Consider the following 72089-nt stretch of genomic DNA (forward strand, 5'->3'; position numbering starts at 1 on the left):
CTGACATGACTGACTAAGAAAAATGTCAGATTTGTGTGGGACGACAGCTATGAGCAGAGTTTTCAGGAAGCAGAGGCTAGTCACAACACCAGTATTAATCATCCCGTCAGTGGGTGAGGGTTATGTCATTTACAGTGATGTGTTCTTGAAAAGACTTTGCTATGTGTTGATGTAGCATAGTAGGGTGGTGGCGTATGCTTCCAGACAGTTGAAAGAATATGAGAAGAACTATCCTACCCATAATCTTGAATTGGCTGCAGTAGTACACGCATTGAAGATTTGGAAACATTTACGACAAGTAGTGTGAGATCTTTTTCGACTACAAGAGTTTGAAGTACTTTTTCATGTAGAAGGAGTTGAATTTGAGGTAGAGAAGGCGGTTTGAGCTAATTAAGGATTCGATTGTACCATCAGTTATCACCCAGGAAAAAAAAATGTGGTAGTTGATGTGTTGAGTAGGAAATCTAGGGAACCAGCATTGGCAGTTATGGAGATTCGACATCCGCTTATAATGGATCTGGAGAGATTCAGTATAGAGTTGGTCGAGAGTGTTCTCAGGCTCGTATTGTTAGTTTAGTGGTGCTGCCTACTCTGTAGGAGACGATTAAATCTGCTCAAAGAGAAGACCCAGAATTAGTAGAGGTGATGGATAAAGTGCAGAGTGATCAAGAAGAGGAATTTAGTGTTGCAGATGACGGAACTTTGTGGTTCCATTCCAGATTATGCGTTCTTGCCGATACTGTGATCAGAAAGACTATTTTAGAGGACACTCACAGATCTTTGTACATAGTTCATCCCGGAAGTACAAAGATGTATAGAGATCTGCGCGAGTCTTATTGGTGGAGTGGTATAAAGAAAGAAATTGCTGAGTATGTAGCCCAGTGTTTGACGTGCCAGCAGGTAAAATCTGAGCACCAGAGGCCAGCAGGGCAGTTGCAGCCATTATTTATCCCATAGTGGAAGTGGGATCATATATCTATGGATTTTGTGTCAGGACTGCCATCAACGTTGCACGGCCAGAATACCATCTAGGTGATTGTTGACCGTTTGACTAATACTGTCCATTTCTTACCTATCAAGATCAGCTACACCCTTAACAAGTTGGCGGAAATTTACATTCAAGAGATAGTTCGTTCACATGGGGTGCCAGTATCTATTGTGTCAGATCGAGACCCACGCTTTACGTCACGATTTTGGAGGAGTTTGCAAGAAGCACTAGGGTCTCAGTTGTCTTTTAGCATGACATTTCATCCTCAGTTGGACGAATAGACTGAAAGGACCATACAGATATTGGAAGATATGCTTCGAGCGTGTGTATTAGATTTTGGGGTAGTTGGACTCAGTTCATGCCACTGGTGGAATTTGCGTATAATAATAGTTATCAAACCAGCATTGGCATGGCACCATTTGAAACATTGTATGGCAGAAGGTGTCATTCTCCTTTATTCTAGGATGAGATGGGTGAGCGATGTGTTGTGGGGCCAAAGCTGCTACATCAAGCGTGTGATAAAGTTCGACTTATCAGAGATAGAATTAATGTAGCTCAATGCCGATAGAAGAGTTATGTTGATAGTCGTCATAAGGAATTAGAGTTTGATATTGGTGATCATGCATTTCTGAAGATAGCTCTGTTGAAAGGAGTTATGAGGTTCGGGAGAAAGGATAAACTTAGCCCTAGGTTTATCGGTCCATTTGAGATCCTAGAGAAAGTGGGGTCGGTGGCCTACAGGCTAACTTTGCCACCTGTATTATCCAAGATGCATGATGTATTCCACGTCTCTATGTTGAGGAAATACGTCCCAAACCCTTCTCATGTAATTAGCTATGGAGAATTGGAGCTTAGTGATTCGCTAGTTTATGAGGAGATCCTAGTACAAATTCTGGATAGGAAAGTGCAAGAACTACGTAATAAGAAGACTCCTCTAGTAAATGTTTTTTAGAGGAATCATGCAGTGGAGAAGGCTTCTTGGGAGTCCAAAGAGCAAATGAAACAAAAGTACCCACAATTATTCTAAGAAATTTCACTAGATAAAATGTAAATAGTTAGGTAGTATTTCTTTTGTAGGTACATGTAATGGTTTAATTAGTGTGGTAATTTAGTTTTGGGGGAAATTTTCTTTTGTGTATGTAATCTCCCAGGACTCAGAATGTAGCCATGGTATTCCTCTGCCATAAGTGAGGGTAAGTAATAAAATAAGTAGACCCTTTTTCTTTTAAGGGATAATAAGTTACATAAACAGTAAATTTCGAGGACGAAATTTTTATAAGGAGGGGAGAATGTAGTGACCCATAGGAATTATAATTTTTAAATAATAAAAGGAAGGGAGAAAAGGAAATTAAAAGGAGCAAAAGCAAGTCTTCGTAGACGAACGCGATGTTGCATATTGGGCTCGTCGACAAGGGTGTGATTCATCGATGAAAAAATACAGAGAAAGGTTTTGGGTGATTCTAAATTTCGTTGACGAGGAGAGAGTTCATTGATGAGTCGTCTTCATGACCTCGTCGGCGAGGTGACGTGGCTCGTCGATGAAGGCCAATGTATAAATAGTGTTAAACGAGATTTTTCAACTTAATTTGGCTGCAGAAACTTTCTCTCTCTCCTTCTTCGGTTCCCCTCACTTCTCTTTAAGATTTTGGGCCGATTTTTTCCGATTCGACGATCTAAAGCCACCACGACGCTCCTGGGGAAGTTCTCTGCATATTTGCTGGAGTGGATCGTTGGTGGGGCTAGTTCGGAATCCATTCTAAATCCAGGGTAAAGCTTTCTACTCAGTATTTAGTTTCTTGACAGTTTTAGGAAGTGTAGTACGCATAGAAATATTGAACTTTAGTTCTGGGAAATATCATTTTTAGGGTATTGGACGGGAAACCCTGCGGGTGCAAGATTGTTTTCTTAGGGACTTTTTAAGGAAACAAGTAAGGGGATAAACTAAGCTAGATATTTTATGAAAATATATGTATAATCTTACAGCATTTGTTTTCAGGAATATATATATATATATATATATATATATATATATGTTTTATGTTTGGGAAATACTGCTGAAAATGATGGTATGTTTAAAAATACGAAAAACCTATTTCGTGTGACATGAGTGGAATTTATAATGAAATACTATTTTTTGGGAACATGATAATGATATGGATTTTTGTAATGAAAACCGGCATACGAGCCGAGAATTTTATATATGTTTTGCCGGTGTACAGGCCGAGCTATGAATATGTTTGCTGGCGTACGGGCCGAACTATGGATATATTTTGCTGACATATAAGTCATGCTATATATATGATTTTTCGACGTACGGGCCGAGCTATGGATATGTTTACCGGCGTACGAGTCGAGCTATTAATATGATTTGTCGGCGTACAAGCCGAGCTATGGTAAAATGTGAAATATCGGCATACGGGCTGATGATTTTCATGATATACGTATATATGCAAAATGACATGATGATATCAATTTGGCAATTAATAGTATGAAATATCCATGTATCACAGTTTCATTACATGTTATATGCTATCAGAACCTAGTTGGTTTGGTCTAGGCTAGCACTTGCACGGTACCGATGCTATGTGTTCATGATTTATCATGATATTTGTGCTAACGCTGCTATACGGAGTAGCATGAGGTTGGATGGTTGATGTGGTTTTAAGAAGTGTGAGCACCCCTGGTGTACGGATCAGGTCTGGCAGACCCATCGGACTTACAAATTGTACTTTTAACTTGGTAGTGGTTGGCCAACCATTGTCAAGTCCCGCCTTCGGGCCACACAACCCAGTCATGTGGGGGTAATACATGAGAACAGTCAGCTAACCTACCATGGTGGTTTTTGTATTATTATATGAGATGATCTATGCCATCAGAAATCCTTATGTTCTGCTTTTGAATGAATATATATGTTTTCCTAGATATGAAACATACAATTTTACTGGTTATGTTTATGTATAACACAGAGATGCTCATGTTGCTACATACTAATATTAGTTTATTTCCCTTACTGGGAGGTGTCTTACCTCGAATTTCATAAACATTTTAGGAGCCCCTGATAGGAGAGCGGATAAAGCTCCGCTGAGATAGATACAACTGAGTTGCCCTTTCTTAAAGGGTAAGCATTTTGGTAGGGTCAGACGTATTTTGTGGGAATTAATTCTAGGTCTCTTTTGGCCTGTGTATTGTGTATAAATGAATACAAAGGATGTAGTACTCTGGTATTATGATGACTGGTATTATGTAAATGGCTTAATGAGTTATTTATGATTTTATATTTCCTGTTGCTTAGGCTTCCCTTATGTGTTTCTGTTTTATCCCCAGTACCCATGGGTTCAGGTTGATCATGATCTGCTGGATTTATTATACTGATTTGTATTATTTAAGGAAAAAAAATGTATGAAAATTAAGCAAGTCGTTACAAATTGTTTGCTGGTATATATTAAATGAACTTTCTAAAACTTACATGACTATGAAATAGATAGTTGAATGGTTATTATCATACCTAATATGCATACTGTATGGGGGAGTAAATTATCATATCTTTCAAAAAGTATGCATAAATTGAGGGGGAGGTTTATATTATATCCTATAATAACACGAATGGTTTGTCAGCGTCAAAACAAGGGAGATTGTTAACCTGAGTGGCTACATAATCCTAAATGACATGTTTTGATGATAACAACTCATTAGGGATTTAGTGTTAAACTAATCATTACATATCTAGTTAGCACAGGAAAACCATGAAGATATTGGATCAAACGCAAGATCATATGAACATTCAAGTAGCAAAGATCAAAGCTCACTCGAAGAAACCGAAGCACAACAAACTGAAGCTAATGTAAAGTCACATATGTATAATGGGATGTGTTTGAGGTACGAATGATTTGTAACTTTTGTAGTTCTTATTCTAGCAAGTTTAATTAGTAAGAGTTGAGCAAATTACATAAGCATGCTAGTATATAGGATATCAACAATTCTTAATGAGTTTTCGAAGGCATTTCATACAAGATATCCTATAATCTAGTTTCATAAGGACAAGTTTTAATTGACATTAGTATTAATACCTCTCATAAACACTTGTACCGGTTTAGTTTAAACTAAGATAAAGCACCTAAGTAGAGAAAATAGGGCAAAAAGTCGACTGTCTGGCCAAGAGCTTAGACAATTTCAGGCAATAGCTAAATATGGATTTTGTCCAGATGAAATAGTCAACGGTTTAGGGTAAACATTCTTCGGTTTGCATTGGGAATATGAAACCAATGGGCATAAAATGACTAGTTTTCAATGTATTTAATTGTTTTAAATGCCCAATAGTCATATAACGACTAGTTCATCCCTTTGCCTATAAATACAAGCTACTAGCATTTAATAAACACCTTTGTTAGTTGTTGATTAATTATTGCAAGCATTTAGTTGCTCAAATCTCTCTTGTTATTTATTCTTGTGAAGAATTGTTGACCCTATGGGTCATACCCTGTTTTGATTATGACAAATACTCAGGTATTTAATGATTGTCAAGTTGATGTGCAAGTCTATCTTGGTAGTATCCTATGATGGCACTCGGAGACCCGAAGGAAAATGAAGACTCTGAAGACCCTTGATATAATTGATTTGTTGTAATTTATATTCGGGTCTGTAATATTTAAGTAGAAAAGGTCTGTAATAGTAAATAGGTCTTTGGTTTGTAATAAGCTCACACACATCACATGCATGATAATACGTAAGCTCAAATAAACCATGAATGAGAATGAACTTTAGAAAGACCTTAAGGTTTTCCCTTTGGTCGATCGACACCGAACTTTTTCGGCGTATTGGACCCCAAGTGACCTTAGGACAGTCACCTTTGCACTTGTATGTAATAGGCACTTGAATAGGGTTTATATGTTGCAAGAAAGGACCAAAATGCACACTTGGTGCACTTTCGGTCGACCGGCCAACACAGTTCACTTTGGCCTGGTCGACCGAACCGGCCCTGGGTCAACATTTTGACCAAGGCCCAGTCGACCGAACTTCACAGTTCATCTCTTGCCGGTCGACCGAACCCTGACCGGGTCAACATTTTGACCTCCTAGTCGACCGAGAGATTTTGTATTCCAACTACCTGGTCGACCGAGGGTCCTCGGGAGAAATCCCATCGGTATGGTCGACCGAACCAGCAAGTCCAAATTGGCCCGGTCGATCGAACCTCGTACATATGAAAAATCACCTCATCTGGTCGACTGACAAGTTAGTTCATTTTAGTCCTAGTCGACTGAACCATGAAAAAGGTTTCAGAATTAACGATACGGTCGACCGACCATTTAGTTCAAAACTCTCCTGGTCGACTGAACCTCGAAAAATTAAGGAATCGCACTCTCCTAGTTGACCGAGCCATTAGTTCAATATTCCCCTAGTCGACCGAAGCATATGAGACTTGGTCAACCGAACTTGTTCTGGTTGACCGGACCTCTCGGGTTGCCCTGATTTTTTACCGTAGTTAATATTTTTTAAACAGGGTTAAAATATTTGAAAGGTCATTAAACTTTCCTAATTATTCCCAATAGGTCCCCAACGGTTATATTTCAAGGGTTGTCTATAAATACCCCCTCATTTGGGATAATTAGCATGGGATTAAAAATATTGATTAAGAGAAATTCTCTGAAAATCCCAAATCCTATAATACTCATATCCAATCCCCATTCACTCATGCTTACCTTCTTCGATCTCTTAAATCCTCTGTAAGTCGATTGAGTGTTTTTATTTAATAGGTTTGCTCTCCCATTCATATTTGATTGATTTATTTTCATTGAGAGCTAAACCTAAGTATTCTTAGGAGACTTTGTTAATAAGTCTATCCTAAGAAGACTTTGATAGATCTTCTAAGATTTGCACCTTCATTGCAACATCTTAAGAAGATTGTATTTGTTTTTGGTTGCAAAACATTTTCAAAATACTTTCAAATATCTAGTGTGCTTTGTCTTGATAAATCTTTAAAGAGATATTTGTTTGTGTGAGAAAAATCTTTGTTGCAATATTCATTGATTTATATCTTTAGTTAAATACAAAGATTAAACTCCTTTTTGCAAACCAAACTTATACATTGTTAAAGCTTCACACACACACACACACACACACACACACACACACACACACACACACACACACATATATATATATATATATATTGTTTGGTTGATATCTTTGTTTGAGCACTTAGATTGAATACATCTTGTGATACAAAGATTGTAGTGTTCACACTCTCACGCACTGATTACAACGATAGTAAATCTATTTGAGAGTAGACATCTTAAACCACACTGAGCTTACATATTATATCATATTGTGGTGTATGTGATATTGCGCGTATTTGGGTACACATCTGCTTTACTTGAAAGCTTATTCATTGTACCATTTGATTGTATTTTAAATACTGTTGTATTTCTAGGCACGGGCCTAAAGAGGGAGACTAGCCCTGGAATAGTCCCAGATTGGCTTAGACTCGGTTAGGAAAGCTAGGTGCGTCGTCCTGTTAAGGCGTGTAGGTTGAGGTCAGCCCCGCTAATTGACCTGGTTAAGGTTGAAGTCAGCCCTATGTTAATTTGACCTGGTTGTAAACGGTGACGCTCCACCCTTAAGTGAGTCTTTAGTGGAATCCTCGAGCTTGCGAGCTAGAGGCGGGGACGTAGGCACAGTTGGCCAAACCCCGATAACATATCATGTGTTCATTTACATTTCAGCACTTTATATTTACCACACATGTATGTTATGGGTGAATGATGCGTATAACTTAATTTCCACATTATATTTATCTACGCATTTGGAAATTGAATATACTGACCCTAGGTTGTGTATATACTGCTGTTTATCTGGTTTAACCTAGGCGATAAATTTTAAATTCCAATTCACCCCCCCTCTTGGGAATATACCAATTCTAACAAGAATATTTACTAAAGAGAATAGTGTGAGGCATTGTGTTGTAATCAGCTCAAGAAGGAGTATTTTTTGTACCAACCACATTCTTTCCACTTTGGTTTGATTGTAAAAGGGTTCTTGGTGAACCTAGGGTTCTTGGTGAATCAGATCATAGGAGTTCTTGGTGTACTTCACATATCGACTCTTGGTGAGTGTGAGGGGATTGGTTCCCTAATTGTAAAGGCTTCTTCATCTTTGAAGGAGATTGGTTACTGGATTTTGCAACCCTTGAGTGTGTCTCAAAGCGTGGATGTAGGCAAGAGGCCGAACCACGTTAAACTACAGTGTTAAGACTTTTTTGTCTTACTCCGTTATTTATTGCATTATTCAGTTTGCTTATATTGTGATTTAAATTGCTTGTATCTTGTCAAGCCTTATTATTTTGTAGAAAAATTTATTAATCTACAAAAGAGTCTATTCACCCCTCCTCTAGACATGACTCTAGGGCCAAAATATCCCTTTGTGAATTTCCCTCATCATATAATTAGCATCCTTCAGGGTTAGACATTTAGGGTAATGCATGGTGAAAAACCTTAAAAATAGTTCATTCCCTTTTAGGGTATACTGAATTGATTCATTCCCTCCTAAGGTATATCGAGCCACTTCCCAAACCAATCTCCTAGCCTTCACCTTGTCAATTTGTAGAGCCTATTCTTTCGATAGTCACAAATTGCATTAGTCTAGCTTGGTTATTATGATGCCAAGATGATTATGATTACTTTCTTTTCCTTTATGCTCCTTGGCTCATTCTTAACCATATATATCCTTTATATTTTAGCCGTTGAGGCTATCACCATCTTTAAAAAGCGTCTGCTTTAGCATTTTGCTTGTGTATAATAGTCTTATTTGAAAAGATCTAAATTGGGTAATTTCCATTATAACAATAAAAATATTCATTCATTATGGTATCTTTGGCCTGAAAGCGTATAAGGAGTTAGTTCACCATCAATTATGAATTGTTGAAGACATCCACATCTTCAACTCCTAGAATTTGAGCTAACCAGAAGCCCCAAGATGAGAACTTTATATTTTTCCCTATTATTACCTTGAAGCCGAAGTGCATGCTAGCTCAATAGTCCCCTAACTACAAGTTATAACAATATTTCCTTCTCTACCTAAGTTGACTATTGAGATCCCATCAACATAAAGCTAACAAGTGGGGCATGCTTATTCTTTTTAGAGGTATGAAATATTGCACTTAACTACAAAGTTAGCTAGAAACTATGCCTTGATGGCAGGGGAGATAGATGTTAGATATTGAATTGAATTAATTTCAAAGCTTATTTCATAAGCCATCCTAGCATCTTAAGATTTCTCCACACTTCCCTGATAGGCTAGTCAGTCAAGAACACCATAAGATGCACTTGAAAGTAGGGCCTTAGCTTCCTTGAGGCCAATACTAATGTATAAGACAATTTCTCCATCTTTTATAGTTTAGTTCTCGTCCTTTTGAAAGATGATTGACATAAATAGGTATGTGCATTTGTTCATCATTCTAGACGATGACAGCACCTAACAACTAAGTGTGATAGCTTTAAATAAATTAGCAAATTCTCATCATCATTAGGTTAGAAGTGCATTGGAAGAAAACCTAGTAATTTATTTAGTTCCTTTAATTCCTTTTGAAACTGCTTGATCCATTAAAAATTGTGACTTTGTGTAATATAGAGAAAAAATGGTGATACTTGTTAATGGCAGGTAGATAAATCATTGTAAGGTTGTAACTCTCTATGTTAACATTTGGAATCCATGTAAGTTGCAAAGTGAATTTCATATTTGATAATGCTCAAATATTCTCCTAATTGGATTCAAATTCTTGGTGGTTGACTAGAAAGCCTATGAATTTAATGAAGGAAAACCGAAAAGTGCATTTAGTGGGGTTTAGCTTCAACGTATATCTCCTTAGGACCCTAAAATGTTCTACCAACTTAGTGACATAGTCATGTGGGGTGAGGCTCTTCAACAGTAGGTCATCTACATAAACCTTTGTATTTTGTCTTCTTTTGCTAGAAAATGTGAGACATTCATCCATCTACCTTTGGAAGGTTTCTGTCATTCTTGAGGCCAAGCAATATTGCCTTGTTGAAATATGTCTTTTTCCATGTGATTAAAAGATTTTATCTTTTCTTCTTTGCATGCCATCTTATTTGGTTTTAGCCAAATAGGTGTCCGCAATGAATCTTAGGATGGTATGCCCTAAGGTTGTGTCTATTAGTTGATCAATTTTTGGTAACATATAGCAATCCCTAGGGCAAGCTTTCTCAAGTTTAGTAAAGCTAATGCACATTCCAGGTAGATGACTTGCATAATCAGCCTAGCACCATGGAGCTTATAAACCTCCTTAGTGATGGATTAGTTTCTTTCTTATGTGAAGGTACACTTCCTTTTCTTCACTTACTTGCAAGTTGGGTATTGGGGATCAGCAGCCCTTATCCCTTTCCTTCACCGACATGGTGACACGTGGATGGCCACTAGATATCCACATTGGTTTGTAACTCTTGCAGGTACACATGGAGTATCTTCAATATTTTCAGTACGAGAAAGACCCAAGTTGATATGCCATTGCAAGTCTGAGTTCAAGACACATGTGGGCCCCACACGGATTGGACCTCCTTTTTGACTTATGTTTGTTTCTAATTTGTAAACATGCAAAACAACTTGCTTGCATAAGCAGGTTTACAAAATTATATGAGTGTTTATTATGTTAGTAAATTGTGAGTGTTTAGTTTTCCCATGGCTTGTCCCCCATGCTTGTGAAGAAAGTCAATGTCTTGTTTTCCCAGGTTAGCTTATATATGTCCATTGTAAGACTGAAAAAGTAATGAAGTCTGAATATTGCATATAATGAAAGGAGTTTCCTTTTATGGAGCTTGTTAAACTTTTTCCGATCCTTGTGATTAAGTAGTGAGAGGCTATGCATTCTCTCCGGAGATCAGGTGGCCAGAGACCATTATTTATCCATCAACGCCATCACCATATTTCCTCTCTCACCCACGTCACTTTCATATACATATAGCAGCTTACTTTCATTGTGCTAAAGCTTGTTCCAAGGATATTTATGGTGTGATCTGAGCTTGTGGTGAATCAAACCAAGTCATCCCATGATTTTTTCTGGTAAGATTGTTACTTTCATAAGCCCTTATCTAGTTAACCCTTGTTCAAATCCCTATAGCCCTGCTGAGAAATAACCTTTGAATTCCTACATTTTATTCAAAATTCGTGGGAGTTCAGGTGACTGACCTCGTTAGTTCAGACGACTGACCTTGTTAGTTCAGTTGATTGACTTGCTACTAACTTCCAAAAATTCTATTTTAAATTAGCTCAGACAACTAAGGTCTTTGGCTCAGTCGATTGACTTGCTACTACCTCTTTGGAATTTTGCTCCTAGATTTTTTAGGTGACTGACCCTATAGTCCAGGCGACTGAAGTTACCCAGAAGCTTTAATTTTCAATATTTTTACACTTATTTTGTCAATTGTGGGAATATTGCCATGCTAACTTAAAACTTATATTCTTGAATGTTTGGAATTAGCATCTTTACAGCGTATAACTTATTCTTTTATAAAAGAACCATTGTAATTGAATTTTGAAACAAATTATACACCTTTTCAAAATTCTTTAAACATGTGATTCATAGCCTAATTTATATTATTACGTTTGGTTGATTTAATTCTCAATTTAAGGTACTTCTGATGTATGTGTTGATTTGAGGGTTAGTAGTAGGATTAGGTCATCATTCCCTGTCCTACATCATTGGGTCAATCGCCAAATCATGTGTAATGACCATCAAGTCTACCCTATCCCTATCATCTCACTTGGAACCATATGAAGACGGTTGTATTATCTTAAGGAAATTGATTAGCTATCCCCTCATCTCATATTTGAAGGACTATTTTTGCTGCGGAGAAACATAAAGATACAGTCATAATGTGAACTTTCTTTTGTAAAAACAAATTATATGTGAGAGTGAGTTAGAGAGAGGGGGGGGGGGGGGGTGATAAGGGTAGAAAAAATTAAATTAAAATATTTTTTTAGTCAAAAATAATTTAGGATTTTAAGTACTAACTAATGAGAAATTAATGAGATATTGAAAGAATTATGAAGGTTGGTTGATATTTTTAAAAGAAAAATGATAAATAATTTCTCAATTTTTCTTCAATTATTACTATAAAAAGAAAGTTGGACTGGTCCACAATTTCTCTTTTAAAAATCCTCAACGGTCCTTAAAATTTTCAAACTAAGTTGAATTTGGAATTATTTCCCAATTACATCATTTTAAGAAATACTTGATAAAAAAAAATTTATTTTAAACAATTTTTTAAATTGGTGTTTTAATTTTTAATTTTTAATTTTTATTTTTTCATAAATTTTCAGCGATGTAGGGGGCAATATTTCTCAAACGAAAGAAATGATGGCCTGGCGTCAGACTCCACGGTCCCCGTCCGACTACAGTCCCCACCTCCAGAAGGCTGTTTTCCGTCATTTCCCGATTAATGGCGGCCACATCTGAGCCCCAGAATGGCTATAATCGTGCCACGTCAAGGCCGCTGTAAAAGAGTGATCTCTGCATTAAGGGGGATGTTTGCTTCACTCATCGTCTTCTCTCTCTTTCTCTCAAAATGGCGAGGAAGCTCATGCATGCCCTTTGGTACGACGCTTATGGCGGAGGCCCTGCTGGTCTGAAGGTAAACCTGCATAGGATCGTTGTCTTATTGTTTCTGCTGCTTATTGCTATTTTTTAATATTATTTTGGTAATTATTTTGCTGCGGGTGCTGCTGATTTGTGATTTATTTATTTATTTTTTGGGTTGATGCGAGTAACACATTTTGGGGACGGGAAGACCAAGACATGATTATCTATGAAATATTGTGGGATCCGATGAGATTTCAAGGTTGGAGAAATTGTGATTTGGAGTTTTTACTTAGTTTCACATATTTGTTTTTCTTTTTTTCATTTTTTGTTTTGTATTTATTTTTTTTTTCTATAAAGGGGAGCTTAGGCGCAACAAGTTGTTGCCATGTGATCTGGTTACGTGTTCGAGGTGTGAAAATAGCCTCTTGCAAAAATGCAAGGTAAGGTTGCGTATTATAGACCCATTGTGGTTTGCCCTTTCCCAAACCCCGTTGTCACGGGCCGATTATTTTCACACCTTTGTGAAAGGACCATGCGGCGCTAGGTAAAACACTCTTGCTTAACTAGTCAGCCTATCATTTACCACAATTCATTTATGAAACACTTTCATTAGCATTAAATCAAATAGCAGTGGAAGTAGTAAGCAATTATGAAAACAGTGGCAAGCAAGTAGTAAACATTGAAGCAAAGCAATTCATTGACAACACCTCCGTTGAAATTGTGTATTTAGCGAGGGAGGCAAGCAGGCTAAACACGTTGACAATAGCTAGTGAGTTTTACAAGACTAATGAATACTCACCCTCCCCTAAAGAGCTTTACATGCAAAATTCATTTTGACACTAGGAAATATCAAAGTGACCGAGGAGTCATACTGGCTTATTTGACATACAGAGAAACAAATACTAGAAAATAACCCTACACTAGTACTTACATGATGGAAACCCATCCCAAGCACACGAGACAAGCAGTCACAGGCAAGCATAAAGCCTTGAACAAGGTTAGCTCGTGACACTTCCCCACTTATGTGGTCGACGTCCTCGTAGACTTTGCCACTAGGTACACTTCAAATTTGTTCATGAACGCTTGCATATCTTTTGCAGAAATCGAATTGATTTTTTCATCACCAAAGCCTTTACGCTTCACTAAGAACCCCCGCTGCTTCTTCCTTGAGGATATGAACTCTCTATCTGCAAGGATATATTCAACTTCACGTCTGTCAGGTTGCATTATCTTCAACTTTGCTCTATTTGACTGACTTGTACTGTGTTGGCGTTGAATAACTTGAGGCAGTTGATGTGAAACACAGGATGCACTTTCATCCAGTTGAAGTGTTGCGGTTTTCCCCCCTAATCTACCCACTTCTTCATTTGCTTAGAAGCTTTCTCTAGATAGGCTTGGGCAATTTCTGCATTCTGTCTCCATTCTCTGGTGAAGATGTAAGCCCTGGGATTCCTTCCTCTGTACGGCACGCCCACTGTGTGAGGTAACAGCGGCTGCTGGCTTGTAACAAGTTCAAAATGGCTTTGGTTGGTTGTTGAGCTCCTTTGGGCATTGAAACAAAATTGAGCCACGTCAAGTAGTTGCACCAAATTCTTCTGGTTGTCGTTGACGAAATGGCGCAAGTACTCTTTTGGTAGCCCATTGAATCTTTCCGTCTATCTATTTATCTGTCAGTGATAACTCGAAGAGAAGTCAAGATGTGAATCGAAGATTCTAAAAAGTTCTGTCAAGACTTTGCTGGTGAATCTTGAGTCTCGGTCATTAACAATATTTTGGGGAACACCCCAATATCTCACAACATTCATAAAGAATAATTGTGTCGTCTTGTCTGCCGAACAGTACTTTGGTGCGGTTATGAATGTACCATACTTTGAAAATCTGTCTATAATCATAAATATGGATCATGCATCTCCCACTCTAGGCAGGTTGGAGATGAAGTCCAGTGAGACACTTTCCCACGATTTGAATGGTACAGGTGGGGGCTCTCGCAGCCTTGCAATCTTCTTCCGCTCCACCTTGTCTTGTTGGCAAGTGAGACAAGTCCGGGTATAACCAACCACATCATCACGCGTGTGCGGCCAATAATACCTTTGCTCCAGTAGTTCTGTCATTGGAGTCATTCTCCGCGAATACCCCTCTACGAACTTCCTGTAATAGTTGGTAAGGCCAAAAAAGGAATGCAACTCCTTCACCATCGTGGGGATCTTCCATTTTTGAATCGCCCTTACCTTCTTCGTATCCCTCTGGATATGACCTTGTACAATCACATGACCAAGGAATTTGTTGCTCCTTTGAGCGAAAGAGCACTTCTCTTTCTTCACATAGAGACTATTTCCCCTTAACCTGTCGAACACCTTCCGTAGATGCTCATCATGTTTCCTCCGAAACAATACTAATGCTCCCAACGGTGCTTTGGAAGGGTGAACATATCCCATTTCCAACTCATCAAATTGTTTCCTCCGCTCTGCTATCTTTGGAGGCGCCATCCGATATGACCCTTTAGCAGGTGGTTTCACTCCTAGCAACAACTCGATCTCATGCTTCACAGTCCATTGTGGAGGCAAGTTGTGAGGTAGCTTATTCGGCATCACCTCCTTATACTCATCCAATACTGCTTGGATGGTTGTAGGGACCAGCTCTTGGTGTACTTCATTTACCACCACTGTGGCTAGATGTGTTTGCTCACCTTTTCTCAATCCCTCCTTGAGTTGCATGGCTGAAAGGGACTTCCTATCATCTCCTTTCGTTGCAATGACTTGCACCATGCACTGGTAATCTCCCATCAGACACAGGGAACCAGTAGAAGGCATCAGCACTGCTTTCGTCCCCCTTAGGAATTTCATTCCTAAAATGACTGAAAAGTCATCCAATGGCATCGCAATGAAATTCGCATGACCTTCCCACTGCCCAAGCTTTACATTCACTTGTTTGGCTACTCCCTGAGAAGGATGGGCTACATAATTAACTGCTTTCATGCATCCTGTATCCTTCTCCAAGGATAAGTTGAGTCTCCATGCTTCCAACTCCGAAACAAAATTATAAGTAGCTCCGGTATCTACCATAGTGCGGGTACTCTTCCCATTGATTGTCAAGCTCACAAACATTAGTCCTTTTGCTTGTGTAACTTTCGGTGCTTTCGCCTGTTTTTCCAATGCGCTCGCGTGACGCACTGCACTCACCCTCCGGGTATCCTCCTTGTCCCCATCGCTTTCCACCACTTGTCTCGAAGTAGAAGCTTGCAAGGCATTGAGGGATCCCTTGTGTGGGCACTCCGTAACTCTAAGGGCCTCCACACAATTAGCATGAAATTTTCCCCTTTCCCTTGGGTATGTTGAATCCTCGATACGATGAAGCTTTCTTCGAAGTTAAGGTCTTATGGTCGGCTCCCCCACTCTTTTGTTTGCCTTTCTTGAAAGACTTTCCACTATTTTCCTCTCTGCCAAGCGCTTTGGAAGAAGTGGTATTATCACTAGCGTAGTCAGTCAAGCGTTCCGCGGCAGCTTGTGCGGTAGACAAGTTTTGAACTCTTTGCCTATGAAGTTCAGTTCTTGCCCACGGTTTCAATCCCTCAAGAAAATAGAATAGCTTATCTTTTTGTGACATGTCCCTGATGTCCAACATCAAAGCAGAAAATTATTTCACGTATTCCCTGATTGACCCACTATACTTGAGGTCTCTCAACTTTTTTCTAGCATTATACTCAACGTTCTCAGGAAAGAATTGGGCCTTGAGCTTTCTCTTCAAGTCTGTCCAACTATCTATTACACAATGTCCATTTTCAATTTCATTGTACTTGGTATGCCACCACAGTTTGGCGTCACCAACTAAATACATGGTCGTAGTATCCACCTTCACCTGTTTTGAGGCCATCCTCACAGCGCAAAAGTACTGCTCCACATCAAACAAGAAGTTCTCCAACTCCTTGGCATCACGGGCACCCCCATACGTTTTGGGTTCTGGTACCTTGGTTTTGCTAACTCTCGGAGTGTTGGAGTTTCCCATAGCAAGAACCATTAGATTCATCTTTGCATCCAGATCAGCTATCCGCGATTGCAAAGTTTCCACTATATGGTGAACGTCCTCTAACATTTCACCTATCAAATTTGCTTGATGCTTTTGTGATCTCATCACTTCATTTACAAGTTCTCTCAGTTGAGCCACCTCTGCGGCCACATTGTTGGCTGTTGTCTCAGCCTGTCCTTCCAGCACGCTGATTCTCTCAACATTGGTTGGTGCCATGGTCACTTACCAAAGCTTTCCTAATTCCCCAACGAAGGCAATCGAATTCACGAAGCAATTAACCAAGCTCGGATACCAGGTGTCACCGGCTGACTATTTTCACACCTTTGTGAAAGGACCGTGCAGCGCTAGCTAAAACACTCTTGCTTAATTAGCCAGCCTATCGTTTACCACAAGTCATCCACAAAACACTTTCATTAGCATTCAATCAAATAGCAACGGAAGTAGTAAGCAATTATGAAAGCAGTGGCAAGCAAGCAGTAAACATTGAAGCAACGCAATTCATTAACAACACCTCTATTGACATTGTGTGTTTAGCGAGGGAGGCAAGTAGGCTAAACATGTTGACAATAGCTAGTGAGTTTTACAAGAACGATGAAGACTCATCCTCCCCTAAAGAGCTTTACATGGAAAATTCACCCTGGCACTAGGAAACATCAAAGTGATCGATGAGTCATACTACCTTATTTGGTATACAGAGAAACAAATACTAAAAAATAACCCTACACTAGTACTTACATGATGGAAACTCATCCCAAGCACACGAGACAAGCGGTCACAGGCAAGCATAATGCCTTGAACAAGGTTAGCTCGTGACACATGGATACGCGGGAGCTTTGTGCACCGGGCTGCCTTTTTTATTTATTATTATTTTTTTCCTATGTTTTTATTTGGGTTTAAAATTTTAAAATTATATATATACCCCTGTTGATTTAGGTGTAATCCCAAGAGAGGGGGTGAATTGGGTATTTTAAAATTCTTTAAAACCTATTTACCTCTTAGTCCCTCTTTCTAAATTTAACAAATTTCTTATCAAGTTCGTGTGAGGTTATTCAACATACATACATGCAATATAAGTAATGAAGTGCGTTATGGAAATTAAAAAGATAAGGGAAGAGAGAAGGCAAACACGATTTTACGAGGTTTAGCCAACCCGGCCTACGTCCTCGCCTTTAGCAACCTACTCAAGGATTCCATTATAATCCTTGTTCCTTAAATTGGGATGGAGCTTCCCTTACATCCGCTGCTTACAAGAGGTACAACTTCCTCTTAATTCGCTAGTTACAAGAGATACAACTCTCTTCTCAAACTCGGTTCACAACCTGAACCTTGATTACAATATAATATCAAATCTGCAAAACACTCAATGTTGCTTCTAACAAAGCTAGTGAGTACAATTGAAATTCTTAACACATAATCATATGATCAAACTTGAAGCTCAATATGTATGTAACGATACAAGCATTAATTAATGAATATGCTTCAACACACAATTTCCCCTTTTATCAAAACTCCCAAGTAATGAATAAATTAAAAGCTTTGGAGAAAATTATGATTCGAGTTCAACTTCTTTAATGCGCAAATATTAACTGTGATCTTATCAAAACATTTATCTTGAATATTATAACGATCAAAATCAAGAAGTTTACTTCCAAATATTCAACCACAATGCAATCTTTGTAATATGCAAATATATATATATATATATATATATATATATATATATACGATATGTATTCCAAAGATCAAAAACCTAATGTAATATTTTTCAGCAAATATCCTTCAATAATATATCGTTATGAACACTAAGGATATTCAAACAAGTAGTTTTGTAATATTAAAAATATCAAGTCTTTGAATGAAAACTCACTTGACTCAAAAATATCTAATCAATGACAAAAGCTTTTCTCAAGTGGTAATCTTGTCAAAATGATTTAATATATGCACACTCAAGATCAACCTCTTAACAAATATTCAAAAATGGATTTTGCAATGATAAGCTCTTTGAAAAATGGATATCAATCAGCAAATCAGTTTAGATGAAGAAACTCTATGAGAATAACTATTAATGAGCAGGTCGATTTACCAAACCTCAATACAAAAAATGAAAGCACAATGATAGCTAGATGGCCTTTTGAAAATCGAGATAGCTTTAGCTCAGATTCAGCTTTGAAATCTCAGGCAAAAGTTTCAGTAATACATTCAAAGTTGTGCTAAGCGTGCAATCAGCTCAATCGTGTGCCAAAGGTGTTTTCTTTTCTCTTCTCTTCTTGTTCTTGTTGATCTTGGTTACAACACTAGGGTTTAGATGTTCAATATATAGGTATCTTGCCCTTAGAATAAATCTTAGCCGTTGGATAAAAAATTAGCTCGCGTTTCTTTCATTAAAAAATTAAATTTTTAAAATTTTCCCGTAGGTTCAGACGACTGAGGTTAAAGGCCCAGACGACTGAAGTTCCTTAGAGTTTCGGAAAATGAACTTGGACACAGGGTTAGACGACTGAAGTTGGGGTTCAGTCTTCTGAAGTGTCGGGTTTAGACTGAAGTCTGAGTTCAGTCTTCTGAGGTGCTTTTGTCAGGATCTGTGTGTCACCATAAATTCTTTAAACGACTGAATTTAATCTTCGGTCTTCTGAAGAAATTCTTCAGATGACTGAAGTTAACTTCGATCTTCTGAAGATCAATCTTCAAACGACTGAACGTGGAGTTCAGTCTTCTGAACTGACCAATTCCTGAATTTTTCTTTTTAATTTGAAAAATCTATTTTGCTCTCTTTCTTGGTTCTTTTATAAAACATTTTCCGGAGTTTTAAAAATATCTCTAAGTCCATGAATGTCCCCTAATGATGTTCATGAAATGCTTGAGTCCTAAGGTCATTTTAGAGTATGTTGAGTCTCAAATTAAATCATATGAAATGTGAGTACATTCAGTTCTAAATACCCATTCCCATGACGTTATTGAACTTGTCGCTTGCATCTTCATTCTTCAACTCTTTTAGTTCCATGGATTCTGCCAAGATGTGTATGCTTTAATCTTCATGGCTTCCATGATTTGTTATCTTTCTGTGCGTGTTAAATATTGTTCCCGTTCACAATCTCAATGCACAGATCAAATACCAGGTGATTTGTCATTATCAAAACCGGATTGGACTCATAGAGTCAACATCCCCTTTGTGTTGTAATTTTTGTTTATATGTATTTTCTGCTGTCTAACTGTAGAGATAAGGCTGCAAGCCTGCATCATGACCTCCCCTAGGCTCTGCTGATATAGGGTGGAAGCCGCCTTGTCTGCTTATGTTGTATTTTATTTTGTGTCTGTTTAGCGAGGCCTGACGATCTCATGCATGAGGCATTTTAATTTTTTGTATTTATATGATTAATTTTTTCAGTTATTCATTTATAATCATAAACTATAGTTTAGACATAGCATTAGAGTAATAATAGAAAAGCCAGCTTTTTACTACATTAAGTCCCAAAAAAAACGATAGAAATTGAGGAATCTGGCTTCAAATCAATGTTGCAACAATAGAAATTTAGGGTTCATCTCAAATTAGGGTTCATAATAAAATATCTCATGGCTGAAAAATAATTCGGTTAAATTTCAGAAAATTTTGAATTGTCAGGAAATCAGTGAGCTGGAGTCCAATGTAACACATTTGAATTGAGTCAATTTCTCGTCATGGTATTTAGTGAGTCTCAGAAGGGGTTCCTAGCAGTGTCGCATAAATGCTACAGTAATGAGATTAGTTTCTGTAATAATTTTCATTTGGATTGAATCTATGAAGGATTATTTATGATACTAGCCTTAACAAATGTGCATTGTTGGTTAACTTGGTTACGTGGTATCAAGTTTTAGGGATGTTTTTGGGTATGTTTCTGAAAACTCTTATTCGAAAACACTTGACCAAACTTTAATTTTGTGTATTCTTTGTATCCCACATTTTCAGATACAAAAGGGAAAACTGTATTGGAAACCTTAACCAATGGGACCTTGATCTTCCAAATACTCTTCTGAATTTGTATTATGAATCCAAATCTCAGTGTACTACTGCTTTTGCAAGGAATTCTATGAAAGATGGAAGTAAGTGAGAGGTAGGAATGACTGCCTACAGTCTTAAGTGCTGATATTCACCCATATTTGCTTTTGAGAATTGCACAGTATTGAATTACAGTTGGTACTCATGAACTCTAGCTCCTTAATATTGATTTCTTGTTTAACTAAAATGCTGAACAACTTCGTTGACTTGAGAGTTCAGTGTTATTAAAAGTGTATCCATTAATTTGTGTTGAAGGAAGAAAAAATAATGTAGAAATTGACTACTGTTGTTTTCTTACAGTTTATGCAATTGAATTGAATAAAAAATTAGCAATGAGCTGTGTTCTTGTTTCTGTGGTTGAAAAATTATTTAAAAAAAAAATGAAATTCAGTAAAATCTTACTTGCTATTGTTAGTTGAATACAATTTTCTCAAATTATATAATAATTTCCAATTAAATGAGAAAACTATTTATAGCTGACCAATTTTGTGGTTCAAGCATATTCAAAATGGTGCCCCAAGCATATCCCTTTGGTATCGTGTACTTGAAAAGGATCCTACTCCATTCCCATACCCGCACCACGAGCTGAAAAGCATCATGTTCAAGAGCCAAATGTCCCAATATGTGTGATTCTTGCCGCAACTTCTGGGATTCTAATAGATCTGTGAAAAAGGATTTTTTTTTTTTTTACCAATAATTGAAAATTCAGCCCATTTTATCATTTAAATCGCATTTTGGTTTGAAGATTTTACGCTCATGTCTGGTGGTATCTGTGTTATCTGCATCCTGTATGAACTATGTAAAAAGGTTCCTGAACATAACTACAGTAATCCATGAAGTTAATGAGACTGAATTTTCATTTCTGTCTACTGCCCAATTATAATATGCATATCTTTGCCTTCTGTAGCACACAGAAGTTCCAATTCCTTCTCCAGGTAAAGATGAGGTTTTGCTTAAATTAGAAGCTGCAAGCCTTAATCCGTTTGATTGGAAGATTCAGAAAGGCGTGGTGCGCCCTATTTATCCTCGCAAGTTCCCTCATATACCAGGTAAATTCTGTGACATTTTTTATCTAAATTGAAATTGTTTAGACTTATTTTTTCTCTATCTTGTCCTTGATACGTAATAACATTTGCTTTCATTCTATGCTATGCCATAAGCATTTATTCTGCACATGACAAAGTGTGAACTCTAGACCACTCTAAAATATCTTCATGTTTGGCATGTTGTTTGTTTTGATATTTTCTGATTAATGGTTTGTGGTAATGGGTTGAGTCACCTGAAATATTTTGGAGGTTGTGAGAACTCAATTTACTTAACGACTTGACCAATGTATCTTTACAGAAATTTGGCATTGGCAGCACGAAATCTATTTGGAGCCGTGTATCTGTGAATAATCTGTTATTTTTCTTCATTTTGAATCCTTATCTTTGTCCCAACAACATTGTTGTTGTACTTCAAATTATCTGTTGAATCACTATAATTTCTTTTGATTTTTGCTTGATTTGTGGTGATTGAGCAAGTTTAGCTTGGACAAACTAATGAAGAAAGATATGTTATTATCATTGAACGTGATTTCAAGTTTCATTTGTTTACTTTCCTTGAACATAAAAGAGCCCGTGTCATCTTATCATACATGTCTGCTTTTACTCCCTTATCAATTGAAAATTTTGAGAGCAATTGCTTATAGTAACACTGGGGTTGAATAGGCTGCTTAATGTTATAGTCATTAACTTCATGATGCTGCCAGCAGAGGATTTTATTTGTATTTTCGTTTTTTCACAGTTGTGTATTTTTATTAGGACTATATCTTCAAGATTCTAGGGTATTATCATTTAGGAAACGTATTTTAGTGTAATTAGGTTTAAGGCTTGGTTGGGTCATTTTTAACTAGTGATGGACTGTATAGGTCCTGGCTAGTAAAATATGGTACAGGGCAATGTTTAAAAAGGCTCAAACGAGGCTTGCTTCAGGGCAAGGCATGCCTAAAATACCTTGAGGCTCAATCTAAAATACCAAATCCTGAAATGGCTAACGCAATACACATTGAAGCTTATGCATTTGTACAAAAGCCATGCCTTTTGTGCCTTTTTGGTTAATGCTTACACATTTTGGGTGTGTGATTCTCAAGGTAGAGTTGGCTAGAAAATTTTAATTCCATATTTATATAGAAGGAATGTCATAATATGAGTTGATTTCTTGAACTTTTGAAGCTCCACCTTTCGAAAATAATTGCAAGCATTATTTAGATCTTGAAACTAATTTGAACTTTTAATATTATAGCCTCTTGTCATGATTTTCATAATGCATGCAAGCTAGCTATTTTTGAATGCCGAACAAGTAGTTTTTAAATTATATTTGTTTTTTTTTAATCAAATTATTCTTGTACTTTTCTTAATTTTTTTATTTAAAAAATGTATATAATTTATTTTCAAATTTGTATACAACAACAAAACCAAGCCTTTTTCCCACTAAGTGGGGTCGGCTATATGAATCCTTTTCCGCCAATTTATGCGATCATGAACCATTTCTTTTGAGATTCAAGGATATTAAATCCTTACTCACTATCTCCTCCCAAGTTATTTTTGGTCTACCCTTACCCCTTCTACTGCCCCCCACAGTAACTAAGTCACTCTTCCTCACAGGTGCACTATAAGGCCTACGTTGCAAGTGTCCATACCATCTGAGTCGTCCCTCCTTTATCTTATCTTCTATGGGAGCTACACCTAACTTACCACGAATATGTTTATTCCCTAATTTATCTTTCAATGTTATACCACTCATCCATCTAAGCATCCTCATCTCGATAACTTTTACTTTTTGAATATTATGTTTCTTCATCGCCCAACATTCCGATCCATATAGCATAGCTGGTCTTATAGCTATCCTATAAAACTTCCCTTTCAATTTTAAGGGTATTCTACGATCACATAGCACACTTGAAGCACTTCTCCATTTCACCCAACCTGCTTTAACTCTGTGCATTACATCATCTTCAATTTCTCCTTCAGCTTGCATAATAGATCCAAGGTATCGAAATCTGCAAGTGCTATTTATTTCATCATCATCAAGTTTAACTTTGTCTCCAATATTCCTCCTATCATTACTAAAATTACATTTCATATATTCTGTTTTATTTCTACTTATCTTAAAGCCTCTAGATTCCAAAGCTTCTCTCCATAATTTTAACTCAGCCTTTACTTCATCCCTAGTTTCGTCAATTAATACAATATCATCTGCAAATAAAATACACCATGGAGCCTCCTTTTGAATATTCTTAGTCAATTGGTCCATCACTAAAGCAAAAAGATAAGGACTCAAAGCAGATCCAAGGCCTATGCCCCAAGGCCTTACGGTTACACCTTGCCCTTTAAGGGTTAAAATGCCTCGCCTTATGCCTTTGCTTTTTAAAACATTGATCCAGGGTGATTTTGGGTTTGAGCTGTGTAAGCTGGTGCGGGCTTAAGAATTTGGGGACAGATTTTAGGCTTTCAAAAAGAATAAGATATGTTGAATGGGCAGCTTCAGCTAGCTCAGCACATCTAGGCCTGAAGTATACATTGCCCATTATGTGCAAAAGTAATCAGGCACAAAATATGAGTACGCCTCTGAACCTAAATTTCCAGATGAGTAAAACATCTAGCCACTCTAACAGGGTGGTTCCTCAGGCTTTGCATACAAATTGCAATTCAAATTTTCTGAAGAGCTCCTTCTGCAATTGGACGGGTTTACTACATCTTCTTCACAATCAACGGATAATGGGTTCATGTTTATGGTAGGCAGGGTTCAGGAAGAAAAATGAGTGACTCAGGTATGGATCTGGGAATTTGTCCCTTGGGGGCCTGAGAAATGTGGTGATAATGAGAGAGACACCAGCAAACATCCTTCAATATCTATTGATGGGTGTGGGGATGAGAAAGCTCAGACAGTTTGTGGGGATGTTGTTCAGGCTGAGTTTTGAGTTGTGGGTTATCAATGTATTGAAGAGGGAAATTGCTGATTAGGCTAGGGGCAGTTGGGTTTATTCTTGTGAGATAGGGGTGCAGGCGGAAGTTAATGGTCAAAATAGGGATTTGGATAAAATGGGCAAGGAGAAAAAGCAGGTGGATGGTAATGGTCAAAATAGGGATTTGGATGAAAAGGTAAGAAGAAAGAGCATTGGGGTGATATGTTGGAGGATGAGGATGCACTGGTGAGTTTACATGTGATGACAATTTGTTATTGGATGAGTTTTGCGAGTAGTATGGGTATGTTCGAGGCATTTGATTTACTTGGGGACCTACAGTATGTTGTAGAGGGTTTGGGGGGAGCTCCACATTTTGAGGAAGATGGACTGGGTAAAGTGAAGCAATGTATGGATGGGATTTTTCCTATTCTTGTGAAGGAAATTAATAGGAAGGATGTAGAAGCCCAACAACTATTGGATAAGATGGGGTTATGGCTGTATTGTCTTGGAGGAAATGATGTTTGCTTAGATGGTGGCACAAGGAAGGTGAAGAAAGCCAGCTGGAAGAAGGCTCTCTCCACAGTGCTCAAAAAATAGCAAGGGGAATGAGGGAGAGAGATTTTCTTCCTCATTTGGTCTGACTGCTTTCCAAGCCCGCAATTCACCTTCCATTGTAGTTGTAGTGACTCATTTCTAATTTACAATTGTGATGGCTAGGTTCAAAATTTCTTGTTCCCTGAACTATTTAGAAGGACATGATCCCTGCTCTAAGCATAAAGAGCATCTATTGACAAGAGAGAAATCTTTTTTCTGAAGATTGTCCATGGTAAGGATTCTTCCAAGAGCAGCATCCCAAGTGAAAAAAGGAAACCTTGGGAAGGGCTGCCGTTCTCCAAATCAGCTTCCAAGGGAAGTTAGTGCTGCTCTGGGCTGGGAAGCTAACGTGTTTGTAGAAAGAGCTGACAATGAAGTTCCCATCTTTGATCAAAACCCATTTGGGCTCATCAGAATTGGCCTGACATTGAATCTTATAGACTGTTGAAAAAACCTGTGTAAGAGTATCAAGTTCCCAATCCAAAGCATTCCCATTCAAAGGAATATCCCATATAATCTTCTGACTGGTGAACTCCATGTGTTGGCTAATAAGGGCAGCAATGTCACAGATTCACAGGTGAGTTTGAAGATGGAAGGGAAATAGGAGCTGAGTTGGGATTTGCCACTCTAGATATCATGCCCCACATGAAAGTATATGAGAGTGGGAAGAAAATTCTCTCATCCTCTTCTGATATATCTCCAAACACCTGTACCATGAGCTTCTTTTGAATTTTTTGAGGTCCTACCATTATGATGAGACCATACTTGGCAGTGATGACACCCCTCCAGAGATGATTTTTCTGTGTCATGAATCTCCAAAACCATTTCCCCAAAAAGGGCTTTATTAAAGATAACAAGGGATCTCAGGCTAAAGCTGCCATTTGTAAAGGTTGTTTAACCAATCCCCATATAATAAGGTTATATTTGAAAACCTCGCCCTTGTTCCCCAGAAGGAATCTTCTTTGAATACCCTCCAAATCTCATGGTAGCCATGCTGGATATGGGGGAAAGAGACATGAAGTAAATGAGGAGATTGGACCAAGTGCTTTTAATGAGAGTGAGTCTACTACCTTTTGACAGAAAGTTCCTTCACCAACCAGTGCTCCTTTTTTTTTTCAAAAACCTGCCATCAATGGGATCCCCAATACCCTTATATCCTTGAACTTGGATCTTAACTGGAGGCCTAAATAATTTATCGGGAAGGCTCTGATCTTTCAACCAAGGAGATTTGCAAGAAGAGGACCAGGATGACAAGTCCCCAATGGAACGATTTCACCTTTTCCCAGATTCACTTTTACGCCTGAAACCACTTCAAAACTTAGGAGGATGCATCTAAGATTAACTTCATGTGATTTTCACTCATGATCCTCTTTTGATATAAAGCAAGCATCTTGCACTGTTGATGATGGCAGTTTCCATTAGTTTTTTTTAGTTTTTTTTTTTTTCGTTTGGGTCTTTTTTGGGGGGGGGGGGGGGGGGGGTTAAAATCTTATAATACGTGTTGTGTAGCAATGAAGAACTTTTTATAAGGACTACGAAAATGCCGAATGAATGGACAAAAAACATTCTAATATCTTTACAAAAAAAAAATAAAAATTAAAGGGGGCACAAAGTTGTAATAACTATTGTGGAGTTAAACTTATGAATCATACTATAATACTTTGGGAAACAGTAATTCAACAAAGAATAACTTTAGAATTGTTTCATAAGAATCAATTTTGTTTAATAATGCCTACAAAGTCAACCATAGAAGCTATATATTTATTAAGAAGGTTAATGGAGAAGCTTAGGGAAAAGAAGAGGGACTTGTATATGGTTTTATTGATCTAGAGAAAGACTATGATGGGGCATCTAGGGAAGTTCTATGGTGGATTTTGGAAGAAGAAAGATTTTGTTGTGGGTATATAGATGTCATTAAGAATATGAGTCATTAAGTAAGAGTTGGAGAATCTAGGGGATTTCCAATTGCTGAAGGTTTACAAAAAGGGTACAAGTCATTATACTTTTGTTTGGCTGAAGGGTGAACTTACTAGAAATATCCAAAATGAAGTTCCTCAGTGGATGTTTTTTCGGAAATGATATTTTCTATAGATGAGACTAGGTGTACAATATAATCTTTGTTTGAATTATAGAGAGAAACTTTAGAATTTGGAGGTTTTTAGATAAGTAGAAATACGACATATACATGAAATGTATTTTTAGTAATTTTAGGAGGAATTATATTGATGAAACTAGTGTAGAAGCTAAGTTAGAATTGGAGAGAAGCTTTAGAATCTAGAGGTTTTAAGATGAGGAGTAGAAATAAGATGACTACACGAAATGTGAAATGTATTTTTCGTAATTTTAGGATTAATATTTTAGAAAATCTTAAACTTCATGGTCAAGAACTTCGTAGCTATAGTAGATTTGGATACCTTGGATCTTTGAAGCAAGCTGGAGGAGAAATTGAAGATGTAATGAAATAGGGTTAGATGATTACTCTAATCACTCTCTCTCTCTCTCTCTCTCTCTCTCTCTCTCTCCCCATATGGTATCCTCTTTTTTCATTGACCATGAAATTTTTTGACAACCATGAATCCATGATGGAGAAGAATTTCCAACAATTAGTACAAATCGAAGGTAAATCCTTTGATTTGAGAATAGAAAGGTCGAGGGTGGGAGATATTGTGTTTTTGATTGCGAGGAATGAGAGAAGTAATCGATGGGTTAGTGCTTCTATGTCGATGATACAATGAATTTTGCAGAATGTGACTTTGGTGTGGGCTCGGTTGAGTAGATTTGTTGAAAGAAATAAATTTGGGCGATTCAATTGTGTGATGGTGATAAGGCCAATCTGGCTTGGTAGATGATGATAAGGCCAATCTGGCTTGGTAGATTTGTCGAGTTAGGAGTCCAACAATCTTTTATTTTTGTTTCCGAAGGGTTGAAAGGAGGTAGCTGGAGAAGCTTTGTGGAAGGGCTGCAGGATTTGGTTGGGGGAATTGTATCGATTGATTCTAAGCTTGATAGGGTTGATGTAGAAGAGGCAAAAAAGGGGGAAGATTTTGTGGAATGAGGTTGTTAAGGGAAAATCTCCTTTGGAGTCGTCAGAGCATGGATGGAGGTGCGTGAATTGCGGAAATAAAGACGGCTTCCATCATGAAGTTAGTCCAGTAGCAGCGGCACAATGTGATCAGGAAGAAAAAATGATTATGTAAATTTAGTGAGACAGAGAACTAGGGTTTCTTGCGAGTGAACAATCGACCAATGAGGTGAATATTGAGCTAGAGAGTAGTGGGCCTTCTAATCCTTGTGCTGTAAATTTGTTGGGTAATGGATCTCATCACGTTATTGGGCCTAAGAATGATGGGCTTCAGAGTAGTGGATTTTTTAGTACAGGTAATGTTTCATAGGTTTGCTAGCTGAGGGTAGGGCATGTTTTAAATATTTGAATAAACTTGGCCCATTTGGTGAGTTATTGTGGCTTTTTTACTGAAGGGCCCCAGGTTAATCAGACTAAGGGGATTAGAGAGGGAGCATTCTCTTTTAACAAAACTAGTGAAGAGTCTTAGATACGACTTGTAGGGGGCTCTTATATAAATAAAGGGATTTCACCGTATGACAATATGGATGCTATGCTAGTGGATAAGAGGAGAAATTATGCATTGGCAACTTCTTATTCAATTGTAGATTGTCTTTTCCAGAAATTTCTTTGCAAAATCAGAACGTTGGATTGTTGGGATTAGGGGATAAATAAATTGTCTAGAATTCTCATGAGAAGCAGGAGATGCAATATGATGGATGACAAAATGAGGAAAACTTGGGCAATGGGATGTGCCCAAAGGTGGGAAGTACTTTAGGGGATAGAAAGGATGAAAAGCATGTACAAAGGTAGTGGAAATGAAGGTGTATAAGCATCGATCAGTGAGGAAGGAATAAGAACAACAACAATAACGACAAAAAAACCAAGCCTTAAGTCCCACTAGGTGGGGTCGGCTATATGAATCCTTTTCCGCCAATATATGCGATTATGAACCATTTCTTTTGACAGATTCAAGGCTATTAAATCCTTACTCACTATCTCCTTCCAAGTTATTTTAGGTCTACCCGTACCCCTTCTATTGCCCCCCAACAGTAACTCACTTTTCCTCACTAGCGCAATATGTGACCTATGTTGCAAGTGTTCATACCATTTGTGTCGTCCCTCCCTTATCTTATCTTCTATAGGAGTTACGCCAAACTTACAGCGAATATATTTATTCCTTGATTTATCTTTTAGTGTTATACCACTCATCCATCTAAGCATTCTCTTCTCGACAACTTTTACTTTTTGGATATTTTGTTTCTTCATCACCAACATTCAGATCCATATAGCATAGCTGGTCTTATAGTCGTCCTATAAAACTTACCTTTTAATTTTAAGGGTATTCTACAATCACAATTCACACTTGAAGCACTTCTCCATTTTGCCCAATCTGCTTGAACTCCATGCATTACATCATCTACAATTTCTCCTTCAGCTTACATAATAGATCCAAGGTATCAAAATCTACAAGCGCGATTTATTTCTTCATCATCAAGTTTAACTTTGTCTCTAATATTCCTCCTACTATTGCTGAAATTACATTTCATATATTCTGTCTTATTTCTACTTGTCCTAAAGCCTCTAGATTTCAAAGCTTACCTCCATAATTCTAACTCAACCTCTACTCCGCCCCTAGTTTCATCAATTGATAAAACATCATTTGCAAACAATATACAACATGGAACCTCGTTGTGAATACTCTTAGTCAGTTAGTCTATCACTAAAGAAAAAAGATAAGGGCTCGAAGCAAATCATTGATGTATACTTATGGTGATTGAAAATTCTTTAGTTTCGCCATCTATAGTTCTTACACTAGTCATTACTCCATCGTACATATCCTTAATGACATCAATCGACCTACTACATACACCCTTTTCATCTAAAACCCACCATAGAACTTCCCTAGGTATCCTATCACACACTTTCTCTAGGTCAATAAATACCATATGCAAGTCCCTCTTCTTTTCCCTAAACTTGTCCATTGATCTTCTTCAAAGATATATAACTTCTGTGGTAGATCTCCTAGGCATAAAGCCAAATTGATTTTCTGAAACTAGCGTTTCTAACCTTAATCTTTGTTCAACTACCCTTTTCCATAGTTTCATTGTATGAATCATAAGTTTAATTCCATGATAGTTATTATAATTTTGAATATCTCCTTTATTTTTGTATATAGGTATTAAAATGCTTTTCCTCCATTCATCTGGCATTTTCTTAGTTTTTATAATTGTATTAAATAAATTAGTTAACCATATAATTCCGTTATCACCTAAGCATTTCCAAACTTCAATTGGGATGTTATCTAGTCCTATAACTTACCCATTTTTCCTCTTTTTTAGTGCAAACTTAACTTTGTTGACTCTAATTTGGCAAATAAATCTCATATTTTTAGTCTTTTCCTTATTTGTCTAATCCAGGTTTAAGCCTTTTATTTGGTTTTCATTAAACAACTTACTAAAGTAACTTTGCCATCTTTTTTTAGTGTCTTTTTCCTTAACTAAGACAATATCATCCTCACTTTTTATACATTTTACATTTCCTAAGTCCTTACTCTTCCTTTCTCTAGCTTTAGCAAGTTTAAATATATCTCTTTCTTCTTCTTTTGTATCTAATCTGTCATACAAACTATTAAATGATCTGTATTTAGCTTCACTAACGGCCTTTTTTGCATCTTTTCTCGCTTCCTTATACTTTTTAAAGTTATCCATATTTCTACATTTTTGCCACATTTTATACCAAATTCTTTTTGTCTTTACGGCCTTTTGGACATCTTTATCCCACCACCAACTTTCTTTGCTATTTGAGAATCTTCCACTTGATTTACCTAAAATCTCTTTTGCTATCTTTTTAATAGAGCTAGCTAATCTACACCAAAGAGTATTTGTAATTATCCCATCCTCTATAGTCCAATCCCCATATTTAATCATTTTATCTTTAAATTTTATTATATTTTTTCCCTTTAGGTTCCACCACCTAGTTCTCTTACATTGGTTTATTTGATCATTTTTGTTCCATTTTTTTAATACATATATCTAACACTAAGACTCTAAGTTGTGTGGTTAGGCTTTCACCTGATACAACTTTACAATCCTTGCATGAGAAATGATCTACCCTCCTATTTGAAAAGAATTCTGTTTGACTTCTATTTTGCCCACTTTTAAAGGTTATCAAGTGTTCTCCTCTCTTCTTAAAGTAAGTATTTATTGTACTAAAATCATATGACATAGCGAAGTTTAAGATCATCTCCCCAAGCTCATTTTTGTCTTCATATCCATATCCATATCCTCTATCTACCCTCTCATAACTTTTACTATCCCTTCCAATATGCCCATTCAGATCTCCTCCTATAAATATTTTCTCAGTCTCCGGTATGCATTGTATAATACTATCCATATCTTCCCAAAATTGTCTTTTAAGATTTTCAGCTAAGCCTGCTTGAAGAGCATAAGCACTATGATATTTATTATCTATTGGCCTAATACCATCTTGATTTTTATAATTCTATCCACTACTTTGTTTACATCAACAACGACTTTTAAGTTTTTGTCTATAATAATTTCTACTCCATTCTTATGTTTTTCTTTTCCACTATACCAAAGTTTAAATCCTGATTTATCAATTTCTCTGGCTTTTTCCCCCACTCACTTAGTTTCTTTAAAGCAAATTGTATTAATGCTTCTTCTTCTAATCATTGTGTCCACAATTTCCATGCTTTTACTCGTAAGTGCCCCTATATTCCATGTTGCTAATCTAATCCTAGTTTCCTGAACTTCTTGACTTGCCCACGTTCAAAATGATGTAGGAACCCTTACATATTTGACACCGTACCCAGGCGCCGACACGGCGCGTCGCTTCGGGGCGACGACCTAGCCTACCCCGTGCACTTTTCGCTACACAAAAATGGTACAAGTGCAACGCATCACTCGTCGGGGACACCCCAACAAATATTTGGTAAGGATTCATATCATAGTGATTTGACAAATTTGACCTTGGCTTTCAGCTATCTAATGCAACCCTCCTCCTTTACCCAAGCTTGGGACTGGCTATGTGTGAAAAAATTAGGACATTAAGTGCATCATAGGCGGAGTTTGAGGAACGAATGGAAAGGTATGAAAATTTTTTTTTTTCATAAAAGTTGTAAGAACTCAAGTTTGCAGGGAGAAGTTTTTTTTAAAACCTGCTGATGTTGGAAAGTTTTATGTTCAGGAATTTCAGAATTTTTGTGAGTCTAGCTTAGCCGAAGGAGGTAATTATTCTCAAAGGGAAAAAAAGAATTGGGGGGGGGGGGGGGGGATAACTCAGAGGAGGACATCATGACAGTGACTTTACTTGTGATAGTGGTCTTTTGTTGGATGAGATTTGTGAAAATATGGATTATATTTCTGATTCATTTGACACACTAGGGGGTATTTCTTATGTACCTCTTTCTCTGCTTCAAGGTTAAGATGATGTTTCTATTTTTTAGGAGGGGGAGTTGGGCGTGGACTTGGCTGTGACTAATCATTGTGGGGATGGGTTATTACTTCAGTGGAGGAGATTAGGGCACGCAGGATATTGGTGCTCGAAAAATTCATTCTGAATGATATGGGACTATGGCTGGTTGACCCAGGAGGGAATGAAGTTCAATTGGATGGTTCTAATAGAAAAAAGTTTAGAAGGCAGCAAGAACTAACAAGATTACAGAGCACCATCAATTACTAACAAGGTCTTAAATTTTGATTTCGAGTATTTGACTCAAATTTCGAAGCTCCAAAAGTACAGAAATTTCAACAGAAATTTTGATTTTGTTGTCAATTTCTATTTCGATTTTTTCAAAAATAATGGAAATCAGTTGTAAAACATGGAATTCTTTTATGAAACTTTAGAAATGGTCAATAGACATAATAATATAAATTTTAGGACTATTATATTACAAGTTAAATACATCTATGTCGTGTATAAGGTGGAAAAATTGTAATAAAATATGTGTATCAAACATATCTATAAGATATTGTGCATTAAACTTATTTAGTTAATATAAATGAAATTCCCAAATCATTTAAATGTTATTTATTATACAGATAATGATAATTTAGGCATGAATGGTTAGATAAAATGTTGTAACTTTATTTTTTTCACATAATATCAAAGCCCTTGTAATAATCTTTTTGTTTCAATAAAAACAATAAAGTAAATTAATATAGAAATTTCATTTCGCTCCTAAATCTCTCATTTGAATTTTGCAAAAATTTCATTCCATAGTTAAAATTTTGACAAGTTTCGCTAAGTTTTATGATTTCAATAAATTTCGGATAATTCGTTGAAATTTTGATGGAAATTATATAAAACGGAAATCAACTGCCATTTCAATTCTTGAGGGTGATGTAAATAAAAAAATTTTATAGAAATTTTGACAATTTCATGGAAATTTAAGACCATGATTACAGAGGGAAGGGCTTCTTAAAGAGGGTTTTTTTAAATTAGGGGTTGGTAGTTCTTTTATTTATTCATTACCTTCTTTTGTATTTTATTTTTAAATTTTGGTTTGTTCCTTCCTGCTTTGAGAGTCTCTTGTCCTCTAATTTGCTATAATTCTCTCCTCTCTTTCTTAATAAATTTATTTTGCTATTAAAAAAAAAAATGAAAAGGGTTGAAGTAGCTTGCATAAAATGGAAAAGTGCTTTGAGTGTGTTGTGTGATTGGAAGAAACCACTAAAATTATGAGGAAATTTTTATAAGATGTGCTATGCTAGATGAGTCGGAATGTTGAGTAAGTAAAGAGTAGCATATCAAAAAACTAAAAGTTAAAATGTGAATGCTATCATAAAGTGTTGAACTGTGGAAAAGAAAACTGAATATTCCACTCACCAATGAAAACAATTACATTCCCTTTAAATAGATGGGAATTCTCATCTAATTACTAGGGATATTTACAACCTACTGAAAGTAGAATATCCTATTTAAAATGGAAAGTAGTAAAATAGGAAAGACTATCTACAGAATCAGGTAACATGCAACCCAAATCCCCTAGGATCGTGGAACCAAAAATAGCTAACAAATCAATTGATTTGTTACCTGTAAATATTCTTAAGATCAGCCTCTAATAAAGGTTGACAGATAACTAATAATTCTACACTCTCCCTCAAGTTGGGATGTAACTATTGATTAGGCCTAGCTTGGAACTCAGATCATCAAAATTCTTTCTTGGCAGAGCCTTTGTAAGGATATCGATTGTTTGGAGACATGTAGGCACATACAACATCTTGATTATTCCTTCCTCATTTTTTCTTTTATGAAATGTCGATCAATCTCCACGTGTTTTGTTCTATCATGATGCACTTGGTTCTTTGCAATGCTGATGGTTGACTTGATTGTCACAGAACATCTTCATGGGTTCTTCACCTGAAATCTTTAATTCCTTTAGAAGCCTTCTTAGCCATATTCCTTCACAGATGCCATGTGCCATTGCCCTGATTCAGCTTCTGCACTGTTTCTTGACACAACTAATTGCTTCTTACTTTGCCATTTAACTAGGTTTCCCCACACATATGTGCAGTACCCAGAAGTTGACCTTCGATCATGTATTGATCCTGCCTAATCTGCATCACCGAATACTTCATTATCTCTTCTTTGATTCTTCTCAAAAAATAATCTTTTACCAGGTGTTAGCTTCAGATATTGTAGGATTCTATAAACTGCCTCCATATGTTCTTAATTGGGATTGTTCATCATTTGACTCACCATACTGACAGAGAAGCCAATATCAGGTCGGGTGTGAGATAAATATATAAGTTTTCCAACTAGTCTTTGATATTTGCCTCTATCCACTGGTGGTCTGTCTTCCGTGGCTCCTAGTTTGGTTGTTGAATCCATAGGAGTATCTGCTGGCTTGCATCCGAGCATCCCAGTCTCTTTCAAAAGATTGAGAACATATTTCCTTTGGGAGACAAAGATTTCCTTCCTTGATCGTGCCACTTCCATGCCTAGGAAGTATTTGAGATTCCCAAGGTCCTTGATTTCGAATTCTTTAGCTAGAATACTTTTGAGACTACTCATTTCCTCCTCATAATCTCCCGTTAGAATGATGTCGTCCACATGTACAATGAGGATAGAAATTTTTTCTTAAGGAGAGTATTTAACAAATAGTGTATGATCTGATTGACATTGAGAATAGTCATACCTCTTGACTACCTTTGTGAATCTCTTGAATTAGGCTCTTGGGGATTGCTTGAGCCCATATAAACTGAGTTTGCAGACTTTGTTGTGTGTAGCTTGTGTCTCGAATCCATGAGGAATTTCCATGTAGACTTCTTCAGCAAGGTCTCCATTGAGGAAGCCATTCTTGACATCTAGTTGGTGAAGAGGCTAGTCTAAATTTGCTTCCAAAGATAAGAGGATCCACACTGTATTTAACTTGGGTACAGGGCCAAATGTCTCTTCATAGTCGATTCCATATGATTGAGTGAATCCTTTTGTTACCAGTCGAGCTTTGAATCTTTTAACACTTCCATCTTCGTTGTATTTCACTGTGAATATCCATTTGCAACCTACTGGGCATTTTTCATTTGGTAATTCCGTGATCTCCTATGTTTTATTCTTTTCTAGTGCACTGATTTCTTCCCAAACAACAGACTTCCATTTAGGTATACCGAGAGCCTCTTGTATGTTATTAGGAACCTGGATTTTGTCAAGGTTGGCAACAAAAGATCTAAAATCCAATGACAGCCCTTGATATGACACAAAAGTGTATATTGGGTGTTTTGTGCATGATCTCACACCTTTTCTCATAGCAATAGGACAATCACTGTCATCATTAGCTAACTCATTATGGGAAGTCTCGTGATTAGGGTTACTTGATGGATTTTCACTTGATCTAGGGCTCGGATCAGACTCTTGGATTTGCTCAAGGGTTGCTTGTTGTTCTATCTCCTTTTGGTTCCTTCTCCTCTATGAATAGGTAATCAACTCATCATTTTTTGTTGGTTGAATAGCGTCCAAATGCTGATGTTTCAAAGGAGATTCTAAGAAGGGATGTGAAGGAGAAATGGAGTCAGTAGTTAGAGTAGATTCAGAAATTTGTGATAGGTGAGAAGGGCCAAAATCAAAAGAAGGGTGAGATAACTCTTCAATATCCCAAAACTGGAATTCTTGTGTGATCTCCCCCTGAATTTCATATTTGGGGTAATATGGTTGTTGCTCAAAAAAGGTGACATCCATGGAGTGATAATATCTTTTAGTAGCTAGTTAATAGCATTTATAACCCTTTTGGTTTGGAGAGTATCCAAGAAAAATGCACTTAAGGGCTCTAGGATCAAGTTTACCCCGGTGTTGATTATGAACATGAACAAAAGCTGAGCACCCGAATACATTGAAGGGAATAGTGGAGAGGAGTCGAGTATTAGGAAATGATTGAAGTAGAGTTTGACAGGGAGTTTGGAATTCAGAACGTGAGAGGGCATCCTATATATGAGGTGGGCTGCAATGAGAATAGCTTCACCCCAAAAGTGTTTCGGTACATGTGTAGAGAACATGAGGGAGCGGGCAACATCTAGTAGGTGCCGGTTTTTTCTTTCAGCAATTCCAATTTGCTGAGTGTCGACATAGGAACTTTGATATATTATACCTTAACTAAAGAGATAATTCCAATTTGCTGAGTGTCGACATAGGAACTTTGATATATTATACCTTAACTAAAGAGATAATCATCAAGAATGGATTTGAAATATTCTTTGGCATTATCAGTTTTCACTATCTGTATTTTTGCTTGGAATTGTGTTTGGATGATGCTGTTAAAATTTTTGAAAATCTGACCTGCCTCTGACTTTTCTTTCATGAGGAATATCTAGGCAAGTCTAGTGTGATCATCTATAAAAGATATAAACTAGCGAGATCCAATAATATTCTTGATCCTAGATGGCCTCCACACATCACTATGAATCATTGAAAAGGGTTGGGATGCTCTGTAGGGTCGGTTGGGATAAGAGTTGCGAACATGTTTTTAAAATTGACTCATCTCACACTGAAAATCATTTGGATTTTTATTATTGAATAATGAAGGAAAGAGTTTCTCGAGATACAATAAATTTGGATGTCCTAACCTATAGTGCCATAACATAATTGCACTATCATTATTAGAATGAATGATAGAATAATAAATTTGACTTCTACACACTAAACAATTGGATTTGTGAGTTGTTCCTTCAGGAGGATCACTAACCTCGAGAAGATAGAGCCTCGAACACATCTTAGCATTGCCAATCGTCTTCCCCAAATCCAAGACCTGAAATTCACACATATTTGGGAAAAATTTAGTAACACAATTGAGATCCTGAGGGAGTTTACTAATAGACAGTAAATTGCAATCCAAGTTTGGCACTAATAGAACTGAGTTAAGAGTTAGGTTCTCTGAAATTTTAACAAAATCTGTACCAGCCACCTTTGAGAGTGAACCATCTGCTATCTTGACTGTTAAATTTTCATAATAGGGACTATAAGTACGAAACATTTTTCTATCTCCGGTCATATGGTCCAATGCTCTTGAGTCTATAATCCATGGACCTAGCTTCTCCTTTTTAACAATAAAAGCACTTAAAAAATTACCTTTGTGTGCCAAAGAACCGGTACTAACCACAGTAGTAGGGGCTGTTGAAGATTGGTTGAACATTTTCTGCAATAATTCCAATTGCTCCTTGTTGAAGAGACTGGGCTCGGGTGGTGTTGGTTTTTCATCTATGGAGATGAAATTTCTCTATCCTTCTCTGTCATTGGCAGAGCAAAAAGGTTTCCAATCTGTGGGTTTACAGTGGATTTTCCAGCAAGTGTCTTTGGTGTGACCAGGACATCGACAATGGTCACACCACGGCCTCCCTTTCTTTGGTATACTGTCACTGCTGTTATATGGATTTCCTCGAACCGCAAGGGCTGAACTCTCCAAGTTGGTTGTAGAATCTTGAGGGCCCATCATTATCTTCTTTCAACTCTCCTCTTAGGGAAATTCTGAAATGGCTTCTCGGATGTTTGGCAGTGGTTTGGATCCTAGGATTCTTCCTTGTACTTCATCAAGATTATTATTTAATCCAATCAGAAATTTATAAATTCTTTTCTTTTTCAACAATTTGTTTGTACTTGATTCCATCTTCGAGACAACTCCAATAGTGCTCCTCGAATAAGTCCAGCTGTTGCTAGTAGCGGTTGAGGGTGTTGAAGTATTGGGTCACTGTCAAATCTTCTTAACATAAGTCATGGAGAACACTTTCCACCTCGAATAATTCAGTTGTATTCTCATTGTTAGAATACGTTTCCATGGTAGCTTCCCAAATCTCCTTCGCTGTTTCGTAGAGAAGAAAATTTTCTCCAATGTCATTTGTCATGGAATTAATGAGCCATGACATGACCATGTTATTTTTTGATTTCCATGTTTTGAACTTCGCATCATCCTTGCTTGGTTGGGCTACAACTCCTGAGAGATAATCATCCTTTCCCTTTCTGCATATAAACATCATCACGGAATGGGATCATTGGAGATAGTTATTCCCATTAAGTTTGTGTCCTGTAATGGGCATGAGGCTGCTATTTGAAATGCTATTGTTGCCTGAGACCATGGCTTCCTGATTGGTGGTGACGTTTGAGACTGAAGGGGTGGAGTTGCATCTCCCAGTGGCCATACCGTATTTGGTCATATGGGTTGATTAGGGTTCACAGGATGCTCTAATACCATGTTGAACTGTGGAAAAGAGAACTGAATATTCCACTCACCCATGAAAAAGATTGCATTCCCTTTAAATAGATGATAATTCTCATCTAATTACTAGGGATATTTACAACCTACTGAAAATAGAATGTCCTATTTAAAATGGAAAGCAGTAAAATAGGAAAGACTATCTATAGAATCGGGTAACATGCTACCCTAATCCCCTAGGATCGTAGAACCAAAAATAGCTAACAAATCAACTGATTTGTTAGCTGTAAATCTCCTAAAGATCAGCCTCTAATAAAGGCTGACAGATATCTCTAATAATTCTACATAAAGAAATGGTGTAACTCAAAAATATCATTAAGGAGTGAAGGCATGTGTGGTATGTGTAACCTAGGAGTAGCACACAAAGGAGATGATACAGGGAAAGGGCATTTAAGATGTTTGGGTACTTGCAACGTAGGCCAACTGATATACCATTGAGGTGGAGAGGGCTTGTTAATGTTATTGGCAATAGGAGGGGGTGGAGTTGTCTGAGAATAACTTAGACCATGAATATGGATTCAGCAATACTCCAACTTTCAGAGTATATTGCCCTAGATTGTATGGAATGGAGGAAGAGAGTTCATGTGGCAAAACCCACCTGGTGGGACTAAGGCTTGGTTGTTGTTGTTGTGGCAATGAAGGGTTATAGGCATAAGCATGGTAGGCTGATGAACATATGCAGGTTAGAGATCATCTTCGTCATCTGTTTTATTATTCTAAGATATAGGATTATTGATGTGTCATTTGGGGTCCAAAAAGGAAGAAAAACGTGGCATGCTTCATGTGTGACCTAGGCTGAAAATTTTAATCGACTTGTGGTTCTTGTGTCCTGACTATGGTTTTTTTTTTCCCCCAAACACTGCCATGTGGTTGATCACAATATTCTCTCAGTAGTAAGCTGCGCATAGTAAAACCTGTCAGAATTTCTGCTGATTCTCAGATTATCCCACATTTCTTGTCAGTCGCATTCATCGCATTCCAAGCTTGATTGTGTTACATTCCAAATGATATTTCCATTTAAAAGGTGCAGTACAAGTGTTATGTGTGAATATTTAGGATGGAAGTTTCACCCTTTCTAAGTATTATCTAACTTATACTTAAGTATTCTATTATCCAGTGTCAATTTAGTTTGCTAAAATGGAATAAAAAAAAGGGAAAATGCCTAGTAGTGGTGGTGGTTGTTGTCATTGTATTCCTTGTTGACATCTCCCAATTATTCAAGGATCTATTGGTTGTATTTAACACACTTTTGTGCTTTTTTTAAGAGAATTGACTCCCAGTTGGCAAACACCATTGGTAATATCCTTCATGTTCTGATGAGTTTTTTCTTTTGATAGGTGTCCCCGTATACTATATATATATATTTGATAAAAAGGAGAAAAGGACACCAAGGGGGTGTGACCTGGTTACAAGAAAGAGAGACAGAAGGAGAAAAAAAAGAGGAAGAAATGTATCACTTGTGATCCAAGTTACCAGAAAATCAAGAATTGTGCAGGCATATATAAGTATAGTAAGCGTGGACTGCGTGGTACTAGCTAGTAAGAGTGGTACGCCATCTCTCTCTGAGTATTGGAAGTGACATAGATGATCTTTCAAAAGCTCTTTTGTTCCTTTCCCTCCAAACAATTCAAGAAATGGTGGTAGGGATTAGGATCATGGCTTTTTCCTTTCTTTGCTTGAATAAATGCCTCTCTAGGCCCAAATCTCATCCTTTATGATCTTAGTTGTAACCCAAAGCCGACAGACCAGAACAGTTGATAGATTCTAGACGTTTCTAGATTCTTCCTAAAACTGTGAAGGAGTATGTGATCTATGGATTCAGTGTATATTGTCAAATCGAGATTTGAATCGTGACTTGAAAACCCAATTTCATTAATTGAGAATTGAGAATCGAATCAAATCCTTAGATTTGGTGTAAAATTTGAAAAATCAATTCCTAATGATTTGCATAAATGTAAAACAAATAAAATCGTAAAATACAAATATGGATCACCCATGGTGATAATTGGAATGGCGCTTGCCTTTGAAGTAAGTTTTGTAGGTCTTACTCCTACCACGGTCTATTTAACTCATACATATATTGATATAAAAGGAAAACTAGCCATATAAGCAAGATATACCATGATCTAACCATTCCACGTCTATCAAGAATCAAATTTAGTTATAACACTTGTTCTGTGACTCAAAACTAAAGCTACATTCAAAAGTAATATAAGGATGCACAAAAAATTTTAAAAAATTGAAATTCATGCTTATGATCTAAGTTTAAATGTTTGACGATAAAAAATTCATATGCATTCTTTCTTTAAAAAATAATAAGCAGAGGAAACAAGAAAAACTTAATGAAGAATTGAACTTTATGGTTTTTAAAGTAATGACTCAATGAGAAAAAATAACAATTTGAACTTTATGGTGTTTAACAAGAAGACAAAGTAAATAAAAAACATAACAAAACTTACTAAAATATAAAAACTAAGAAAATTCAGATTTTAAATCCAGACGAGTGGAGAGGGCAACATGCCAACCAAAAGCTCACCCACCTAGTTGACTTTGGTTTTCTTCTCAAGACAGGTTTCCTTCTCTAGCTCTGGTTTTCTTCTAATCTTCCCTAATGGCAGAAATAAGAGGTGCAGAGTGAGGGCCAACAGACTTCTTTCTTCTCTCTTGGAGAGCAGGACTCATGTAAATAGCAAATAGAAGGCCACCATGAAAAAAGAAAATTTTTTTAAAATCTTTAAGTTGGGTTTTAGAGGAGTTGCATCTGAATCTTATGATATGCGTGATTTGATTTGGTTCACCGATTTACCAGGTGAATCATACGTTTGACCTTGGTTCACTGTCATGTGCAACTCTCCCAGGCGATTTAAATCAATTTATGCCTTTCTCAATATGAATCGTATGATTCAAATAGAGAATCATATGATTTTAACAACTATGATTCAGTGTCTTCTTCTCGCAAAAAATCTGTTAACAAAGATATTCTCCTTTTCTGAAGGTTGTTAATAGTATCGTCCCCAGAGCTTTCTCCCAAGCAAAAAAGCTACTTTGGTTGGGGACCAGAGATTTCCAGATAGCTTCCCAAGGGTAGCTGGTTCTGATCTCAGCAGGTTATCTAGATTGCTGTAGAAGGAGCTGAATGCAAAGCTCCCATTTTGTTAGGCATCGACTTAAACTTATTAGGATTTGTCATAAGAGGATTTCTGTTGTGTGTGCAACCAAAAAAATCAGCAAAAATGTCAACCTCCCTGTTGTGGACCTTTCTGACAATAGGATTGTACCAAATCGCTCCATTGTCTAAGAGATGAAAATGCATAGTTACCTGAGCATCTGCATCACATGCCACTGAAAATGTAAGGAAATTGAATGCTAGTGGTGGGTGGGGGGGCGCGCCGCCGTTATTTCACAACGTAGGTCAAGCCAAAAGAAGATATTGCCCCCATTACCAATGTGAGTGATGGCCGAAGAAGTCTTCTCTACCTTTCCTTATACATTTCCAGGAACCTACCCCATGGGTTTCTCCAACTTCCTTGGAAGTCTATCATTGTGAGCAAGGCTGTATGTTGAAGCAACAATCTTTCTCTAATATAGTCCCTCTATTTCATGAAGGCATTTACTGAGAAAGGCTTTGTTGAACAAAATGAGAGATTTGAGATCCAAGCCATCTATTTGCACGGGTTTCTCGAGAACTCCCCTTTTAACCAAATGGCATTTGATATCCTCTCCCATTTTTCTCCAAAGGAATCTTTTCTGGATGTTTTCAAGCCTTTTGGCCAATGAGTATGGGATTGGAAAGAGGGACAAGTAGTGCACCTAGAGATTTGAGAGAGTGCATTCGATGAGGGTGTTTTCCGCTTTTTTAGAGTTAATTTCGTTTCCATTCAGCTAGTTTTTTAACCTCTCAGGCTCTCAAATTCTTAATATCCTTGTACTTGGCTCCTGGAGGAAGCTCTAAAAAGTTCAAAGGAAAAAGCCTCCAACTTGTAGCTCAAAATACCACCTAGAAGGATGCCTTCATTCTCATTGCGGATGTGCAAAAGCTCACTCCCCCCCCCCCCCCCCAACCAATTTCAACCCCTAAATTGCTTCGAAACTACAAAGGATGTATCATCTTCCACCCCAAAAAAAGATTATGCTATTGTCAACAAAAAGGAGGTTAGGAACTTCCATTTCCCTTTTGTTTCTTCCAACATTGAGCCCCTTAAATAGTCTTGCCCCTCTGGTTTTTTGCAGCAAAAGACACAGAATTTCCATTACCATATTGGAAAACAAAGGAGAGGGGGGGGGGGGGGGGGTGTTCTTGTTGCCATAAGCCTCTAGAAGAGTGGAAAGAACCAGAGGGAGAGCAATTAATAAGAATGGGGAAGGATGGCATAGCAATATATTTTTCAATCCATTTGCACCATAAATTCCAGAAACTTTTTTTTGTTTAATTTTTAATTTTAAAATATTCATAAGGTTATAGAGAATTCCAAGACATGAGATTAGAGGTGTATTGGAGCATGATTTTGCACCTTGGATTTGTATTTGCACGGATTTGTGCAAAACTCAAGACAACTTTGTACTGTTTCATGTTCAAATCTACATAAATCCAAATCCAAGGTCCGAAATTTCATGCATTTACGCATGATCAATTAACCCAACGCGGGTAGAAAGGAAAAGCAGTGGGGCCAGGATTCATTCTGTCCACTAATTGCAGCTATAGCATCCCCATATGCTATTAATCAATTGCCTTTTGTTAATAATGATTATTTGGATAATAGTAGAAATTTAATATTGTAGAATTTATACGGATATGACTTTAGGACTCCGAAAATCCTGAATGTATGATCAATGAGTAATTATTCAAGTTGTGTTTTGTTTTCTTTATATTGAAGATTCGAAGTCAGTTTTTTTGTACTTTTGAAGCTCACTAGATTTATTTACACATTTTAACAACATTTAAAGGACTTTATACAACAGATAATAATAAATGGACACAAGAATCATAGTTTTAGGATGTTCTATTTTTGAAGGATTTGTGGATTTATGATTAACTTTTTAGGATATGATGATGCACAAATTTATAATGCTTTTTTTGATGCATAATTTTTTATCAGTAGTAACTGAATAACTGAATTGAAATAAAAAGTATGACAGATCTAGTTTTACATTATTGCATGATTTAGTGGGTTAGTTCATCATTGTATGTGAACAAAGTTACTTAACTAGAAAAGAGATATTATTAGATATATGTTATCTATTTTTTATAATATTTTACAGATATGTACAGGACCCATGTGAAACGTGAGCCGAAAAGTAGTTGATGTATACTTTAGAACCGTTGTGATTCTTAAATTTCAATTTCTCTTTCTTGTTTATTTATTTGCTGGATACATCTGATCTTACTCTACCCGGTTGCTTATGTTTAGTGTTGCTATCTATACTCCAAAATTTTGAAAAATTTTAAAAGTCTATTTCTGTCTTTTGGTTTTTGTGGAGAACAGTAACTGATGTATCGGGAGAGGTTGTTGAGGCTGGTCCACAAGTCACGAACTTCAAAGCTGGTGACAAAGTGGTGGCCATGCTTAGCCATGCTGTAAGTCTCATTCACAATTCTTTTAGTTTCTTTAATCTTTGCACTCATGAGTTTGATATGGCAGACTTCTAAAATTCGGTGTCATTAAATGACATGCTTTATTGAGAGATGGTTGGGATTTTGTTGGTGGTTGTGAATTCATTGTTTTGCTCAAATTCTTCAAACACATATTACATAGCGAGGATGCAGGTCTTCTATCTGAGCTGCTATTAGTTTCAAGAATTTTGTTAATTTCTTTGTGGGGGTGGATCACCATTCAAAATCCTTTGCATATGTATGGCTGAGAGTTGTTACTTGCTGGTATTCTAGGCATTGGTTAGGGAGAAAATATGGAAAGAGGGTAGGGGTGTGCAAATGGTCGGTTTGGTCAATTCGGCCAATTAACCGAGTTTTTTCTGTTATCCCTAACCTATAGCCAAACCGACCGAATTGATTGCTTTAACCAAACCGTACCCAACCGAACCGAATTTTCGGGTAATTTGGTTAACTGAATAAAATTAATTATGAAAAACAAAATATGATTGTATAATTTATTGGACCAAATTCACCAAAAAATCTTACAATTAAATAAAATGCAAATTAGACAAGATCTGCTAACACAACAAGGATCACAATCAAATACTTGAATAAACCAGAAAAATGAGAAATCGGTACCTCAACAGTCCAAATGAAGAAATCAAGAGGCTCAAGGGGCCGTTATTTGTTCATCTCCCAAATTAGTGCTTGAGAATCCAAATTGACAATCGAAATTATACCAAACTTACACTCAAAAGATTGTTGAAAGAACAAAAATAGAATTAACAATGGATTTTGGCATGTTGTGGATTCGATTATCGTGAGAGAAGCGTGTGAATTAAGGTACGGCTTTCTACATTTGAGAAGGATGAGACTGTGTATAGACGGTTGTGGAAAAAGCAAATGGAGGCACGGTGAGTGGTTTCTCTGCTCCTCACATATACATTCTTTCTATTCTATGCTTCGGCTTTTATCTCTTCGAATTTCAGGTAATTCAAACTCACCATTGCCGTCGCCTTGCCTAAAAAACATGCATCATATAATTTACTAATTTATATTTAATTATTAATTAATGAAAAATTTGGGTAATTCGGTTAACCGAAATACAGTTTCCCCATACTCGAACCGAAAATTGAATACCCAAAATTATCTCATTCTGAAACCGAACCGAACCAAACCGAACCGAACTAGAAATTAACAGAACCGAACTGAATGAATCAGTTGGTTAATTCGGTTTGACTGCTACATAGTTATTTTCGGTTTCTCCAGCTACTTTTTTCAGTTGCCAGCTCTGTTATTGGCCTGTTTCTTAGTTAAAAAAGAAGGAATTAAAATTTTCATTTTTGCAGAAACAGTGATTGGGAGGCTGTGGGGCTTGTTACTTGATGGTACGACTAATTTGGATTGTTTGGCGGGTTACGACTAATTTGGATTGTTTGGTGAGTGTTGAGTGTGTCAGAATTCCTTGGTGGCTTTCTTGTTTTCCTATAGAGCCCTTGGAAGGCATTATGTTAATTAAATGCTTGTATTTTCGTGGTATTTGGTTGGTGAGGATTGCCCATGTTTTCAATGGTCGGTCTATGCCTCTCCATTTGCCTTGTGACAATTGTTTTCCTTGCTTCTTTGTGGGAATTTTCTTTTGATTGTTTTATCAAGATTGGTTTCTTACTTCCAGCACAATTTGTTGCTTTTGTTGGTCTGTAGGTGGATGTCTTATCCTCGCTGTTGTACTAACACTTTTTTCTCTCTTCTTGATATGCTTGTTCTTTCCAAAAATAAAGGCGAGGGGTAAAAACTTAACTCTACATAAGGAAAATGCTCCCTAGCAATGTCAACAGAGTGACCTGATTCTTTTCTCCTCTCCTTTTGGTTTTTTTTTGGGTTTGGGGGTGGGAGGTGGGGTGGGGTGGGGTGGGGTGGGGTTGTTTTGGTGCATACAAATGCAGCTTAGGGATGTGTAACAATGAGGACTCAGAAGTATTTGCATCCACCATGGCCAAATTATCCTCCTGGTTAATCAATCTTGGTGACAACATAAGGGACATGGTTAAGAGGCATAGTTGTATCCTTGATTTTCTTAATGATATAAAAGTGTTTCATGGGACCACCTCTTGCTTTTTTTGCTCCAGACTAATAGCCCTCTTTTTTGACTAGTCGAAGACTCGAAAGAAAGGCAAAAGTTCTTCATAGCCTCATGCTCTTGGCTGGCTTGCATTCATATTGAATCAAGTCATTGCAATGTCCACACCATGTCTAGCCATTTTCAACAGATAAATAAGGTTTTTCTCCCTTCTTTCTGTAAATGATGGTTTTGTTTCTGTTTTTGTGTTGGAAAAGGCATGGTCCAGTGATATCACGGGCCTACTCTATTTCATCTTCTTTTGGTCATGGTTCAGTTTATAATAAGCATTTCTTTTGTTTTATTTTTTTGATCTTTGTTTTTCTTTCTTTTTGACCCTTGCGCGGAGGAAAATGTGTTTCTGGATGTGCATACTGGAATGCATCCACATTCTATTATTATTATTTTGTCTTTAAACATCACTTTTCATTTTTGATTTATTTGTTTCTATTATTGTTCACTTGCTGTTGGTGGTTTTTGAATTTCCATGATATCGTATCTGAAAGAATGGAGGTGGACTAGCCGAATTTGCCCTTGCCAAGGAGAGCTTGACAGTTTTTAGGCCACCTGAAGTATTGGCTGCTGAAGGTGCAGGTTTGCCTGTTGCTGGTCTTACAGCCCACCAGGCCCTTACCCAAACTGCTGGGATAAAGCTCGACAGAAGTGGCCCACAGGTGAATATTCTAGTAACTGCTGCCTCCGGTGGGGTTGGTCATTATGCCGTTCAGCTGGCGAAGTTAGGCAATACTCATGTGACTGCCACTTGTGGTGCCCGCAATATTGATTTTGTGAAGAGTTTAGGGGCAGATGAAGTTCTGGACTACAGGATGCCCGAAGGAGCGGCACTGAAAAGCCCCTCCGGAAGGAAGTATGATGCTGTGATACACTGTGCAACGGGAATTCCTTGGTCTACTTTCGAGCCAAATCTGAGCACAAACGGCAAGGTGATAGATATTACTCCCAAGCCTAATGCCATGCTGACTTTTGTGCTAAAGAAACTCACCTTCTCTAAGAAGCAGTTGGTTCCATTGTTTTTGTCTCCCAAGGCTGAGAACCTCAATTATTTGGTTACGTTGGTGAAGGAGGGGAAGCTTAAGACGGTGATCGACTCGAAACATCCTCTGGCCAAGGCTGAGGACGCTTGGGCCAAGAGCATTGATGGACATGCTACTGGGAAGATCATTGTGGAACCTTAAAATAAGGTAGGTATGCTTGGAGCATGTATGGAGTTGGGAGTAGCTTACGGGCCATAAAGATTCGAGGTGAGTATTGCATTAAATAAGGCTTATGATGGTGTGTTGTTGTATCCTATTCCCTCTGGACACGACGCTGTAAATAATAATGTTTGTGTTTCATGTTCATTTGCATGATGTAAAAATTTTCTTATATTTGAAAGTGCACTTAAAAAGTTCAACAAATCTTGAGAAAAAGGATCCAATTATAAGGCTCAAAATTGCATGATTGAAAAACCTTCACTGCTCAAAACGCCCTATCAACTCGAAGGGACCCTTGAAGATTAGGGTAGCTCAAACCTCCCCTTCTTGACTGTAGAGTCAGCAAGGGTCTGCCATTGCAGAGACCAAAATCAATTATCACATTTACAAATACTAGACGTCATCTAATTGCGTGTTATTGTGAAGTGAGGTTGCTTTTTTATAGAGTTGGATTATTAAACTTTATGACCATATTTATTCGCAAAAAAATTAATTAATTTTTTAGAAGAAAAAAATAAGATAAAAGATATTAACTTTCCTGCCCCATTTTAAAGATTAATTTAAACTTGGATTTGGATTTGTGTAGATTTGAATAAAATATAATATCAAATTGTAATGAGTTTCATCCAAATTCACATTAATTCAAAACACATTCTGAAATACAATCTTAAAATATGTCAAAATAGATGTAAAAATTCCCCTAATATTTGATACATAACACCAACCTCAACAAAGATTTAGACAATAAAACTTACACTATAAGTTGAGCCCCATGATGAAGTAAAATATTGGTCTTAATCTAAACAGTAAGGGAAAATTTTTAATATTAAAAAAAAAAAAATCCTACTATAGAATTTAGTTGAATTTCAATATTACTACCAATGTAAAGGTGGCTTGTTAAAAGAAAAAGAGCCTACCTTTGGAAAGGTGTATCAATTATTTGTTATTTCAATCTTGTCAGGAGAAAAAGAGCATATCTTTGGAAAGGTGTATCAGTTATTTGTAATTTATTCTTTTAAATCCTTTCATAATTTAATCTTAGTTTTAAAGAAGAGTAGCACATTGAGTGACTTCTTCTAACTCCTCCTCCTAAGTAGATAATCAACTAGCAAATGGAATGTATGTGTTAATTAAGTAGTTTGCCCTATTGACAAACTATGTAAACCATTATACATTATCTTTTTAGCAAAGCTTACTAGTATATTTTATCCTAAAAAATATTTATAAGTCAATATTTGATAATAAGAAAATACATGTACCCTTTTTAAAGGCTTGGAAAAGGCTCATAATGTCATCATTTCAATAACAACTTACTACCAAATATGCCTGCACACCTTCCACAAAATTGTCACACAAAATATACAAGGTAGGGTTAGAACTTCTAAGTAACCATCAAAGAGCTTGAAGGAATGCAACATAAGAAGGGGAAGGGGAGTGAGAAGAAAAGGTAAGTGGGTTGAACCCAAGCATCTCTACTTTTTCATTGCCACCTTCATAAAAACCTTGTTGACTTGAGCATCAAAGGGGTTTTTTTTTTTTTTTTTCATATTTTTACTTTACTAACTTTAGTAAAGGCCTTTTTGAATTGAGGAGGCCTTTGCTTGACTAGAAGAACTCCCTACCAAATTAAAATTGCTTCGTCACTTAGGTTATATTTATGTGAATGCAACAAGTAAGTAGCCATATTGAGAAGGCCGTGAACCTACTGAAATTAGTTTATTTAGTTATTTAGTTGAAAAGGCAGTAGACAACTCAGCTTATTTAGTAATAAAATTATTCAGTCAGCAAGTTGCAGCCAGTGTGATTCTTATTCAAAGTTCTTTTTAGTTTTTCAAAGAGGAATACAATTGTCATCCATTAATAGCACAGGAGTGAGTTATTTAGTCTAGGAACTTGTCATATTCTTTGCCTTATTTGTAGGTTTATTTAATGAGTTGTTAAGTCCCTAGAATATTAAAATTTCCCATCTATTCTCCATGTACTCTGCCCTATAAATAGTGGCCTTATCCCAATCATTTTAAGTAGTGAAAAAAATAGAAAAGAATCTCAAAAATCCAGCAAAAAAGTGTTGTAGCACTATAGTTTTTTATATATGTAATTTCTTCATCAAGTCAATAAATTAAATAGACATTTTTCAGTATTTTTCTTCTCTGTTTTTTTTATTTTATGTTTTTCTATTCTTCTGTTCCAACAAAATTTGGTATTAGAGCCATGTCGTCCAACACCTCTTCCTCAGTTGGAACTATGTTCAATTATTCTCAAAACCGAGTACCCATCTTCAAAGGAGAAAATTATGGGTACTAGACTAATCAAATGAAAATTTTCTTCATTGCACGAGACTTATGGGAGATTATTGAAGAAGGGTATGATGATTCAACTTTAGAAAATGATGATTCATCCTCTACAAACACAAGCACAACAACTTCATCTCAGAGATCTGCCCAAAACAAAGAAAAAATCAAAATGAATGCTCTTACTTTGAGTTATCTTCATCAAGGGATCAGCAAGACCATCTATCCCCGCATCTTTGGCATTCAAAAGGCTAAAGACGCATGGGAAACACTAGGGAAGAAACTCCTAGGAAACAATAAAGTAGTCTCGATCCGACTACAATCTCTTTGGAAGAACTTTGATTGCTTGGCAATGAAAGATTCTGAAAGCATAAAAGATTTTTTCTCCAAGGTTGTTGAAACAGTCAACCAAATTAGAGCTTATGGTGATTAGATAGAAGAAAAAAATATCGTTGAAAAAATTCTTAAAAGTTTACCACCAAAATTTGATCATGCAGCTGCAACAATTGAAGATTCAAAAGACCTCTCAATTATGACCATGTTTGACCTCTGTGGTTCTTTAGAATCACATGAGGAAAGAATTAAAAGATCTTCAGGTCAGCCCTTGGAGCAGGCTTTTCAATCAAAGCTCAATTTGAACTGGAAAAATCAAGAGAGGAAGGGAAATTTTTAGCAACAAGACCAATCTCAAAGAGGCCAAAATAGTCAATCCCATGGTCGTGGAAGAGGCCATGGTAGAGGCAAGAATTTTCAGCCTCAAAAGTCCAGCAATCAAGGGCAGAATTGTATCATATGCAAGAAGTCAAATCACACCTTAGTTGAATGTTATTTAAGGTGTAAAAGGTGCCGCACTCTAAACCATTCAGACTGGGATTGTTGGCACAAGAATAATGAAAGTTCATAAGCAAATTTTAGTAAGGAAAATGATGAAGAGCAAGTGCTTCTCACTTGTCTCAATGCTGAAAGCAACAATGACAAGGTTTGGTACCTTGACAGTGGCTGCACCAATCATATGACAGGAAACCGTGAGTTATTTGTTAATGAAAATGCTTCAAATTCCGTTATTCTTGGTGATGGGAAATTTGTAAAAGTTGAAGGAAAATGTGCAATAGCAGTGGAGTCCATATCAGGTGAGCAAAAATTCATCCATGATGTTCTTTATGTTCAAGTCTTGCTCACAATCTCTTAAGTGTGGGATAGTTAACTCAAAAAGGATATCAAGTCCATTTCAAAGGAAATGAATGCAGAATCATAGATAAGAAGAAGAACTCACTGATGACTAAAGTTGAGATGACTTGAAACAAGGTTTTTCCACTCTCCATCAACTACACAAGTCCAGTGGCTTTGAAGAGTGAAATTTTAGATGAATCTTAACTATGGCATCTCAGATATGGGCATTTAAATCATAAGGGATTGCAGCTTCTCAAGAAAAAGGATATGGTTCGTGGACTTCCCCAAATAAATCAAATTGAAGGAGTTTGTGAAGCTTGTATTTTCGGGGAAGATGCACCACCTTCCTTCCCCCAAAACTTCTTGGAGGTCCAAAGCTCCTTTAGAGCTTGTTCACGCGGATATATTTGGTCCCACAAGAACACCATCTCTTGGAAACAAAAGGTATTTCATTCTTTTTATTAATGATTTTATTAAAATGATATGGTTGTATTTTATTCAACAAAAATCAGATGCCTTCTCAATATTTCTGGAGTTCAAAGCTCTCGTTGAAAGGCAAAGTGGGCTGAAAATGAAGACCTTAAGAACTGATCGTGGAGGTGAATTCATATATCACCCGTTCATGAATTATTGCAAGAAGGAAGGCATTCGAAGGCAACTGAAAGTGAGTAGAAGCCCTCAGCAGAACGGAGTTGTTGAAAGAAAGAATCGGACCATTGTTGAAATGGCTCAGAGCATATTAAAAGGTAAAGGACTTCCTAATTCTCTTTGGGCTGAAGTTGTACATACCACTGTTTATATCTTAAACAGGTCACCAACAAAATCAGTGAAGAATAGAACTCCTTATGAGGCTTGGTGTGGGAGAAAACCAGATACTGGCCATTTGAAAGTGTTTAGTTGTCTAACCTACTCACTCAACAAAGCTCCTAATAAGGATAAGTTTGATCAGAAGGGAGAAAAACTTTGGTTTATTGGGTACAACGATGAATCAAAGGCCTACCGGCTACTAAATCCTATTAATCACAAGCTGAGAGTGGCAAGAGATGTCATCTTTGATGAAAAAGGAGTATGGAAGTGGAGTTCCAGCAGCCAGAACTCAACAAATATTCTAGATTTTGTACCAGCTGAAGCAACAAGACCTAAATCAGCTACTGAATCTCAGAATCCAGCAATTTCAGAAGCTGAACTTGCACCCAGGAACCTTAGTTCAAAATCTAAAAAATTCAAAAAATGATGGAACTTCATCCTCTTCACCTGTCTTAAGAAGATCTAAAAGAGTTAGAAGACCTCCAAAGAGGTATGGTGATTTTAGAAGCTATTTTTCTAATGAAAATTCAGAATTTGCATTTTTCTCTTGTGAGCCACATAATTTTGAAGATGCAGTGAAGGATAAAAAATGGAAAAAGGCCATGGAAGAAGAACTGAACGTGATTGAAAAGAACAACACATGGAAACTTGTGGATCCTCCTAAAGGCAAAGACATTATTGGTCTCAAGTGGGTTTACAAAACCAAGTACCATGAGGATGGTTCCATTCAAAAGTACAAAGCTAGATTGGTTGCCAAAGGTTATTCTCAACAACCTAGATTTCAATGATACCTTTGCACCGGTTGCAAGAATTGAGACAATTCGGCTTGTACTTGCAATAGCTGCCAAATTGGAGTTAAATGTGTATCAAATGGATGTTAAATCTGCGTTTCTCAATGGAGAACTGAATGAGGAAGTTTATGTTGAACAACCACATGGATATGAAGTGAAGGGCAAAGAAGAAAAGGTGTACAAACTAAACAAGGCTTTGTATGACCTCAAACAAGCCCCACAAGCTTAGACTAGTAAGATTGATTCTTATTTTTAGAATTCAGGATTTCAAAAAAACTCTCATGAACTAGCTCTTTATTTTTTTTTAAAAAGTAACCTGATTTCATCATTGTTTGCTTGTACGTTAATGATCTTATTTAATTTGGAAGCAATCTTCATTTACTTGCTGATTTCAAGCACTCAATGATGAAATATTTTGAGATGATAGACTTAGGGATCATGAAGTACTTCCTTAGGATGCAAGTTAAACAAGGAAGAAGGGAAATTTTCATTTCCTAAGAAAAGTATGCAGTTGATATCTTGAAGGAATTTCATATGAAGGACTGTAAGGCTGTAAGTACTCCTATGGCTCTAAATGAAAAATTAAATTCTGATGATGGAGCTAAGAAATTCGATGAAAATCAGTATAGGAGTTTAGTTGGATCCCTTATCTACTTGACTCATACTCTACCTGATATTACACAAGACATTAGTATGTTGTCTATGTTCATGCACAACCCAAGTGTACTTCATTATGCAGCAGCAAAAAGGGTATTAAGATACATTAAAGGCAGACTAAAACTTGGACTGAAGTACAGCAAAGATTCTGAGTCTGTTTTGACCGGTTTCCCTGACAGTGATTGGGCCGGATAAGTTGATGATCGAAAAAGCACATTGGCATATGTTTTCTACCTTGGAAATGGCACCATTTCATGGTGTTCAAGAAAGTAGAACATTGTTGCCTTGTCATCTGCAGAAGCAAAATATATTTTAGCAACAAAGGTTGCCTATGAAGGAGTTTGGCTGAGGAAATTACTTAGTGATTGAGGGCTAAAGCAAGAGGGTCCTACAACCATTTATTGTGAAAATATGTCAGCAATAAATCTAACTAAGAGCCCATTTTTTCATGCTAGGACAAAGCATATTGAGGTTGGACATCACTTTATTCATGACCTTGTGTAGAAGGAAGAAATTCAATTAGAATTCATCAGCACTAATGAACAAACAGCAGACATGCTCACAAAACCTATTACTACTGAGAAGTTTTTGAAGTTCAGAGACATGTTAGGACTCATGGCTCTAGAGGGTAATTTGTGAGAAAGTCGTGAACCTACTGAAGTTAGTTAACTCGGTTATTTAGTTGAAAAGTCAACAGACAACTCAGCTTATTGTTAACAGAACATTCAGTAATAAAATTATTCAGTCAGCAAGTTGCAGCTAGTGTGATTCTTATTCAAAAATCTGTTAAGTTTTTCCAAGTGGAATACAACTTTCATCCATTAATAGCACATGAGTGAGTTATTTAGTTGAGGAACTTGTCATATTCTTTACCTTGTTTTTAGGTTTATTTAATGAGTTGTTAAGTCCCTAGATTATTAAAATTTCCCATCTATTCCCCATGTACTCTGCCTTATAAATAGTGGCCTTAGCCTAGTCATTTTAAGTAGTGAAAAAAATAGAAAAGAATCTCAAAAATTCAACAAGAAAGTGTTGCAGCACTGTAGCTTTTTATATATGTAACTTCTTCATCAAGTCAGTAAATTAAAGAGGCATTTTTCAGTATTTTTCTTGTCTGTTTTTTTTTTTTTTTGTTTTTCTATTCTTCTATTCTAATAGGCATGATATGCTTGCCTTTTCGCTGGAACAAAAAAAAAAAAAAAAAAGGAAAGCAGTTTAAAAAGATAGTCGAGAGTAGATGCCATTGTTCTCTCGTATTGGAAAGCCTCCTTGCAAGAATAGGCATTATGGATACCCTTGGGACATGCCATCACATAGCAACAATTCTAGACCATATAGGACTAGGTGAAGTTGCTGGTAAAGAAAAGACCAAGTAGTGTTAAAGTGTAACACCCCTAATTAGAGTAGAAGTGGATAATAGTCTACCAAATCATAACCATGCCAAAAGGAAAGGGTTACCAAAACTCAAGGAAGCTTGCCTTTTAGCCATCCAAAAGAATAAATGTTGGATAAACAACACGTGCAAAGAATAAAATGAAAAGAGGTTGAAGAATACAACCAAAATATTGTAGAGGAGAATCAAAAGCTTATGCATGTGCATGTGAACATGTGTAGATTTAGGAGTGAATGCATGTGTGTATGTAGGTTTGTAGATGTGTGTGTGTGAAAGTGTATGCATGCATGGATTAGTGTAAGGATGTCAAAATTCTTGTATATATATATATATATATATATATATATATATATGTATGTATATATATATATATATATGTATGTATGTATGTATAGACATATGAGCGTGCATACATTCATGGATTTGAATAAGTGGGCATGTTTATATTACTAATGCATGAATATAGATTTACATGTGTGTGAATATGTAGACATGCATTAATATGTGAAAACGAATTTGCATGTGTATGTAGATATGATACAAGAGCATTGCATGCATACATATGTAGGACAATGCATGATAATGAATAGCATGCCTATAAAGGTGTATGTGTGTATGTAGATGTGTATGTTTAAATTCATGAATGCGTGAAGGCATGCATGGATTTTGTGTGCTTATGCTTGTGCATGAATATATACACATGTTAAGGAAATAACAAGATTTCCAAATGAAGATCATACACACAAGGCAACCCAAGATTCACTGTGTGGCAATGAAGACCCAAATTCTCTCTTGAGTTTGGTCAAACCACAAGACACAGATACTTAATTGGTGTAATCAACATGATTTACTTTGATTGTCTACTGAAGAAATTGTATAAATAGGAGCATTGTGCAATGTAAATACACACAAAAAAATATAGAAAATCTTTCTCTCAATTCTATTCTTCCTCTCCAAATTCTAGACTCTGAATTTCTTCATGGTATCAGAGCTGTTAGCTTTACCGTGATCCCAAGAGGGGGGGGGGTGAATTAGTATTTTTAAAATTTATCTCCTAGGTATTCCTCCTAACAGCAGTATATTCACAAGCCTATGATCAATTTAGTGCAAATAATGTAAATATACCAGAAATTAAATAAAGCAGTTTAAACAATCACACAAGCACCAGAAAGCAGTAAAGAAAGGAGGACACGCAGATATGTTATCGAGGTTCGGCCAATTGCCTACGTCCCCGCCTTGGCTAACCAGCACAAGGATTATCACAATAACTTGCTCACTTAAACTAGTGGAGCGACACCTATACAAACCAGGTCAAATTACCACAGGGCTGACCTCAACCTTTACACCAATCCTTACTAGGTTGGATTACCGCCCCCTCAGGCCACGCCTGGAATCTCTCAGGTATACAATCAAACGGCACAATATATAAGTGCTTTCACGTAAAGCAGATTTGTACCACAAATGCGTGCAAACACATACACCACAGATGATTTAATAATGTAAGCTCAATGTGGTCTAAGCAGTTTAACTCTCAAAGATGTTTTCTATCAATGTAGTGAGTACGTGAGAGTGTCAATAATAATCTGTGTATCTCAAGATATTCAATCAAACATGTTTACACATACCACCAAATAAGCCTCAAGAATATCAATCAGAGAATATCTTAATCACACAAATGTGTATATGCTTGGATTTGCAAAATAGATAATCTTTGTTTTCGGTAAATGATATAAATACTTGTATAAATATTACCACAAAGATTAGTGTAACAAGCACAAATATCTTTTCACAAATAGTTCAATAAATTCCACAAGATATTTGAGTAAGCTTGAAATATGTTCTTGCAAACCAAAAAACAAATATAAACTTCCAAAGATATTGCAATGATGATGCAACACTCGAAAGTTTACCACAAGTCTTCTTAGAGTAGGCTTATTAGCAAAGCCTCCTATGAAAACTTAGGTTATGCTCTCGAGAGAAAAATCGATCCAAACATTTTAAACAATGAGAGCAAAACCGTTTAGAATATACACTCAAGGCACTTACAAATGATATAGATAGATGAAGAAGGTAAGCTTGAGTAGATTTGAAAAGAGTATGAGCAGTGAGAAGCAAAAAATAAAATATTTTTGCTTGAGAGAGATTTTCTTAATCTTTTTGCTAATTAGTTCTTAATCCACCAAATGAAAGAGTATATATAGACATGCTGAAAATTTTGACCGTTGGGGACCTATTAGGGATTGTTAGAAAAGATTAATGACATTTAAATCAATTTAACCCTGTTTAAAACATTTAACTGCTGTAAAAAAATAGGAGCAACCCGAGAGGTCCGGTCGACCAGAAATGGTTCGGTCGACTAGGACTCAAATGGCTCAGTCAACCAGGGGACTTTTGAACTGAAAGGCTCGGTTGACCGGAGAGGGCGATTCCTCAATTTTCTGAGTTTCGGTCGACCAAGGCATTTTAAACTGCCTGGTTCAGTCGACCAGACCGCTGGGAATCCTCCCGAGAACCCTCCGGACAACCAGGTAGTTGTAGTACAAAAGTTCTCGGTTGACCAGATGGTCAACTGTTGACCCAGGAGGGTTTCGGTCGACCAGGGCCTTTTGAACTACAGGTTTCGATTGACCGAGTGGTCAATCTTTGACCCAAAGGAGCTTCGGTCGACCAGGCCCTTTTGAACTACCTTTCTAGTTGACCGGGTGGTCAAACTTTGACCCAGGATGTCTTCGGTCGACTAGGCCAAAATGAACTGGCTTGGCTGGTCGACCGAAAGTGCATCGTGTGTGCATTTTGGTCCCGTTTTGAAACAAACAAGTCCTATTCAAGTGCATAACAATTATATGTGAAAGTGTGAGTGTCCTAGGGGCACTTGGGATCCAATTTGAAGACACCGAAAAAGTCCGGTGTCAGTCGACCGAAAGAAAAATCCTAGGGTCTTTCTATGGTTATTTTTGGTTTGTATATGGTTTGAGCTTACAAAATAAACCATGCATGTGATGTGTGTGCTTATTACAAACCGAATACCCTAATTACTATTACAGACAAATTTCACTAAGATTATCACAATTAAGATTAAGAGTTTGTCTTCAAGCTTTTGAGCTTTCACGTGCCATTGATGATATACTTATATGAACCTGCACATGAACTAGATATTTATTAAATATAAGAGTATTTGTCATTATCAAAACCAGGGCGTGACCTATAAGGTCAACAAGAGCCAACTTAGGATTTCAACATTAATCACCGATCGCTGATTGCCGATCGCAAAGTTGCCTACACCTCTCTCTCTCTCTCTCTCTCTCTCTCCATCATCGCCAGCTCCTTTTTGCTCACCGTCATTGCTTTTGTTCCATCGCCGATCGCCGCCATTGCTTCTATTGCCTGCTTCATTGCCGATTTCTTCGGCTTCATTGATGGTACCATATCCCAGCACTCCAAGACCTCTTCTACCGAGTATTGAGAAGGGAATTGTTGCAATAACATGGTAAAAGCATGGCTTCTCAACTCTCTTTCAAAAGAAATTTCTACTAGTGTTCTCTTTTATGATCTTGCTCGAGATATCTAGATAGATTTGAAGGAGCGTTTTCCTCAAGTTAATGGTTCTAGGATATATCATCTTGAAAAAGAAATCCAAAATCTTGTTCAAGGTAATACGTTTATGACCACCTATTTTACAAGGCCGAAATTGCTATGGGATGAGCTCCATACCAACAGTACCAACGCACCATGAAGTTTCTTATGGGACTTAATGACTCCTATGGTGCGATTCGCGGCCAGATTCTTTTGATGGATCCTTTGCCCACAATCAACTGCATCTACAGTTTAGTTCTTCAAGAAGATTGTCAATGGAACATCCAAACTCCCTCACCTGTTGATGGGGTTGCATTAACTGCAAAAAGTATTCTCCCTAACCCAAAAGAAGGCAAGCCGTTTCGCAAGCCGAGACCAAAGTGTACTCACTGTCACAAAGAAGGTCATACTGTGAATCGCTGCTACTTCATCCATGGGTTCCCATCTGGACCTCATAAAACTAGCTCGGGTTCCAGACCAAGTGCACACCAGATCTCTTCCATTGAAAACAATTTGTCCACTAGCAATCTTCCTTTTACTCTGGATCAATGCCAACAACTTTTAGCCTTGCTCCACTCCTCGTCATTGCCTATGGCAAACCATATAGGTACTATTGAGTCTTTATCAAGTATATTCTACCATCTTTCTTCTGAAAGTCTTTGGATTCGTGACAGTGGAGCCACCGATCACGTGGTGCGCTCTCCTACTAACTTAACCTATTCTATTCCTATTTCTAGTCGCACAGTACGACTACCTGATGGTTCTTATGTTGTGGTAACACATATTGGATCCATCGTTTTCTCTCCTTCCCTTATTTTGAAAAATGTTCTTTGTGTTCCTTCCTTTCATTTTAACCTCATTTTTGTTCGCCTATTATGTCAAAATCTCAATTGCTTAATCATTTTTTCTGCACACTTGTGTTTTATTCAGGACCTACGCTTGATGAGGATGATTGGACAGGGCACCGAGAAGGATGGGTTGTACTACTTCCACAAGACATCTTTTGCATGTTGTCAGGTGGCTACATCGAATTCCCAATTATGGCATTGCCAACTCGGTCATTTATCCAATAAAGTCTTGTCTTTACTCTCACAACATATTTCTAGCGTTTATTCTAATTTGGATCCATGTTCCATTTGCCAATTGGCTAAACAAACACGTCTTGAATTTTCTTCAAGTTCTATTTCTTCTACCGTACCCTTTCAATTAATATATGTTGACATTTGGGGGGGAGGGGGTTACAGTGTTCCATCACTCACTGGGGCATAATTTTTCTTGACCATTGTTGATGATTACACTCGCTGTACTTGGGTTTATTTAATGTGTCATAAGTCGAAGACTCGTTCTCTTCTCCAAACATATATTCAACTCGCAATGATAATGGTTCTGAATTCAATATGGGATTTTACTCTGAAAAGGGCATTGTGCATCAAACTAGTTGCGTTTCCCCTCCTCAACAAAATAGGGTTGCGGAACATAAACATCGTCATCTTTTAAACGTTGCCCGAGCTCTTCTATTTCAGGCCAACATGCCCAAAGAATTTTAGGGTCATGCTCTTCTTACAGACACTTATTTGATCAATAGAACCCCGACTCCTCTTTTGGGTGGAAAATCTCCCTATGAAAAACTCTACAACACCCCGCCTAAATATCACCACCTTCGAGTATTTAGGTGTCTCTATTATGCCTCCACTCACTTTTGCCATCCTTATAAATTTGACCCTCGTTCCATTCGTTGTGCCTTCATTGGATATCCCTACGAACAAAAGGGTTATGCATTATATGATCTTGCCACTCACAAAATATTTGTCTCCCATGATGTAGTTTTTCATGAGGATCAATTTCTTTGAACCATCCTCTTCTGTCTTACCGCATCCTTTTGACTCTCCAAATCTTCTCTCCGCCAACCCTACCCAAACACCTCATGGCTCACTTCCTATATATTCATTCCCCTTCTTTTGCTCCAATGGTCCCTGTTCGGCAATCCACATGTGCAGTTCAGCCACCTGCCTACCTACCAGATTTCCATGTTGAACAAGCACTCCCTTCTTGTCCTATCCCATCATCTGACTCGGCGGTGGTCCGTTCTTCAAGTACTCTTTATCCTCTTTCTGCTTTTCTTTCTTATGATTCCCTCTCTTTTACACACCGTGCTTTCACCACTGCTATCTCCATTACACAAGAACCCCAATCTTTTTTGCAAGCCATGCAGGATCCCAAGTGGCATGCTACCATGCATGTTGATATTGATGCCTTGGAAGCCAATCACACTTGGAATTTGACTCCTCTTCCACCCCACAAATGACCCATTTGATGCAAATGGGTGTACAAAATCAAATGGGTGTACAAAATCAAACACAATCTTGATGGATTTGTAGAATGTTATAAGGCTTGCCTTGTTGCCAAAGGCTACAACCAAAAGGAAGGGATTGATTATACTAAAACTTTTGCCCCTATTGCCAAGATGGTCACTATTTGCACTGTCCTCGCTCTTACTGTTGTTCACAATTGGCACCTTTTTCAGCTTGATGTTAATAGTGCCTTCCTACATGGTGATCTCAATGAAGACGTCTACATGTATCTTCCTCCTAGTTTCGGATGAAAGGGGGAGACTAGGATCTGCAAGCTTAACAAGTCTCTATACGGCCTCAAACAAGCATCCAAGCAGTGGTATGCTAAATTATCTTTCACACTTATCAATGCCTGTTATAAGCAATATAAAGCAGATTACTCTATGTTCGTCCGATCCCATGAAACACGTTTCACCATTATCTTGGTCTATGTAGACGATATTATTTTAGTAGGAAACAACTTGGAACAGATCAATGGGCTTAAGAAATACTTGGGAGAATGCTTCAAACTGAAGGATCTTGGTCCCTTGAAATACTTTCTAGGTATAGAGGTGGATCGCTTCTAAACTGAAATTTTGTTGTCACAGAGGAAATATGCCTTGGAGATACTTGAGGAGAATGGTTTCCTTGGGGCAAAACTGTGTAATCTACCAATGGAACCAAACTTGGCACTTAGTGAGACGGATGGAGAACTTATCTCGGATCCATCTTCATATCAAAAACTTGTTGGGAAACTGATATATTTGACTATCACTAGACCAAATTTGGCATATATGGTGCACACATTGAGCCAATTTATGGATAAGCCTCGAACTTCCCACTTGGATGCAGCACATCAGGTTTTGCACTATCTCAAACAGTCATCTAGGCAAGGAATTATTTTGTCAGCTTCCAGTGGTATTCAATTACACGCATTCTGTAATGCCAATTGGGCTCGATGCAAAGACACTCGGCGATCTGTTATTGGGTATTGTATTTTACTTGGAAAATAACCAATCTCTTGGAAAACCAAGAAGCAAACAACAATTTCACAATCATCAATTGAATCAGAATACTGCTCTATGGAATCAACCTGTTGTGAAATTACTTGGTTAAAGCAACTTTTGACAAATCTCCAAATAGCTCACCCACAACTAATCAAGTTGTATTGTGATAATAAAGCAGTTATTCACATCGCATCTAATCCAGTTTTCCACGAGCAAACAAAGCATATGGAGATCGATTGCCATCTTGTACAAGAGAAGATCCAAAATCAAGTTATTCAAACTATTCACATACCCACAAGTCAACAACCTGGGGATTTATTCACAAAAGCACTCGGACCCACACAATTTAACCATTTATTGAGCAAGTTGAGTATGATCAATATCTACTCCAACTTGAGGGGAAGTGTTAAGGAAATAACAAGGTTTCCATATGAAGATCATACACACAAGGCAACCCAAAATTCACCGTGTGGCAATAAAGACTGAAATTCTCTCTTGAGATTGGTCAAACCACCAGACACAGATACTTAATTGGTGTAATCAACATGATTTACTTTGATTGTCTACTGAAGAAATTGTATGAATAGGAGCACTGTACAATGTAAATACACACCGCAAAAAATATAGAAAATCTTTCTTTCAATTCTATTCTTCCTCATCAAATTCTAGACTCTGAATTTCTTCAATACACACGTTCATACATATAGACACACACACACACACACATGTATATGAGGAGTGTATGCATAAAATCATGTTTAAGTGTATCCATAAATGTAAATGTTAATGCACACATGCATGTGTGTGTTTAAGTCTTGAGGTGTCATGTATGTTTAATTAGTATTATGATTCTTTAATTGTTCTTGCTACTATTTTAAGTAATAATATTGTTGTTATGAAGAAAATCCCAAAAAATGCGCCTTCAATTTCTTTATTGTAAGTTTGACGTTATTGACGAAAACCGAAAAAATATTCAAAAACCAATTTTGCATTACACTATTCTACTACTTGCATAAGTGCGAATCAACCTATTGATGGAGAATCGAGCACAAGGTATTCATACCTCGCCTGTATCACTATGAGGGGATATTTGTCTAGTTCAACCACCTTGAGCTTGTTTGGTGATTGTATGATAATTTTGTGATTCTTTATGCATGATTAACACATTTTTTCTTCTGTTTGCATTTCATCATTCTTTGCATTGTAATTCACGTTTTCTTCTTTGAATTATCAATTGTGTAGTAAATTCGGTGATGGAATTCAAAGGTAGGGCAACAGCGTCTTTTCAAGACTTTTGAGGTAAGAGCGATCTCTTAAATAGCAAGGTTGTTTAATATTAAAAGGCTGATAATTGAATAAAAATGTAAAAGCCAACAATCTTGATTGATTTAGTTAAAAAAAGGCAATCATTGGCTAATCATGTGCTATTCATGGAATGGGCATTGATACCTTTCCCTCGTATTGCTGTACTCCCGAACCTTACTCTAGTTATGCATATCAAGATTATTTGTTTATGGACCTAGGTTTAACTTAGAGACCAAGAATCGGCTAGGTGACATAACTACACATAGGAAAATAAAAAGTTAGTGGAAACTCTGTTGAACATAATTGTAAACCCATGATCGCATATTCCTATCACACGTTCATTTGCCATCTTAGTCAAGGCAATTTCGGTATAGGATGTTTCAGCAACTAGATTAGTCATCTTTATGAGCAAACGAAACTTGAAAGAGATAAAGTGCTTACATGCCATTTATTACAACAAAAAAATAAGAGAAAAGAATGAAACAATACAATTGTCATTCACTACTCCACCATCTCAACAACTTGATCTTCATAGGGGGGGATAGGACATGTAACAACCTACTTACATACTACATAATCAATCAAATTAAATACCCTGATACTAATAACTGAAGATATAGCGAAGTCAACCCGAACCCGTGGGTAACGGGGATGCACCTGTCATACACAGCGGACGCTTAAGCAGCGGAAAATATAAAATTCATCCATAATAACAGTACCATAACTACTCACAATCCACAAAATTTCTGCAAAAGTATATATACAACCCCCAAGGACACCAAAAGATAAAACTAGGATCATACATCAAAAACCAATTGACCCTAGTTCAAAACTCACCCTCCTAGCAGGGTAGTATAAACTGCCCCTAACGACGCGGAGCACAGTCCGCCTGTCTGTCAAGGTTTCCTAAAATAATGTTAAGATAGGATGTGTGACGACCTGCTTCATTTCCATACATTTTTTTTTATAATACATACAATATCACAAAGCTTGGTAGATCATAGCCCACCTGGACTTGTGGGTACTAGGGATATATCAGAACATATAGCAGAAGCCTAAGCAGCAAGAAACATATAATCATATACATCTCATTATACCATATATCACAATACTAGAGTTACTACAATCATTATTGTATATATATACACAACACTCAACCCAAAATATGTCTTAGGGCAATTTCCATAAAATACAACTGACCCTATCAAAATGCTTACCCTTCTAGAAGGGCAGATCTACCGTACTAGATCAACGGGGCTTTACCCGCTCTCCTATCAGAGGCTCCTAAAATATTTATAAAATTTTGGGGTGAGACACCTCTCAGTAAGGGAAATAAACTAATACCAGTGTGTGGCAACATGAGTATTCCGTGTTATACATATACCATACAGAACGTATTTAGTAACTGTTTTGTCAAATCTGAGAAAACATATAAATCATCAAAACATGGCAGAACATACTGCATTTTCATAAACATATTTCATCTTATATAATAATAATACAAAAGCATTCCTGGTAGGTTAGTTGGCTGTTGTCATGTAATACCTCCACATGACTGGGTTGTGTGGCCCAAAGGCGGGACTTGACAATGGTTGGTCGACCATTGTCAAGTCAAAAGTACAGTCTGTAAGTCTGATGGGTTTGTCTTACCTGGTCCGTACACCAGGGGCGCTCACACACTTCTTAAAACCACATTGACTATCCAATCTCACACCACTCCATACAGCGACGTTAACACAAATATCATGATCATGGTGACCATGGACACATAGCAACGGTACCGTGCAAGTGTTAGCCTAGACCAAACCAACCAGGTTCTGATATCATATAACATATACTGAAACTATGATACATGGATATTTCATATCATTAATTATCAAATCAATTATATCATTTTGCATATATACGTATATTATGAAAATCATCGGCCCGTACGCCGGTATTACACATTTTACCATAGCTCGGCCCATACGCCGGCAAATCATAGCACAGCTCGTACGTTGGCAAATCATTTCCATAGCTCGGCCCGTACGCCGACAAACATATCCATAACTCAGCCCGTATGCTAGAAAATAATACACATAGCTCGGCCCGTATGCCGACAAATGTATCAAAATCTCGGCCCATATGCCGATTTTCCATTATAAAAATCCGTATCATTAACATATTCTCAGAAAAAGTATTTCATAACAATTTCCACTCATGCCACACTAGCAGGTTTTTCGCATATTCAACATACCATCATTTTCAACAGTATTTTCCCAAATATAAATCATATATAAATATATTTATTTTCCTAAAATCAAATGCTATTTTTCATAAAATACTAGCTTAGTTTATCCCCTTACCAGATTCTTGAAAAGCCCCCAAGAAAATCTGTCCCGCACCTGCAGGGTTCCCAACTCAACACCCTAGAAACAGCATTCCCCAGAACTAAAGTTCAGTATTTCTACACACATAACACTTTCTACAACTGCCAAATAACCAAATATTGAGTAAAAAATCTTACCCTGGATTTGGGATGGTTTCCAACTCAGCCCCATCAACGATCCGCTCTGGCAGACTTGCAAAGAACTTTCTCAGAAGCATCGTGGTGGCTTCAAATCGTCAAACCGGTGGAAATTCGGCCCGAAATCAAAGAAAGAAGGAGGAGGAACCAAAAGGTAAGAGAGAGAGAAGTTCTACACAGGAAATTTCGGCCAAAAATGAATATTAGGACTATTTAAACTGTGGCCTTCGTCGACGAGCCACGTCACCTCGTTGATGAGGTCAAGAGAAAATTCGTCAACGAACTCTCCCCTTTGTTGACGAAATTCAGAAACCCCAAAATCATCCCCTTGGTATTTCCTCATCGACGAACCTCAAATGGAATCTCAAATGGATCGATAAACCTAGGACTAATTTTACCCTTCTTACCAAATTGCATAACCCCTTTCATCGGAGCTATCTTTAAAAACACATGATTACCCACATCAAATTTCAGATTCCTGTGGCGATTATTAGCATAACTTTTTTATCAGCTCTGAGCTACACTGATCCTGTCTCTGATAAGTCAAACCTTATCATGCGCTTGTTGTACAAGCTCTGGCCTCACTACTCGTCGCTCACCCACTTCATCCCAAAATAAAGGAAAACGACATCTTCTACCGTATAAAGCCTCAAACGGTGCCATCCCAATGCTGGTTTGATAACTATTATTCTACGCAAACTTTACTAGTGGCGCGAACCGAGTCCAACTACCCCCAAAATCCAATATACACGCACGGAGCATATCCTCTAATGTCTGTATCGTCCTCTCAGTCGGCCCATCTAACTGATATGGAATTCCGTGCTAAATGACAATTGAGATCCTAGTTCTTCCTGTAGACTCTTCCAAAAACGTGACATAAAATGCTGGTTTTGATTTGACACAATCAATATTGGTACCCCATGAGAACGAACTATCTCCTGAATGTAGATCTCCGCTAAACGGTTGAGGGAGTAGCTGATCTTGATAGGGATAAAGTGGGTGGTCTTAGTCAATCGGTCAACAATCACCCAGATGGCATTTTGGCCATGTAATGTCGTCGGTAGTCCTGACACAAAGTCCATAGATATATGATCCCACTTCCACTCTGGGATAAATAAAGGCTGCAATTGCCCTGCCGGCCTCTGGTGCTCAACCTTTACCTACTGGCACGTTAGACACTGCACTATGTACTCGGCAATCTCTCTCTTCATACCACTCCACCAGTACGACTCTTGCATATCCCTGTACATCTTCGTACTTCTGGGATGAACTATATACAAAGATCTATGAGCCTCCTATAAAATAGTCTTCATGATCTTAGTATCGGCAAGAATGCATAATCTGGAATGGAATCGCAAAGCTCCGTCATCTGCAATACTAAATTCCTCCCCTTGACCACTTTATACTTTGTCTATCACCTTTACTAATTCTGGGTCTTCCTTTTGAGCGGCTTTAATTCTTTCTTGCAGAGTAGGCTGTACTACTAGGTTGGCAATACACACTAGAGGATCACTTTCTACCAACTCTATGCCGAGTCTCTCTAGATCCATCATGATCGGATACTGGATCTCCATAGCTGCCAACACTAGTTCCCTGGATTTCCTGCTCAACGCATCAGCTACCACGTTTGCTTTCCCTAGGTGTAACTGATGGTACAATCAAAATCCTTAATCAGCTCCAACCACCTTCTCTGCCTCATATTCAGTTTCTTCTGCATGAAGAAATACTTAAGCTCTTGTGGTCGGAGAAAATCGCACACTGCTCGCCGTACAGGTAATGCCTCCAAATTTTCAATGTGTGTACCACTGCATCCAATTCAAGATCATGTGTAGGGTAGTTCTTTTCATATTCTTTCAACTGCCTGGACACATACGCCACTACCCTACCATGCTGCATCAATACATAGCCAAGTCCCCTTAAGACGCATCACTGTAAATGACATACCCCTCACCCCCTGATGGGAGAACCAATATTGGTGTTGTGACTAATCTTTGCTTTAGTTCTTGAAAACTCTGCTCACAGTTGTCGTCCCACTCAAATCTGACATTCTTCCTCGTCAGTCATGTCAAAGGTCCTAACAAAGCTGAGAATCCCTCAACGAAACAGCGATAATAGCCATCTAGCCCCAAGAAACTCCTAATCTCCTGGACATTTCTCGGTCTAGCCCAATTCACTACTGCCTCAATCTTGCTAGGATCCATAGAAATACCGTCTCCAGATACAACATGCCCTAAGAACACGACCTTCTTAAGCCAGAATTCACATTTACTAAACTTGGCAAACAACTTCTTTTTCCGAAGTGTCTGCAAAACCTGCCTCAAGTGCATCTCATGCTCCTCATAGCTCCACGAATAAACCAGTACATTATCAATAAAAACAACAACAAAATGGCCTGGGTATTGGTGGAAGACTTTGTTCATTAACTCCATAAATACCGCAGAAGCATTCGTCAAACCAAACGGCATAACAAGAAACTCGTAATGCCCGTACCTGGTCTTGAAGGTCGTCTTTGAGATGTCTTTTGCTTTCACTTTCACTTGATAATAGCCGGATCTGAGGTCAATCTTTGAATACACCCGTGTACCCAGGAGCTGGTCAAACAAATCGTCGATACGGGGCAAAGGATACTTGTTCTTGATTGTCACTTTATTGATTTCCCTGTAGTCTATACACATCCTCATAGTCCCGTCTTTCTTCTTGACAAATAAAACTGGAGCTCCCCACAGAGATACACTAGATCGTATGAAGCCCTTATCAAGTAGATCTTGCAACTGATCCTTCAATTCTGCCAATTCTGTTGGCGCCATCCGGTACGGTACTTTAGAAATTGGGGTTGTACCTGGAAGTAAATCAATAGAGAAATCTACCTCACGATCGGGTGGCAAGACTGGTAACTCATCTGGGAAAACATTTATAAATTCCTTTACTACGGGTGTGCTAGCAAATTTCAATTCATTCTCTGACATCTCCTTAACAATTGCCACAAACCCCTAACAACCACTCAGTAGTAGCCTTCTGGCCTGAATAGCTGAAACTAGCTGAGGTGGGGATCGCGACCCTACGAACTTGAATTCTGCTTCCCCCAAAGATCTGAATATCACTTCTCATGCTCGGCAATCTATGCTGGCAAAATTAGCTGCTAGCCAATCCATGCCAAAAATAACATCAAACTCGTGCATGTCTAGTATTATCAAATTAGCAGAGAAAGTATTCCCTTGAATATCAACTGCACAACCTCAGAGCACCCTACTACACCTCACTGCTGACCCAGTTGGTGTAGCTACCAGCAATTCAACATCTAATGATTGTGTTTCAGCCTCACATAATTTAACACACCCCAAAGACACGAACAAGTGCATAACTTATGAATCAAACAACGTAATAACTTTAAAAGAAAGCATACTAACCATACCTATCACCACGCCACCTACCGTCTCAGCCTTAATCGACGTCAGAGTAAACACCCTAACTGGAGCCGCATTCCTCTATTGGCCCCCACGTCCATTCCCCTTTCTTTTATTATTTAAATACCATTATTCTTCAGGTCGTTACAGGGTGAGACACCTCTTAGTAAGGGAAATAAACTAAATACAGTTGTGTGGCAACATGAATATGTTCGTATTATAATGAATAAATAGTATGTGATATATGTATGGTAAAAATTTGTAATATAAGTAGGCATATTAAATCATACTAACTTTTTGTTATTATAAAAATTGTTTGCTATAACTGATGATACTGAAATATACCCAAGATGGATAGTTAGCTGATGTCATATATTACCCTCCATGATGGGTTGTGTAGCCCGAAGGAGGGACCTGACAATGGCTAGTCGACCACTGCCAAGTCAAATATGTCTATAAGTATGATGGGTCCACCCCACCCTGGTCCGGACTGCCAAGGGGACGTCTACAAGACTACACCGAAGCCACATCGACTATCCATCTCCCACCCCCTCTACTGGTAGGGGTGGTAGTACAATTCTGAACTGAATTGAATAGCTATGATACCATGCCTTGAATACTGATCTAAACTACCATTTGGGTTTTGATAACATATAGTACATATACATATACTGGTTTAACATGAAATTAGATTGATAGCATTTCTCTGAATTCTGACATATCATAGTAAATACGGCCTTGCGCTGGATAAAGTACATAATTATGGCCTTGCGCTGGCTATCAATCACGACCTTGCGCCTAGCATTACATACATACTGAATTAAATATATGTAACGGTTTATCATAAGTGTTGGAACCATAATTTCCTATATTATCCATGTTTTTCCTGAAAATAACGGTTAACATGCATTTTATGTAGATCTGACTTAACATAATACAATATACGTGAAATAATATTCATGCCACATAAACTGAATGAAATCATGAATTCTATTATGAAATCACATTTCTTATATTTTTACAGTAAAAGTATATTCTTGTGTAATAGTAGTATTTTCCCAAATATATTTTCCTAAATATACTCACACATAATACATGCTTTCTAAAAGTTAATCTGCTATTAAATAATAATAATTTTCATGGAAAATTATTGTTTTAGTTTATTCCCTTACTTGACAGCTGAAAAGCCCCAAAAATAACTAGCTTTGCACCTGCAGAGTTCTCAGCTCAACACCCTAAATATAACATTTTTTTTTTCCAAACAGAACTTCAGTATTCTTCCGAATACTACTTTTCTACAATTCCAGAAATACAAAATATTCATTAAAAAGCCTAGGAAAACCAACTTACCCTGAATCTGGGATGGTGTCCAAGTTGGCCCTACCAACAATCTACTCCAGTAGAATTGAAGAGAAACTTCTCAAGAGTAGGGTGGTGGCTTTGGATCGTCGAATCGGCAAAGAACCGGCCTAGATTTCTAGAGAGAAGGGGAGGGGAGTTGTACAAGAGAGAGAGGGAGCTGAGAGAAAGAGTTTCTCTCGCAGAAAGGGTCATTTTGGCTTTAAATAGAATGCTTAGCCACATGTCTTCGTCGACGAGACACATCACTTCGTCGATAAGGCCATGAAGGAATTTCGTCGACGAACACTTACCCTTCATCAAAAAATTTTAGGTCTGAAAACAGCCTTCTCGGTATCTTATCGTTGACGAGACACATGTCCCCATCGACGAGCCCAAGAAGCCCGTTTTTCGACGAACACACTACGTTCGTCAACGAGACCCTATTGAATTTCCTATTTCAATTTTTTTCCTCTCCTCCTCCTATTATTTAATTAATATAATTCACCAGGTCTCTATATTCTCCCCTCCTTATAAAAATTTCGTCCCTGAAATTTATCTGTATGATTCACCATCCCTTAAAGAAAAGTGGTCTACTTATTTTATTACATACCCTCACTTGTGGCAGAGGAATACCGTGGTTACATTTAAAGTTTTGGGAAATTACATATATAAAATAAAATTCCCCCAAAACTAAAATACTACCAACTAACTAAACTACTACATGTACTGACTAACCTACAAAAGAAACATTACATAACCACTAACACTTTTCCTAATTATAAATGAATCCCACTGAAAAAATGCGGATATTTCTGTCTTATCTGTTCCTCGAGCTTCTCAAAAGCTTCTTCTATCACATGGTTTCTCCACAAGACTTTTACTAAAGAAATCTTCTTATTGTGCAATTCTTGTTCTTTCCTGTCCAGAATATGAACTGGTACATCTTCATAAGTTAGTGAATCATTGAGCTCTAATTCACTATAAATGATTACGTGGGAGGGGTGTGAGACGTATTTTCTCAATATGGAGACTTGGAATACATCGTGTATCCTAGACAAAACAGGTGGTAAAGCTAGCCTATAGGCAACTGGCCCTGTCTTATCAAAATCTCAAACGGACCAATAAACCTAAGGTTAAGTTTACCCTTTCTTCCAAATCTAATAACTCCCTTTAATGGAGCTATCTTTAAAAACACATGGTCTCCAATATCGAACTCTAGTTTCCTACAGCGAGTGTCGGCATAGCTCTTCTATAGGCTCTAAGTTGCACTGATCCTATCTCTAATGAGCCAAACCTTGCCATACGCCTGTTGCCCTAACTCTGGTCCCACAACTCACCGCTCACCTATCTTATCCTAATATAAAGAAGAACAACATCTTCTTCCATAGAGCGTCTCAAATGGTGTCATGCCAATACTGGTCTGATAGCTATTATTGTACGTAAATTCCACCAGTGGCATAAACTGGGTCCAACTACCCCCAAAATCTAGCACGCATGCTCGAAGCATATCTTCTAATATTTGGATCATCCTCTCAGTCTTTCCATCCGTCTGAGGATGGAACGCCATGCTAAAAAATAACTGAGACCCTAGAGCTTCCTGAGAGCTCCTCCAAAATCGTAACGTAAAACACGAGTC

General features: G+C 37.4%; 1 protein-coding gene across 1 annotated transcript; it reads left to right on the forward strand.

The window, feature by feature from the left end:
- Window positions 1-12320: 12320 nt before the first annotated feature.
- LOC131156197 (chloroplast envelope quinone oxidoreductase homolog) lies at window positions 12321-48079 on the forward strand. The gene is made up of 4 exons (XM_058109698.1): window positions 12321-12627; window positions 21539-21680; window positions 44436-44527; window positions 47168-48079. The coding sequence occupies exons 1-4, from the start codon at window positions 12562-12564 to the stop codon at window positions 47855-47857; spliced, it is 990 nt and encodes a 329-aa protein (XP_057965681.1). The 5' UTR covers window positions 12321-12561; the 3' UTR covers window positions 47858-48079.
- Window positions 48080-72089: the final 24010 nt, after the last annotated feature.

The sequence above is a fragment of the Malania oleifera genome, chromosome 5, assembly GCF_029873635.1.
Source record: "Malania oleifera isolate guangnan ecotype guangnan chromosome 5, ASM2987363v1, whole genome shotgun sequence".
NCBI lineage: Eukaryota > Viridiplantae > Streptophyta > Magnoliopsida > Santalales > Ximeniaceae > Malania > Malania oleifera.

What these genes read in the sequence shown, in the direction of transcription:
- LOC131156197 (XM_058109698.1), top strand. Translation starts at nt 12,562, where the DNA reads ATGGCGAGGAAGCTCATGCATGCCCTTTGGTACGACGCTTATGGCGGA. An exon ending in CAAGTTCCCTCATATACCAG is followed by an intron (nt 21,681 to 44,435) that starts GTAAATTCTGTG and finishes TGTGGAGAACAG; the next exon opens with TAACTGATGTATCGGGAGAG. An exon ending in TGGCCATGCTTAGCCATGCT is followed by an intron (nt 44,528 to 47,167) that starts GTAAGTCTCATT and finishes CGTATCTGAAAG; the next exon opens with AATGGAGGTGGACTAGCCGA.